This window comes from Xenopus laevis, chromosome 4L, assembly GCF_017654675.1.
Source record: "Xenopus laevis strain J_2021 chromosome 4L, Xenopus_laevis_v10.1, whole genome shotgun sequence".
NCBI classification, from domain to species: domain Eukaryota; kingdom Metazoa; phylum Chordata; class Amphibia; order Anura; family Pipidae; genus Xenopus; species Xenopus laevis.
Genome location: NC_054377.1, coordinates 30,070,080 through 30,127,172, shown reverse-complemented (window position 1 = coordinate 30,127,172; position 57,093 = coordinate 30,070,080). Strand labels below are relative to the sequence as shown.

General features: G+C 39.3%; 1 protein-coding gene across 1 annotated transcript; it reads left to right on the top strand.

The window, feature by feature from the left end:
- The first annotated feature begins 21,846 nt into the window (after nucleotides 1-21,846).
- Nucleotides 21,847-56,556, top strand: LOC108713626 (probable serine/threonine-protein kinase DDB_G0277449). The gene is made up of 13 exons (XM_041591028.1): nucleotides 21,847-22,022; nucleotides 24,017-24,101; nucleotides 28,932-29,097; nucleotides 31,710-31,904; nucleotides 32,696-32,851; nucleotides 33,835-33,941; nucleotides 46,860-47,018; nucleotides 48,489-48,580; nucleotides 51,765-51,827; nucleotides 54,195-54,333; nucleotides 54,570-54,761; nucleotides 55,335-55,463; nucleotides 56,158-56,556. Exons 4-13 carry the CDS (start codon nucleotides 31,724-31,726, stop codon nucleotides 56,554-56,556), a joined length of 1,617 nt encoding a protein of 538 aa, XP_041446962.1. The 5' UTR covers nucleotides 21,847-22,022; nucleotides 24,017-24,101; nucleotides 28,932-29,097; nucleotides 31,710-31,723.
- The last annotated feature ends 537 nt before the right edge of the window (nucleotides 56,557-57,093 follow it).

The following is a 57,093-nucleotide window of genomic DNA, read 5'->3' as shown; positions in this document are numbered from 1 at the left end:
ACTATGGGCTATCTGCATCATTTCTAGGCCAATTACTTTCCTTTTTTTTCTGCTTTTGACCTGGTTGAAAATGTGGGGGGTATTTTTATAAACATGGTGCAGTTTTGTTACTTTGTCTTTGAGATTTTTGTAAAAAATCTGAGAATCAGTTTTTTCTTCCTTTAATGCCTAACCGCGGATTTCTTTGAGGAATTGGGTCCAGAATTCAGCGTCTGGAAAAGCAAGGATAGTGCTTCTAAAAACCAAAAGGTATTGTTTTATTTGAGAAAACCTTTGATCTTGCACCTGAGTTTGTTTTAGAAAAAAAGTTAAAAATTGCAGAAAGAAAAATGATAAATATTCTCTGTGTTTTACCCCCAGGCTGCACTGAATCAACTCCATGTGAAAACCTAGAGCAAATAGGCAGAACTTGGATCCAATACTTTGGCCTCACGTTCCAGTCCCACAGAAGCCTGACTCTTCTAATAACAAGGACAGAAATGGCAATTACTTTCTCCCTCTGCTGTTATTGCTGTAAAAACTTTGAAAAATGAATAAAAAAAAGAATAAATGAAAAAATATGTGAGTAGCCGTTATTACTCAGCTAGTAACCCACAATTGGTTCCTAGAAATACTAAACTAGTGGGGGATAACATTAACATGTTAATTATATTGAGCTAACCCACAGGCTGAGAATCTCAAAGCACAACACTCTACCCTCCAGGAGGAATTGTCTCAGGGGTGTGGTAACTTATACTTTGTCTACTTTACCTCTGGGAGGGATCTGTCACCATTGCATTTGAATTTACCCCAAAGAAGTGACTGCATTTATGTTGTTGTTCACTGTTAATAAACACTTATTGCTGCAAAGAAATCACTGTGACTGGAATCCATTCTGCTCAGAGGAGCACACAAGGAACCAGGAGTTGTTGGGAGTTGCCCGGGTACAAGTGGGTGAGTAAGGCACACTTCAAGCATCATAGCCTGTTCACACACTGTAAGCACACATCTCAGGCCCACCTATGGGTGTGCTACATTTGCTATTGTTGGACTTGGGAGTATCAGGGCTTTTCCAAAAACGTAATATTTCTATTAAAACAAGCTTAAAATACATAGAAAGTGCTCATCATTTTATTTATATTTCACTGAAAAAGCCTCCAGAAAAATGACAATATTCAGTTTAAATTCAGTATATAAAATAACATATAATGTCCCTGGTGAAGGGCAGTGTATCCAGTTTAAGACAATATTAGAACAAGTATGGGACCTGTTATCCAGAATGCTCGGGACCTGGGGTTTTCTTGAGAACAGATCTTTCTGTAATTTGGATCTTCATACCTAGTCTACTATAAAATCATGTTAAATAGATCGAATTTGCCTCCAATAAGGATTAATTATATCTTAGTTTGGATCAAGTACAGTGTACTGTTTTATTATTACAGAGAAAAAGGAAATCATACTTAAAAATTTGGATTATTTGTATAAAATGGAGTCTATGGGAGATGTCCTTTCTGTAATTCAAAGCTTTCTGGATGACGAGTTTCCGGATAATGGATCCCATACCTGCATTACTAATGGTATATGTAGAAAGATTATAAGAATGTAACAGAACTGTAACAACTGCCAGTTGTAGAACCACTACTATCATATGAGATTAAAGGCCTATTGGGGCCCTATACCTGTATAGTAAAATACAATTTTCAGTACAAAAAAAACGCACCCACTGCTGTCGGAATTTTGCCAATTACTTCTGGCAGCAGAGCTGAAGGGGTGTGGGGTTCCTGAATGTCGGACACTTGCTTCTGTACATACACTGCTTGGGCTGGGAATGGACCTGCTGAGGATCAGTGCCTAGGGTGACACCGGCCGGGCCAGAATTCTGTTTTAGTTTTTTTCCCAAAATAAATTGATAGATGACTTTTTACCCTCTGTGGTAAGAATTATGTACTTCTGTTTGTGATACATTTGGGTAAACAACAAAGGAACACCACATTCAGGTTATTGTCTGATCCAGTGTTGTTAAAAACTTGAGCCATTAGACATTCTCCTGGAAATCAACATTTACAAGAATCTCCTTGAGCTGCAGTTTTGCCTCCCAAGTCATGCAAAGCATGGTCAACATGATATTTGTGCTCACAGAATCAAGTTTCTTGATTCTTTTCCTCCCATCTGTGCGTCATCCCAGGCCTGAAAAAAAGATAATAATGCTACATGGTCAATAAAATGGTTTCTGGCAAAGTTCCTATAAACGTATCCCACCTTTCATCCCTCACTAATAAAAGGCTTAGGGAAACAGGTGGCAGCAAAAATGGTGCAGAGTGCATCACCAACATAGAAGATACAACCCAAAATCATCATCTTCCCCAGCCATGGTTCTATGGCCAGTTTAGCCAATATTATTCCTAGTGGAGATAACTCATAATTGGAGTTCAGTGCATCCAACTCTTGTAGAGAATGCTTAGCTTTTATGACTCCATGCAAGAGAGAGACTCTACAGCTTTAGACAAGAAATGCCCAATGTCAACCAAACAAAGAGTAGTGGCTTCCCCTATTTTTAGCCTGGGGTAAATAAAGAGGGAAGCCCCCTGGCGTGTATATTCATAGGGGTATAGCAACAAGTGCAGGACATTTATCCCCAACAATGTGCATGCTAAATGGAGCCCCCAAACTGTACCTTTTAATCAGTGTCTGGAAGAGTTTGAAGGTGGAGACCCTTGCCAGTCCATGGCAACCTTTGATGGTGATCGGGTGGGGTTAGTCAGGGAAGTACTATTCCATCCTTCTAAAGCTGTTGCAGCAGCCTCTGGTGTGTGGAAGAAGTGCAGTTTGTTGTTTCTCAATACCCAGTTTATTACATCCAGTTTAGTGGGGAAGCCCCAGTGGTAGGTGATACCCTTTTTACGCATCATGGTGAAAGCCTGGAACTCCTTACAGCGTTGCACTGTGTAGGCCGAGAGGCAGGGTCACCATCAGGGTGAAGTCTGGGGTCCGGTGTATTTCAAGTGCTAAGTTGGCCTGGTAAGCCATAGGTATCCACAGCAGCATAGGGAATTGAAGTAGGCATAGGGAGACAAAGCTGAAGTCACCAAAGGGAGCTGAAGGGAAACAAAGCCAAAGGGGATTGAAGCTAAAGCTGCAGAAGAGAATGAAAAAGGCGCAGTCACTGAGGAGAATGAAGGCTGCCCGGTAAGATTTAAAAATATGTGCCACTGAACACCAATGTTTTTTCTTTACTTTAAAATAAACCCTGGCTACCAACGACAAATTGAAAATTTTTTTGCCCATTTATCATCTTTCTCAATTTACACCACAAAATAATGTAACAAAAAAATTGCTTAATGCCAAAAAAGTATTTAGTAGGTATGCACCAAATCCAATATTTTAGGATTTGACCTATCCCAAATCCTTTGTGAAAGATTTGGCCAAATACCAAACCAAATCCGAACCATAATTTGTATATGTAAATTAGGGGGAAAGAGACCTGTAAGGTTAAGAATTTTTTTAATTTCGTGCTTGTGAGACGAATCACATTGATTTTGGATTTTTTTGGATTCGGTTCGGCCAGGCACTTGAATTTGGCCAAATCTGAATACTCTTGAAAAAGGCTGAATCTTGGCCAAATCCTGCATTCAGCGCATCCCTAGTACTTAGGAACTACAAATTCACTCAAGTGGAATGCTGAAATGACAATTTAACTCCAAAGCGTACAAAATCTTCATATTCTTGAACTGGATAAATTGATGGTCTTTATTTCAAGTTAAAAAGGGGAACCCATCATAGGAAATTTGGCCACACCCCAATTGGGAGAAACTATCATTTAAGCCAAAAATTACGCTTATAAAGTACTTTACAACCCACATCAGTAAAGAGCTCACAATGAAGCTGGCTGTGTTTGGTCACATGCATGTGCTTATCCTTAGTGTTGGGCGAAAAAATTTTTCTCGAAAAAACGGACGCCGGCGTCAAAAACGGGCGCCAGCGTCAAAAACGTTTCGCGAATTTTTCGCCATTTCACGAATTTCGCACGAAATTCGCAAATTTTCCGGCGAAGCGAAGCGGCGCAAATTCGCCGATCGCTACTTATCCTGAATTCTCTTCATTGTTTGCATCTCATCATGGCCACGCATGCCAGAAGGGTTGGACTGGGCTGATGGGATATGAAGAAAAAACCATTGGGCCCCTCCAGCCCAGATCCACTATTGCCTCTGCCCCAACCTCCCTTCCTGGCCACGGCCACGAGCAGCAAAAATGTACTCTCGGGGAGCTGGAGGGGGTTGTGTCTGGGGCATGAGGTATCTTTTTGGCTGGGGCATGAGGTATCTTTGTGGCTGGGGTGGGGGCCCTGAACCAGCAGCCACAGGGGTCCCCAGACCAACCCTTTGCCCCTGAGGAACTTTTTTAGCCAATATAGTATTGTTTCCCCTAAGCAGAGTGTGGGCTCTTTGCCTCAGGCAGGAGAAACATTTTTTATATGACAGGTGCCCTTTAACTGTAATAATACTTCTTCAATTTTAGTTTATTCCACTATTGAAATCCCCCCTGTGCTGTAGTTAATAATGTCAAATTCAGAAAGTATCAAAACTTACTACAACTTTCTGGCAGAAAGCTACATATTCCTCCAATTTAACTCCAAATCGTCTTTACACCACAGGTGTGCTGGGCGAGTCAGGTAAAAGTCCTGCACGCACTGATTGCAACGTTGTGTGAGTGAAAATGTTTGAGAAATGTGATAAAGTAAATAACTCCAACAATGTGAATTGTGAAGTCAGAAGGAGCGTCCGAGGAGGTGAGTGATGCAAGTTCAACTCCCTTCTGATTTTTTTGTGTTGTGAGAATGTGAAAACCGCAAGAGCTGTAACGAAATTGTGTAAAATCAGAAACAGAAAGTTATCGATTACCTACCATGTCTAGTGCTCTATGCTAAGGAAATTGGTTGTGCCCATAAATAGAATTATTGTTAACTGGGTTGGTTTAATCACTGGACCACTTTCCCATAGCCAATTGGTTCAGGACATTCAGTGAATTTGACGGGTAACTCTTCTCCTCCTAAGCTCTGCCACTGGATTTAGTGTAATGCAGTGAGTTGGCTGAAAGTTTCCCTTATAAAAGCACCCAAAGGTCACCCCTAATAGTTCATATATAGTAAAGAAAAAACATAATGAAAACATAAAGTCTTGTTAAGCAGAGCCTAGTGTGTCTGGTCCTGAGAATACACATGGAATCAATGTTTGGATAGAAAAAATGTAATTTTGTGTTAAGGTCTAAAGTGAACTACCCATCAATGAAAGGGTTAATTTTACCCATAGCCAGACAATTAAAAGGGTTGATCACCCTTGAGTTAACTTTTAATATGGCAGTGATCCCCAACTGGTAGCTTGTGAGCAAAATGTTGCTCTCCAACCCTTGGAAGTTGCTCCCAGTGGCTTCAATGCGGGGCTTATTTTTGAATTCGGCCTTGGAGGCAAGTTTTGGTTGTATAAAAACCAGATGTACTGCCAGAGTCTCCTGTAGGCTGTCAGTCCACATAGGGGCTACCAATAGCCAATCACAGCCCTTATTTGGCACCACCAGGAACATTTTTCCTGCTTGTAATGCTCCCGACTCTTTTTACATCTGAATATTGCTCACAGGTTCTAAAGGTTGGGGACCCCTGGCATAGAGAGTGATATATTTGTTTTATTATTTGTGAGTTATTTAGCTTTTTATTCGGCAGCTCTCCAGGCCTGGATAGAAAGATGAGTAATACAAAGTGGCAATAAAAATACATTTGTAGCCTTGCAGAGCAGTGCATTTGAAAGAGTCAGATGAAGAAAGCTGTTCAAAAACTATAAAAAAAAAAGAGAAAATGAAGATCAAGTGAAAAGTTACTTAGAAATGGACTCTAGAGAGAGAGGTGAAGGAATACTGTGTAACTCAGACAAGTAGGTATTTCTTTTCATGTAATGTTGAAATGTGATACGTTTCTGGTTGGGAAATGTGATTCTTCTGGTGAAGAAAATAAAAATACAGAAGCAGACTTGAAGGGTCATGTATGCACACTCCTGCAACTGAGGGTTTTCCAAAATAAACATGGAGAGTCCATATTTACACAATTCTATAAGGAACTTGCTTCCAAACACGATCTTGCTCTTCCATATTGGTGCAACTTGTGTCCATCCTGACTCTGATTAATAGTGAGCAAATGTGTCTTTCTTGTTGATGCTGAGAAAACATTGAGGTTGCCACCACCCTGGACCTGGCCGTAGCTCCAGATTTCCCACAGCAGGTTGCATTATTCGGCTTACTGAACTTGTGCCCAGTAAACTGGATGCAAACAGGCCGGGAACTAGGGGTTGGCCGAGTAGCATACCTCCCAACATTTTGGAAATAGAAAGGGGGCAAAAAGATTCTGTGCAGCAAAATATTTTGACCACACCCCTTTTTGTGGCCACACCCCTAATTACTATGTTGATTTATAAAATTTGGCAGGTTATGAAAGTTTGAACACATTTTTGTGTTTTTTATGTGTTATTACAGTTTTGCTAATGAAGGTGAATTGCCCTTTAAACGGCAAATCAGTTTCCCCAAGAGACCTGTTTATCTTAAAATTGTTACAAAAGTATCTAAGTGCACCTGCTGCGTATTCTGGGCTCTCTGCCAAAAGCCAAGTAAGTGCAGGAGATCAAAGAGAAAGTAAACTTTGAAAAGGCCACTGGCTGAAACAATGTTCACATGACTACTATTACTAATTTCCCCACAAAACGTGGTTGGACTAGGACTGTCTGCCACACTATTCATCAGATTGATTATTATTTGCTTACAGCTAATGTGTGGTTATGTAAATACCTTTCTGTTTATAAAAAATATCTCAACATATTTTACATCAGAAATCGTATTTTACCATTTGCTTCTACCTATGAATCATGATGCAAATTAAATTTAAGTACAAATCATTTAATGTCAGTGCCTATAACCTTGGTTCAGAACTGCCAGACCATCTCAAGCATTTTTGGGGGGAGTCAGTCTTAACCACCGTCTTAACACTGACCCAAAGGTTTATGGGAATAGTCAGAGTACTGTATAAATTCAAAGAAAAGAGGAGGAAATGCCTAAGGGGGAGGTCAAAACTGGAACTTCCATTATACTTTACTTATACACGTACTTTCAATTTGTAATTTTTTGGAGTGTGTCCACATCCTCAACCTTGTAATTTTGTATATTAGCTGTACTGTTCTACAGGAAGGCAAGCCAAACTTATATTTGGCCCAAACTAGTCCTGTTAATGGCTTATACCTTAGGACCACCATAGGTGGTTTATCTTGATCTGATATGGCGGCTCAGCAACTTGATGCTCATAAAGATATGTAACTAAAAAAAGACTATTCTTTTTTTATTCTATTTTATTTTATTATTTTGTATTCTAAAAAAGACTGTATGTACCATATGTTTTCCTATAATACATGTGGTCTTTTTTTGTGTGACACTTGTGAAAGGGGCATTTCATCTTTAAGTAAAATTTTAGTATGTTATAGAATGGCTAATTATAAATGACTTTTCTTTATTTGCCTTCTTCTTCTAATACGGCTTTCAAATGGGGGTCACCCCTTTCTAAAAACAAATGCTCTGTAAGACTTTAAGGGGCAGATTTAAAATTTGAAGTCATTTTTTGGATACTTCGACCATCGAATAGGATACTACGACTTCGAATTTGAGTAAAAATCGTTTGAATATTCGACCATTCGATATTCGAACTACTCTCTCTTTAAAAAAACTTCGACTTCTATACTTCGTCAAATTAAACCTGACAAAGTGCTATGTTAGCCTATGGGGACCTTCTACAACCATTTTCTAAGTCTTTGCACATTGAAATAACATAGTTCGATCGTACGCTTAAATCATTAGAATCGTTCGATTCAAACTATTTAACCGAACGATTTTACTTCGATCGCAGGATGGCCAATTTCAATTCGATGGTCGAATTTCGAAGTATTTTCTACTTCGAAATTCGACCCTTGATAAATCTGCCCCTAAATGTATTATTATTGCTACTTTTTATTCATTATCTTTCTATTTAGGCTTTCACCTATTCAAATTTGAGTTTCTTATTCAAATCAGTGCATGGTTGCTAGAGTAATTTGGAACCTAGCAACCAGATTGCTGAGATTGCAAACTGGAGAGTAGTTGAATTAAAAAGCTAACTAAAAAAATGAAAATCAATTGCAAATTGTCTCAATATCACTCTCTACATCACACTAAAAGGTAATTTAAAGGAGAACAACCCTTTTAAGTGCTGCCTTTACCAAGCATTGAAATATAGATCTGGTTTCTCATACTGGACGTCTGCTTTGTCTAGAATTCCATGACTTGTCACAAGCTGTCAGAAGGGTGTAACCTCAGACAAAAAAATTAAAATGAGTATCAGCATGAAGATGTTTGTACTTTGCAGGGCAAGAGAAATACGAATCTAACAGACAATCATATACTGTCCTTACCTGTTTATATTTATTGCCCTGAAACAATGAAGATAAAGCTTCCCATATATGTTCTACCTGTAAATTGCAGCACAAGGATACTGTACTTTTTTTTGTTCAAGATAAATCTAAACCATTCTAGAAAAGAAATGATCCACCATCATGGAGGCTCTGACTCCTCCAGGAATGCAGTATGGTGAAAGGAATATTGGAAAATGCAGAAATTAGGGGTTAATAGTGTCCATGATGGGTTGAGGGTACAAATGCCGTTTATTCTGCTGCTTAGTGATCTGCATTGCTTATGTTTAGAGAATGAGGGGCCATGAATTGTACTGCCTGTTGATGGCTTGAAGAAAGGAATAAAAACTGCGTGCGACACAATTTATTCTGCTCCTTAATGGCCTGTTTAGAAACGCTTGTTTGTGAGAAGACAAGTGGGCTGTGAGTGAATAGTGTTGCCTGATGCTGGCTGGGAAAAAGGAATAAGGGCTGTGTGCATGTCAATAATTTGTTCCATAGATGTGAGGTACGAAGAGTTACCAAGGCAGTGTATTATATTAGTGTAGGAGAGAGCATGATTCATTCAGAGGTGGGGGCTGGAATGACGATAGCCTCAACAAAATAGGTGTGAAATAGCCAAATGGTGTTATAACTGTTATACGCTGTACATCTGAAATGTCAGTCCTGCCATATTTTTACATTTATGATCAGGATATAGAATAACATAGTACAAGCAAGACTGCATGTTATCTGAAACATGCAAGTAAATCAAAACACACAAATAATGTTTTAAATGTATTGTACTTAAAGAGATACTGTCACCTGCAAAGCATTTTGCACAGCTATATAGCTCTTTACAATCTATACATTTATTGTATAGATTTATTACATCTATTGACTAACAGACAATGGTGTATGTTGACTCCCCTAACAAAAATTGTTGTGTGTGTTCAACAATACTTCAGCATGGGGGAAGGAAGTGATCACTGGATAGAACAGGTGCAGGGTGAGAAAGGGTGCAGAAAGTTGGGAGAATTTATAGCCGGGGCATAACTATAGAAAAGGCAGACCCTACAGTTGTAGGGGGGGGCACGAGTGTAGAGAGCCCAGTAAGGCCTTAATTAATGAGCAAATCCACTAAAGCTCTGGACAAAAGTTAAAATACTGATGCTTGTTTGTTTCGACTTTCCACAGGTGCCTCCTACCTGGATGACTGCGCTCTGGAAGGACACATTCCAATCTATGTGCTGGTGCAAGGAATTCACTTTTTGCTACTTGCAACTATCATTGCAATCCTCTTTACAAGTGACCACTTTGCCTTGCTGTTCTTATTTCTCTGCATTCTGGGCACATTCTGGTTCTGTTGGCTTATTATGGGTAAGAAGATCTCATAACAGCTCTGAAGAACATTCTTAATGTTATGGTTGTGTACAAAAATATAAACACAACAAATTTAAACTGTACATGACATTGTCAATTCTGTAAATTCCACATCTGAATGACTTTGCCGAACAGTGAAGAGCTAATTTTGTGTCTAAGGGTAAATGGCATTTTGTAGCAGATACTTTTTGTGGCTAAATATCCATCAGGGCCGGAACTAGGGGTAGGCAGATTAGGCACATGCCTAGTGCACAAAGCTTGGTGGGGGGCACCAGACATGGACATTCCCTGCCTCCCACCGGTGCCCTCTCTCCGCATCTATTCACGCATGTGCGTGCGCATCTATTCACTCATGTGCACACATGCTTATTAAGTGCTGCGACCGGCCAAGTTGCCTAGGCACCTGGCTAGCCACTGCTTGCATAGATAATACTTAGAATTGCCTCTGCTAAAACACATGTTATGTAATAAAAGGAACTAAGTTTGCCCAAGTAATCATTGGCAACCAATCTGCAGGTAGCAGATACTGGTCTCTTATTTAAAATCAAACATCTTATTGGCTGCTATGGGTTACTACTCCTGGGCAAACATATTGCCTTTTATTACATATGGGGGTTAGTGTCTTAGCAAAGCTAATTATCGCTATTGTCTATTTTCGTAGCTGTGACAAGTAGCTGCTACGAGTAGCTCTGTGTGTCTTCACCCTTAAGGTGACCATACCTAGGTCCGCAGCTTATAGGCCTGTGTATAGGATCTGAGCGGATCTAGCTGTGTATGATCACATTTATAGAGAGAACAATGATCTTGACTCTGCTAGAAGATGCTCACTATAAGCATCTAAATGGCAAAGTTACTTTGCAGTACAGGTATGGGACCTGTTATACAGAACACTTGAGACCTGGGGTTTTCCAGGTAACGTATCTTGCTGTGATTATGGATCTTCATACCTTAAAGGGCATGTAAAGGCAAAAAAATAAAATCCCATTTTTACTTTCTTTAATGAAAAATAAACCTATCTCCAATATACTTTAATTAAAAAATGTGTACTGTTTTTATAAGAAACCTGACTGAAATTCTCCCTTCATTTACTGCTGTGGATAGGAATTGTCAGATGGTCCCTAATGGGTGAGCAGGGAAACAATCATACTTATGAACAGCAGGGGGAGCCTTCGCCTTACTTCCCAGCCATGCAGAACTCAAGCAGCTTTGTTTATGACGATCCCTAAGCAGCCCAGACCACACTGAGCATGTGCACAGTCAGTCTTGCAAAGATGTTTAACAAAGTTACAAGATGGTGACCCCCTGTAGCCAACTTTGAAAGCATAAATTATTTGTTTGATTAGGCTTATGATGCAGTGAGTTCATGTTTATATTTAGTTTACAAAATACAGCATTTCTAGTCTTATTCTATTTTAGACTTTACATGCCCTTTAAGGGGGTTATTAACAAAACTCTGAATTTATCCCATATTTTATAAAAAAAAAAAAAAAAAACCAGGACCAAACGCCCATGCCCGATTTGACCTTATTTATTGAAAAAACAACTCGACTGAATAGGATTGGGAAAAAACCTTATAAAATTGAGATAAATCTAATTTTTTCGTGTTTTTTTGCCTGAAAACCCCGAATTTTTCTGATTTTGGGGATGGGGGAAATGTAATAAAATTCACAAAGTGCAATTTAGTATTCTTTGTTAGGGTTTTATTGCATTGCGAATCTTATTTGCGCATTGCGAACCTTCGACACCGGCTCTGGAGTTTCTTTAAATATTTTGTTGCAAAACACGGTTTGTGATTGTGAAATTTTATTACGTACACTGTACAATTGCTATCCTTCTGTCACATGAGGGGCAATGTGTTCGCAAAGGCAAACTTTTTCACTTTGCGAACATTTATTCGTATTAAAAATGAATTGCGAATGATTTTTACATTAGCGGCATATTACATTCACCCACATGTCAAGAAGGAAGCAGCTGTAAATGCTGCCTAGTACCACAAGATGTCTCCACTACAAACCCCACTACGAGATAACTCTTACAGAAGAACATAACTTGCTTATCATTTCAACTTATGTATTATTATATAAATGCAAAATAAATGTATAAAAAAGTAACATGAAGATCTCTGTATGTATTAGGAATTTCAGATGGATTTTCACATACTATGTACCTGAATAACAGGAAAACACTGCCCACACTGAGATGGTGCCACATTTACACTCTGATAAAGAGGGAAGAATCTCTGATTCTACAATTACTGCTTTTATCTCTTCCACACTCATAGCTTAATAATACTAAGAGCTCCCCAGGTTAGGGGGTACAATTTAAAGACCCGGATCCAAGCATCCAAGCATTAGCTATAACTCACATTCAGATCCATAACCTGAATTTGTACCAGCACTAGCTAATCCGATTCACAACTGTCAAACCCAACTTGCTTGTTTGTGGGTAATATGTAGGTGATGATGTAGGGAAATTAATACCATCTTGTGACAAAAACATACGCCCCAACTGTCCCTTTTTTGGAGGGACAGTCCCTCTTTTGAAAGCTCAACCTGCAGTCCCTCAATTGTACTGGAAAGTCCCTACTTTCTCTGCACTGAACAGCCAGAAAAAGAAAAAAAACGTTTCTAACTTAATTGGCTTTTAGCAGAGAGCACAGAACAGGTGCAGATAAGGTGCAAATAAGATACTTTGTAACAATTTTGAGACACAAAAAACAGTTTAGATAAGGAGAATTATTTTCAAACTTTCATAACCTGCCAAATTTTGTAAAATGGTGATTAGGGGGTGTGGCAAAAGAAAGGGGCATGGTCAAAAAAAAAAATCGATGCACCACGTGCGAAAAATTTTTTGTCCATCTTTTTACTTCCAAATGTTGGGAGGTATGCAAAAAAAGGTTATATATATATATATATATATATATATATATATATATATATATATATATATATATATATATATATATATATATACAAAGTAAACATTTATGGCACCGCGCCGGTGTTCGTTCCATCCATCCATTGGGGGGCCCACTGGGTTACAAACTTCTGGGGCCCCCCACATGCATGCACAAATGGTGCGGCGGGAATGCGCGAACAGTGAGGCACGCACATGCATGGGGGGCCCTGGAAGTTTGTAACCTGGTGGGCCCCCCAATGGATGGATAATCTTTCCCTGGATAAAGTCAGGTTGAACTAACACTAATGAATGTAAAAAGGATCAGAAAAAGTAAATTTAAAGTTCTGAAAGTTCCTGGAGAGGGAAAGGCGCTACAAGGTCCCAGATACATCTGTGTGTGAAAAGTCAGGAGAGAACCCCAGTGGCAGGAAAAAAGCACACTCTTGTAGGGGCCTCTATGGGTTAATCTGCCCTGCAGCTTTAAGGCCCCCACCTTTTTCTTAGAGTGATCTGCCAGGAGAGGTGTGACAGCTTCCTGCTACACTGCACTATAGTGTGTGTAAGGAGTGGCATCTTCCTCTTTCGCCTCTGGATGCTGATCCAGCTGGTTGTGCTCAGAAGAAGGCATGTGTCCAAGTCGGGGACCAGGAAACCCCATGAATGAGGAATAGATATACTAGGGCAGACTTGTCATAGTCTCTCTTGGAGAGAAAAGCAGAGAGGTTAGAGAGAAAGAGCAGTTCTGAGCTCTGAGTTTCTGAGTGATAGATTGTATCTCTCCCAGGCCATATTGCCTGTAGTATAGGGATCAGGAGAGAGTGATTGCCCTGAGGTTGATCCAGAGACCACTACTGGAATATGTCGCAGAGGTGAAGTGGGATATCTGCCAAGTCTGTCCCCAGGGAGTGTCAGCCTGTGTCTGCTCTAGGTGAGCCTGCCTGCAGATCTGTGTGAAGTCTCTATATGCTGTTGCCTCAACTCCTACGTGAGTAGAAACCTGATGTCACTTTCCTTGTGCATAGTAATAAACCTTGTTCCTGTTTTATTAAGAACCTCCTGGCGGCCAAGCTTTTTGTTATTGCACAGTAGCCTGTGGGAGTTGTAGTTACACTACACCACACCTTTACTCTTCCATATAGCAAAGGCCCTAACCTGAAGTGTTAGTCACGTGTAACCCATGCTCTATTGCACTAGCTGGTGAATTAACCCCGTATGGCCCAAATAGGTGTTACACTCTATTTAGGGTGTTGTTAGGGCTCTGAATAGCAAAGTGTGCTCTTCTCAGGGCAGGGAAAGCCAAAGGGAGTCCTTCTCAGGACTCTGAAGAAACTGCCACATAATTAGGGATAAAAACCATCTGATATATAAAGTTGCTACTGACTGGCATTCTGTATGTATCACGGTTATTTAAAGGTACAGTGCAAATAAACCCATGAACCTTTCCACCATGTGTGTGATTGCGAATCTAGGAAGTTTCCAGGGTGGTGTATTACAACCCAGTCTGCCCTGACCCTGGGCAGAGGCACGCCAGAACATAGTGTACCTTCTCTCCTTTGTAGCCGAGACACAGGACTCCTGTAGCACCACGAAGAAGAAAATCAGTACTAGATTTCCTGCAGTAGCAGAATAGGGCTAAAATGTATTTCCAAACTACTAAAACACAAAGCTGTGCAAAATTTGCAATTTGTTTTTATACGTAAGGCCCTACCTGTCAGTGCAGGACGTATGGGGTTAAGTTCTCCTCTCTGGAGGCAGGACAAACAATAATTGAATCTTTAGACTCCTCCTCTTCCTGTGTCTCCTGTATCGCCAGTTTTTTGTGTGTCCTGCTCAGAGGTGGACACTTCCAACTTTCCTCTTCAACAGACATTATGATTTTTACCTAGCGAGCTTTGTCTAAGGTGAGCCCCCTCTCTAGGTTGAGCGCTCCCTTTGTATTGTATGCATGAGCCCTGTTTTTTTCTTTATTACTGAGCCCCTTCCATCGTATGGTTTTGGTGCTGCTCCGCTGTTTTACTGCGTTATTCCCCGTTTACTGTGAGCCCCCCCTCCCTCCCAGGGTGGGCTGTGTGTGCTCCTTTAGCTATTTTATTATTTATATATTCAGGGGAACATTTCAGGATGACCGGAGGTTTTACCCCCCTTTCACTCCGCAAAGGCACTTAGCTTTCTCCCTTCTGGGGGACCTGACATATGTCACCTCTGTGCCAGCGTTTCTGCTTGCGCAGAGAACTCCGACTCCTCACACGCTCCAGACAGAGCCTGTACAGGTGCAGGAGATGGCAGACTGTTCCGGTGAGCGCCAAATCAACTGGCGCAACGGATGACGTCACCGCTAGAGGCGGTCTGGAACTACAGCCTCCACGCGCTTCTCTCTGCAGCGCATTGATGACGTCAGCACAAGTAATCGCACACTTTTCTCTGCAGCTCCAAGAGTGACACAAGTTAAGTACAAGTACTTTACCCTGTTTTTCAAAGTCGGGTTTCAATTATGGCACACTCCATGGAACTAGCAGATCTCATTGAAGATCTTTCAGAGCCAGTAGCCTTTCCTAAGAAGTCGTCTAGAACAACTAGGAAAAGACTTAAAAAGACAGCACATGTTCCATCACCATCTCCACCCAAACTATCTAAAATGGTTCCATTACACCAACACTCTGACTCAGACATTGCGATGCAACAATCCAAGTACATCCTTAGTACATGCTGTTCAGGACACATCAGATAAGGAGTTTAATCCACAATTTTCTCCTGGTCCTGTTAGCCCTGCAGCTATTTCACCACAGCAACAACCAGATTTTAATTTACCTGGAGTTTCAGCCCCTGCTAATCCTGTCATCAGCAGTTTTCTCATTTTATGGGGTGGTTACAGACACATATTAATGCTTCTGTACAGCAAGCTGTATCCGCTCATCCTCAAACTACCACTAAGCCAAAAACAAAGGCTAAGCTTTCACAGAAATTTCCATCCAGTTCTTCTGATACTTCATCAGATAAGGATTCCCGGAACAGCTATTCTTCTGATTATGATGATTCAGACTCAGACGCTGTTTCCACTCATAAACAAGCAGAGGACATTAAGCTTCTTCATAAATACATTTGTGACTTTTTAGAAATCACGGAAGCACAACCACAACTTTCCAAGGTCGACAAAGTCCTTGGCAATACTCCCAAAAAGACCAGATCCTTTCCTAAAAGCAAATCTGTCACTCAGACTATTTCCAACGAATGGTCTGACCCAGACAAGCGGAATAATATTTCTCAAAAATTTTATGTCAAATTTCCCATTGCAGAGGAACACAAGCAATGCTGAGACAAATCTCCTAAAGTTGATTTGGCTATTGTATGTTTATCCAAAAATACTACTCTTCCCGTGGAAGATGCGGGATCATTTAGCGATCCTATGGATAAAAAAATGGAATCTGCCCTCAAATGGGATTTTCTCCATTCTGCAGCTATTATACAGCCTTGGCTTCCTTTAGTGTAGCTTGCACCGCTAAGTATTGGTGCCAAGAAGTAAAACACCCTTCTGCACACACTGCTACTGCAGCCATAATAGACAAACTCAGCCTAGCCTTGTCCTTCCTCAGCGATGCTTCTTTAGAAATCACTAAGATGCCAGCCAAATCCTCGGCAGCTGCTATTGCTGCAAGAAGAGCACTTTGGCTTCGACAGTGGTCAGGGGACGCAGCATGAAAGAATAGGTTCGTCTCTTTAAAATTTGAAGGTCAACAACTTTTTGGCCCTGAACTAAAAAAGATCATCTCAGAAGTCACGGGAGGCAAAGGAGCCTTCCTCCCTCAAGGCAAGAGACCACAGAGAGATTCCCATAAACACAACTATCATCACCGTTCTTGGGGCTCTTTCAATAGACAATCTAGTAGAGGCAGACCCTCTACACAGCAGGTTCCTAATAGGAGGTTCAAATCCTGGCAGAAGCAGTCTAAGGTCCCTAGGAAAGGTGGGCCATCAAAAAGTCAGGATTCCTGACTCTCTCTGCCTTCCCAACACATACAAACAATAGGAGGCAGACTAAAAGATTTTTCACACATTTGGCAGGAATCAATTCCAGATTCTTGGATACTAAGGACTGTCTCTCTAGGTCACAAGATATTTTTCAACAAATTCCCACCACATCACAGATTCGTTCCTTCAAAGCCTCCTTCAGACCTCGTCAAAGAGTTAGCGATGTCCAATATCGTACAAGATCTGCTACAAAAAAAGGGTCATTGCTCCAGTCCCTGTCAAGGAACAGTTTAACGGTTTTTATTTAAATCTGTTTCATGTACCAAAAAAAGATGGCGGGTTTCGTCCCATCCTCAACCTACACTCTCTCAACAAGTTTATCAAGTACCAACACTTCAAGATGGAGACAATTCGATCTATAACAACTTCTATTCCACCGGCGGCCTTTATGACCAAAGTAGATCTGAAGGACACTTAACTGCACATTCCCATTTACCAGGATCATTACAAACACCTGCGTTTCTATGTACATCAGCAACATTACCAATTTCAGGCCATGCCGTTTGGCCTCACCTCTGCCCCACAGATATTCACCAAGGTCCTCGGGGCTCTGATCGCTACAATCCGCCACCAGGGTGTTCATATCTTTCTATACTTGGACGATATTTTAATTTACGCGGACACTGCAGAACAAGCAACAAAAGCGACTCAGCTATGTATTCGACATCTCACAAGACACGGATCATTAACTATCAAAAGAGTATCATTTGCCCCAGTCAAAATCTTCCTTTCATGGGCATGATAGTAGACTCCAGGCTACTCTTCTCTGTCAGTCGAAACAACAACTGCCTTTGATGCCCTCAGAATGTTATGTCTAATGGCATCCACGATAGATGCAGTACCATTTGCCAAGTTCCACATGAGGCCTCTTCAAAGAGAATTTCTTCGTCAATGGAAAGGAGATCATCAGGATCTTTCCGAACCAATTCTTCTCTCTCTCTCCAACTGTGCATACCAGTTTAAGTTGGTGGTCACTACACCACAACTCAGCTAAGGGCAGGCCTTGGCAATTACCTCCACCCCTGGTCATTACCACGGATGTGAGTCTAAGAGGGTGGGGAGCAACCTACCAACATCACAGCTGCCAGGGTCTATGGAGCCAACAAGAACAGAAACTCCATATCAACATTCTAGAGATTCGGGCCATTTTCAACGCTCTACTCCACTGGGCTCCATTCTGTCAGTCAGCTCATGTCCGGATCCAGTCGGACAACTGCACAGCTGTTGCCTACCTCAACAAACGGGGGCACGAGAAGTGCAGCAGCAATGGCGGAAATTGCAAAGATTATTCTTTGGACCGAGTCCTACTCCGTACATCTCGCTGCAATTTACATTCCTGGACTGCTGAATTGGCAGGCCGACTATCTCAGCCGCAACACTCTAGACCCGGGAGAGTGGAAACTCAAAGCTTACATATTTCAAATGTTAACAGACAGATGGGGAACGCCATGTGTGGACGTCACGGCGTCCAGACACAACAATCAACTCACAAGGTTCTTCTCCAAGATCAGGGATCCAATTGCAGAGGCTGTAGACGCGCTTGCTACACCCTGGTCATTCAAAATGGCCTACGCCTTTCCGCCCATTCCTATGTTACAGAGGATCCTCACCAAAATCCGTCAAGAGAGAATTCTGACAATTCTGGTGGCACCAGCATGGCCTGCACAGACATGGTTCGCAGACATAATTTTCATGTTAGGGGATCAACCTCTCCAATTACATGCACTGCCGGATATTCTGACTCAAGGTCCTTCATGGTACCCTGACGTACACAAACTGCATTTGACGGAATTTCTTTTGAATCCAGTATCTGGGAAAACAAAGGTTTTTCAGCCCCAATTGTATCCACTCTGCTAGCTGCAAGACGTTCATCCACAGCTAAGGCCTACCACAGAGTTTGGCGTGTTTTCCTTTCTTGGTGCGAAGCACACAGCATTCTATGGGACAGTTGTCACTCTCCTCAAATTCTACGATTTCTGCAGAATGGTTTTGACATGAAACTTAGCATAAATTCTCTTAAGGTTCAGACATCTGCTCTATCAGCTCTTTTTCACATTCAGTGGGCACTTCTGCCAGAAGTGAAGTTATTCTTTCAAGGCCTATATAGACTTAGACCACCATCCAAGCGGCCAGTCCCTCAGTGGGATTTCAACCTAGTCTTAAACTCACTTCAAGGACCTCCATTTGAGCCTTTAGAGTCCATAGAGTTAAAATTTCTCACTCTCAAGGTGGTGTTTCTTCTAGCCATAGCTTCAGCTCGGAGGGTTCCAGTGTTGGCTTCACTCTCTTGCAGACCTCCATGGTTAAAGTTTCACCCAGACAAAGCAGTGCTTCGTACAAATCCAGCATTTCTTCCAAAGATGGTTTCGGATTTTCATGTCAACCAAGACATTGTAATTCCTGTCCTTCATTCGCTAAATTCAGAGCATTCCAAAGATGAGGTTTCCATCCTAGATCTGGTTAGAGCATTAAGGACATTAATCAGACCAAGTCTATTAGACAGTCAGATGCCCTTTTTGTCCTTCATGGGGGAAACAGAGTGGGGTTTCCAGCTTCTAAACGTTCTATTGCTAGATGGCTTGTCACTACCATTTCAGAGGCTTATACCAGAGCTGGTCTACGTCCTCCGATACAAATTACTGCCCATTCCACTAGGAAAGTCAGTACTTCATGGGCTTTTCATCAAGATGCTTCTTTGGAAGAGATTTGTAAAGCAGCCACCTGGTCATCCTGACATACTTTTTCAAAATTCTACAAGTTTGATGTTTTTAATTCCAGTCATTTAGAGTGTGGCAGGAAGGTGCTACAAGCAGCAGTAGCACATAGTTAGCTTCATTCAAGTTATTTTTTTCTCTACGGTTTCCAGTTCTTTAGTTTTGCCCTACCCTTTTTTTTTTGGATGACTTTGGGACATCCCCATACATCCTGCACTGACAGGTAGGGCCGTACGCATCAAAGCAGATTTTCTTACCTGATAAATCTCTTTTGCGTAGGCCGGTACTGTCAGTGCAGCATCCCGCCCTTTTTGTTTTTGGTGGGGTGCCGGTTGCTGCCATGCCTGAGTTAGTTAGGGAGTTAGTCTCTCTCTATGTTGTGTGTCTCCATTCACAGACTTTAAAAGAAACTGGGGATACAGGAGACACAGGAAGAGGAGGAGTCTAAAGATTCAATTATTGTTTGTCCTGCCTCCAGAGAGGAGAACTTAACCCCATAAATCCTGCACTGGCAGTACGGGCCTACGCAAAAGAGATTTATCAGGTAAGAAAATCTGCTTATTTCTAAAAATATCCTCAGAGTTTTTATTTTATAGCACTTTCTTTCATACATTAACTGAACTGAAATATGAATTGCCAGCTAGATACCCAGTAAGTTTGGGTTATGTTCAACCCGAAAGGAAAACAGTGCAGTCCAAACGTGTTCAAGAACAATGAAATCAAATCACTAAAATCAAAAGTAATAATAATGTATTATGGCATAGTAAGATTAATGGTCAAAATCTCAGCTCCACTGTACAAGAAAGTTTTCTTCACCTAATTCTGCCCCTGTTAAAAAAGCAGTTACACCAATATATGATAATAATGTGCTGTTACCTTGCACTGGTAAACAAATTGTGTTTGACAGAGAAGCACTATTTTAGTTTATATACATAAGCTGCTGTGTAGCCATGGGAGCAACCATCCATCCATCTGCTCCTGCTTGCTGAAAACTGCAATGGCCTGGGGTACCTGTGTATAAACACCACAGAGTAAACTTGATCTGCTTCCCCCTTCTTTGCGTAGTAAAGTGAAATGCCACACTTAAAGCAAAGGCTGTCTTCTTCACTTCTTCTTCACACGTGCGTCTGCTAGCCAGGGCCGCTGAAGAATGAAAATGTGGAAGAAAATGATCACTCCATGTTGCTCCTACAGAAGTAGCCCAGGTTGATGAACCAGCTCAGGGTATCAGGTAAGCAATTGTAATCAATAGGGATTGCCTAACATTTTGCATGCCCCAGGGATTATAACTTTACTTTTCCTGTATATTATGTGAGCTATTGTATCTTGCTGAAAGATGTGTATGAATGCAAATTTCTCTCACTCAAATTTTATCCTTTCACACACATCTTTTTCCTTATTACTCAACATTTTTTGTTAACATAATGCAATCTTGCTACAGTTGTTACAAAATAAGATTGACAGTTATTGACTTAAATGAGAACTAAACCCGAAAAATGAATATGGCTAAAAATGCCATATTTTATATACTGAACTTATTGCACCAGCCTAAAGTTTCAGCTTGTCAATAGCAGCAATGATCCAGGACTTCAAACTTGTCACAGGGGGTCACCATCTTGGAAAGTGTCCGCGACACTGAAATGCTCAGTGGGTTCGGAGCAGCTGTTGAGAAGCTAAGCTTAAAATGCATTAGCTTTAGGGCAGCATTATGGATTTCTGATAAATATGTAGTGTGCAGGTTGTACAAACTTTTCTTCCCCTCAATATATATAAAAGTAATGTAAATAATTGATTGTGATTGTAGATATTTTACTTTTCTTATGGATACTTCCAACCTCTGTATGGAAGCTTAGGGTGTCCTTAGGAACAAAAACCACAGCACAGAGCTAAAGCACAAAGGTTTGTTTTTTTAAATATTTCTTTTTATTTTAGGTACAGTAAGGGAGTGTTCAAAGTCCATGCAACATTGTTGAAGTATATTAAACAGTAGCAAGTCACTGCATCACATCTTTTTTGTTAAATACATAGAAGTATAAAGATTTCTTTATGCAGTAACATCATGTACATAAGTTTTAATAAGTTGCGAAAAATCCAGTAGATTTGGAAGAAATCCTGGTGAGCACCAAGAGGCAAATATTTATCTATGCAGAAACTACATTTGAGCTATTTTTGATGCAGAATAATATGGCATATATATGTTAAAATGGGTCTTAAGATAGTCCACAATAGTACTGTTATTGAAATAAAATCAGACATCTTCCTTAAATAATGCATACCCAATATATATTCACTGTATACTGATTTCAATGGTTAACTTGTGAAGTGCAGTATGCACTTCACAAGTCAACCAAAGAAACACAGATATATAATATTTTCCTCCATATCCCCAAAACAAAGATCTTCTATGCCTGAATTTGATCTATTTACAGGTGCCAGGGGTTCAATAACCAAGAACCTACTGACAACAGAAAACCCTTCCTAGCCTGAGAACTGCAGCTTAGCCTCCAACATCTGAAAAGAGGTCCCAGCGACAAATGATACTGGTGCATCACCTTCAGGCCTGGATTGGTAATATGTAGGTCATGACAATGGGCTGTTGTAAAATGACATAGAAAGTCTTTATTTAATGGACCTGTAGGGGTTTTTTTGGGCTCAAGTGTACTTGAAATGCCAGGTCTATATTGAATCACCTTGCTCTAAAAAGAAATGGGACAAGCCGTGACAACAGTGTTAGATGTTTTTGTGCTATACGAACAATTTACAGAGTGAGAGTGGGCACAAGGAATTTCTTTTCATTTGCACATTGTGGTCATTTTATGCAGTTTTAAAACCTGGGATATTTACAGGGGCAAGAAATTCGGGGAAACATTATGGAACTCTCCCTGGAAAGGAAAGCTGGCAACTATTACTTTAACAATGGCAAAATAGGTTAATTAATCTAAAATTCCAGATATAGTAAATCTACTTGTATGTGCAATTAAGACACAACTTCAGCAACATCAGATTAAGCTAGTGGCCCTTAAACTGGCCATAGACGCAAAGATCTGATCGTACGAATCGAGGATTCGTACGATTTTCGGAACGTGTGTGGAGAGTCCCGACATTTTTTCGTCCGGCGGAGATCGGTCGTTTGGTCGATCGGACAGGTTAGAAAATTTCTGTCGTGTATTGCCGATCATACGATTTTCAGTGGGAGACTGTCACTAGCTTTGGTTGGACATAGATATCGTACGATTGCTGTCAGGGGCAGAACATCTGTTCTTTTACTAATCTGACTGGTAAGACTTTGATCTGAATGGTTAGTGGCGGGTCGGGAGACGGGAAAGTCTGATCGTACGATGATTCGTACGATCGGATCTTTGCATCTATGGCCAGCTTTAGTTCAGGTTCAGTAGATTAATGTCTTAATCCTTTTATGTCTGTGTAACCCAACACTCGAACAGTTTCTTTCTGGACATTTTTTTCTCTTCGTTGATACAATAATTTATCTGCATAAATTCAGAAGGAAAACATGAATGTGTTCAAGTTGTTCTGGCACAAAAATCGTAGTAGAAACCCCTCTCACTTCACGGATGCTGCTCAGTATAAAAGAACAGATGGTGAGCCTGACAAAGAAGTGACTGTTAGAGACAAAGCGTTAGGAACAACTTACACATTGCTGATGTTTTCTTGAAATTTTTTCCCTATGTAGGCTGAAATAATAAAAAAGCCAAGTGTTTTGTCATCCCCATAACCACAGAATGGCAGAATGAGACAGATTGCAGTAATCTGCCCATGTATGATCACCTATAATGTGCCAACTTCTTATTAGGGTTTAGTTCATTTTATTAGAAAGCATTCTGGGGTAATTAAAAAAAATCAGATTCAAATGCAGAAGCTGTTAATATCAGTTATATAGCAGTTGTTTTCTCTTTTTGCATTGATTTTTGATGCTTAGCTAGTTTAGGGCAGGTAAAAATTTGAGACCACAGTCCCGGTTACCCTGCCTTCTCCAAGCTTTGTGGTATCCCAGGGATAGAAACAATCTAGGCAGTAGACAACGGAACAACTTCACCTTTTCTTATTTATTTTTCTCTCTATTATATCATGAGCAGATTGGTTAATCCATATATCCTAATTTTCTACTTGTCACAAATGATTTTTCTATATATTAATTTTAAATAATTGGGAACTTAATTGATTTACTATTTATTGCACTGCACTTTAGATTTATTGAAGTCAATTAATTCATCCTATTAATTTACAAGTAACTCTTGCCTGCACTTAACATATATATTAATTAATTGCTTTTTAATAATCACCGGAGGTAATTGACTATTAATTTGAACTATAATTGATTTGAGTCAATAAATTTCTAATTACTGAACTGCACTTTACTAACAGATTTAAGCAATACTTCGAATAGACTATCAACCAATTAGGTGAGATTATCGGTATTTGTTGTATAGTTAATTATCTATTTTCAAATTGCAGTGTTGATTAAATAGAAATATAGTAGTTTAAAATTGACCAGTTTGAAGCTATAACTTGATACAAGGGAGGTACTTTTCTCTCAATTTCTTTTTGCAGAGGCTAAGTCACCTCATTATTCTCTGCCTATGCCAGAAGGTACAAAGCTGCTAAAAGATGAGACTGTGGCAGTCCCTGAAGTCAGGTGAAAGCTTATGTATTCTAAAAATGATTTCTATTATTTCAGTTATTCACCTTTTAATAATCCGGGTTTTTTTACCTATAATTGTGGCCTTGTGTAATTGCGGTCACTGCTATGAATCAAACAAATCCAGTTGCACTCAAAGTGATACTGACACTAAAAAAAATACTTTTTAAAATATGAATGTACATTAAGGGGCAGATTTACTAAGCTTGAGTGAATTTTCGAAGTTACAAAAGTTCGAATTTCAAAGTAATTTTTTGGGTACTTCGACCATCGAATAAGCTACTACGACCTTCGACTTCAATTCGAACGATTCGAAGTAAAAATCATTCAACTATTCGACCATTCGATAATCGAAGTACTGTCTCTTTAAAAAAACGTTGACTTCAATACTTCGCCAACTGAAACCTGCTGAAGTGCTATGTTAGCCTATAGGGACCTGCCAGCAATTTTCTACGTTTATGGGTATCGAAGGAAAATTGTACGATCGTAAGATAAAATCGTTCGAATTGTACAATTCGAAGTATGATCGGAATACGGTCGTATGATCGTACTACGATCAGAATACGATTGTATGATGAATAAAATACTTCGAATTTGAATGACAGAGGATTCTATTCGATGGTCGAATTTTCCACTTCGAAATTCGACCCTTGATAAAACTGCCCCTAAAAGTTACCTATAGGTCATGTTGATAGTTTTTTGCTGAGAGGTTTGTTTTTGTCAATAATTGTTAGTTGAAGTTTCTAAATCCAACTGTTTTGCCAACCTGATTGTCCCATCTCAACTTGTTAAAGTTTCTTATGCTAACGGACTCCTGCTGCACAAATATGGAAGCCCCCTCATACAGAAACATGGGGCATCAAATGTAATGTAATATAAAAGCATTGTGCAAATACTTTATGGCAAAGTTATAAGTTGCTTTCAAAGGCAATATTATGATAGATGTTAAAAAGTTTAATTTCTGGTGTCAGTATCTCTTTAAGGTGCAAGTTAAGTCTATAAGTTTCAGAGTGGGAGTTGTATCACTTCCAGAGCTCATATTAAAAACAGTGTTTGCATCTGATTTACTAGGTGCAAGTCACTTGCAGGGGTATATTCATAAATAATCCCTAATAATCCTGTACCAAGTCATCGGCACACAATACCAGTCTAGAATACTTAAGACTTTGGGCCTTCAAGATAATTCGAAGCACTGTGCCTAAAACATGTTAAAAATTAATTTTTCTCAGTTTATCCAACCCACTCATTATTCATAGCAGTTCACACACCCCCATGTCTCTCAGCCCACTTCACAAAACACCTATACATAAATTTATGACAAGTTCTTATACCAAATGTACCCTTCCTTTGTGTTTTAAGGAGTACATGTATTAAATAGAGATTTGTAAAATGTAGCATTTACTCACAGATTATTTATATATTATTCAAAAAGATTTTCCCACTTTTTGAGCTGTGGGAAAAAAACATGCTGATTGTTAGCGACTGGGGTACAATGTAAAGCATTAAAGCATGACAATTTTAAAATCATATGGAATCATAGGAAAATCATGGCAAAACAGGAACAGATACTGCTGCTGCTTTGTCACATGTTCCACATGAAAAACAACAATGAATTATTATGATGATGGAATCTGAATTATTTGCTGTGTGCTTCATGTCTTCTGTTGGCACAAGAAAAGTAGAAGTAGCAGTATGATCAGCCTCAGTCATCCATCCTGTTATGATGTGCCATGTTCAGCTTGCACCATCTATAAAGTGTTAGGAGCTGTATAAAAAGGACAGGAGACTCAAACCTATTAATGCCCAGTACTGTACATTTGCCACATGTGTGAATATACATTCAGTGTTGCATTTAATTTTGTTTTCTAATGTGAAATGCAACATTAAGAGGCATATTTATCAAAATTTGAGATTAGAGCTCACCCACTTCATTCATTCATTCATTCATTCTTCACTTCATTCCTATGAGATTTTTAGAAATGTATTTATCAATGGGTGTTAGAGCTTGCCATTTGATATATTCCTAAAATTCCCATCGAAATGAATAGAAAGTAGATACATTTTCCTTTGGTGAACTCTAATCTCACATTTTGATAAATCTGTCCCTTAGTGTCTAACCCTGGTTGATGACCCCTTGGACTCATGACACACATAAGTACAATAATGTCCATCAGAAAATTTACACTATTAGTTAATGCCTGTATGGGGCCACTTAACTGAAGTACAAGAACACACAGGGGCATAAAATTATGCCACGTATTGCTTATTCTGGGGTGTGTTGCACTCTGCACCTTGTACCATATAAAAGCCCTATCCTAGCTACCTACCAGAAGTACAATGCTCCATTGCAGTCAATCCCTGCCACCACTCCATGATTTACACAAGTTAGGGGATAGGCGGGGGGTACCTACATGCCTCTACATGCCCGCACCTCCTGAATATAATGCTACTGAAGCATCCAGAGCCATATTCATGGAGGAGGATGCAGCAATTCTTCTAACATAGTAACAAGAATAACTCTGTATTCCCTTACTTGCTAAAAAGCCATCCAACCACCTTCTTAAAGCTATCTAATGTATCAGCCAGTACAACTGATTCAGGGAGAGAATTCCACATCTTCACAGATCTCACTGTAAAAAAACACTTCTGAATATTTGGGTGGAACCTCTTTTTTTCCAATCGGAATGGATGACCTTGTGTCAGCTGGAAAAACCTACTGGTAAATAAAGCATTAGAGAGATTATTATGTGATCCCCTTATATATTTATACATAGTTATCATATCACCCCTTAAGCGCCTCTTCTCTGGCGTGAACATCCCCAATTTGGCCAGTCTTTCCTCATAGCTAAGATTTTCCATACCTTTCACCAGCTTAGTTGCCCTTCCCTGTACCCTCTCTAATACAATAATGTCCTGTTTGAGTGATGGAGACCAAAACTGAACGGCATATTCTAGATGGGGCCTTACAAGTGCTCTATACAGTGGAAGAATGTTTTTTGTTTTTTTTCAGTTAAACTGCTAAACTAACTGTGGTGGTGCCATTCTAACACCTATATTAGGAAATCATTTCATCAGACCCAATATATTTTTAGCTCATGTATACTAAAGCAAATCATGAATGCAGTCATGAAACATATTGGCCTATTTCTCCTGAATGTGAGACTGCAAAAAGTGTTGACTTGCCTCTACCTGCCACTACAAGTACAAGGTATTTAAGGATGTAGGAATGCTTGCAAATCCTTTCTTAAAAAAAGTAGAAAGCTTGTACATGCAAAAGATCATTCTTATTTTCCTTTGCCACGCCTATGCTAGTGGATCACAGGTCTGTTCCCTGTCACTTTGACAGTGTAAAGGTAACCAAAGTCCTGCCCTGAGCAGCAGGGCCTCCATCAGGGGGGCTCAGGAGGGGACAGTTGTTCCGGCCAAGTAGTTTTAATGTTTAAAGGGGGCCCAGCTGTGCTGCACTTTCTGGATTAGCCGGGCCCCTCTTGAGCAGGATCCCTGACCATCAATCTTTTTTTTTAATGATCTATGGGCCCCCTGGCTACCAATGTTTATTTAATTCTTCTATGGGGCCCCTGTTTTGTTTTAACTTGTAGGGGGAACCCTGGCCACCAAAGATTTTTTTTTAAACTTGTAAGGGAGGCTCTGGCCACTAATGACTTGTTTTTAATATTTAAAGGGGGCCCTGGCCACCAATGAGTTGTTTGCCTTTATTTTGTGGTGGGCCAGCTCTATGGTGGGGTCTATGGTGGGATGGGTTGGGCCCAGGAAATTTTGTTGTACTGGGCCCTGTGATTTCTGATGGTGGCCCTGCCTCTGTGGTGGATGCTATCTTGTCTGTAGCATAGTCTGGGGTTTTCCCATAAAAATTTGAGAGCTTTAGTAACTGCCGCTTGCCTCATTTCACCATGTTATCTGGAGGCAAGTCTCCGGTGTGGAGTAGTAATTGAGTTGATTAGGTGTCCCAGTGAACAGGAGATGAAAGGAGGAGCTGCTACTACATCAAGGACCAAGTCCCACAACACCCAGACTTATTCTATATGTATATGTATGTCCAGTCTTGGCATGTAAGGACCAATACACAAACCACTGTGCCATCATATTTGTATCTGTATGTTATCCATCCACTTAGATTGTAAATTTATTATTATTATACTTATTATTTATTTTGCTTGTCCTCCTTGTGTGCTGTTCTTTATTTAAAAAATGTACAATGCTGTATATCCTTGTAGGTCCATATAAATGCAGTTATATATGTACAAACAATGCATAGAAAACACATCCAGTTTATTGGGCAAATAAGCCATTCCATACAGCAGTCAGCAGAGGACAGGGAATCAACGTCTAAAACAATTAGAACAAATGGTGAATATTATATATTAGAATGAAAGCATTTATCAATACCACAGAGTTGCAGAACTGCCACTGTCAAATTAGAGTGAATGCCTGTTAGGGGCCAAATAATGTATAATATGTGGAATTCCAGCAATATATCTCTAGTTGTAATGGAAAGGGCATCCTGTCCTGTTCACGTCACATCTTAAAAAAATCAAATAATTGGATTTCTTCAAACTGCATCCTACTCCATATCAAACAGCTCCCCTATATGTTTCTCTCCTTAGTATGAGCCTCGCTGATTACTCCAGTATCTTACCAGCCCTTATACAGTGCCTATGCAAAGAAAACAAATTAATTTTTCTTTAATTTTGAGGTGTCCTTTATAGAATATAGAATAGGAGAGAGCTATACTGATTGTTGGCAGAGCAGCCACTAAGTGACATATAGCTGTTTTGCAAAGTTGTAACAATTTTTTTTCTTTCATAGGTGCCCACGGAGAAGAACAATAGCAAAAATGGAGACCAGGTCCAAACAAACAAAAAAGGCCTTTGTATTTCAAGAGCCCACCTTAGACCCAATGAATAGTGACTTTCTACGGCATCTTACAGGAATTTGTGGGCCTGATGAAGACTGACTGCAGACAAGGCACAAGGTTCATTAGATAACAGTGTTGCAGCTGGTTAGATGATGCAGCCTCCAAATTGAGTTCCAGTTAGTGATGTCGCAGTTGGTCTTGTTGAGTCAGAAGTAAGGTAGCGTAGAAAGCAACCAGCTGTAAATAAATCAAGTTAAGTAAATGCTTCTTATTTGCACATTCCAGGAAAAAGCAATTGTCCCAGTGAAATGACCAACAACAGATTAGTTGCAAAGAGAGGGAGATAAAAACTGATAGAAGTATTTCACAAGGATGAGAGGGAACTGGACAGTAAATACACTGACAATGATCAAAACTAAAAGATCAGTCTGCATTAAGGGGTAGTTGGTAGAATCAGTAAAATGAAACAGAGCTGAACAAGTGAATATGGTTTCCAGGCACTGGTCTGTCACTTTGGCTGGTCTCTCTAGACCCACAGTATGATCCACACTTTGTCTCCTGGGTCAAGTCGCGTCATCCAGATTTGGCCCAGCACATTGATAGCCAAAATATTCCAGAGATCTGCACATTTATCAACTTCACCAAAAAAGTAGATCATACAGTGGACAGCTTAACAGTTTGCTTGCTCCCAAGACAAGAGGATACTGTTTCATACATTCAGAGGATTGCTTATCTCAGTATACATACAGTTCATATGTACATATATATCCACATTCAGAACCAATATTCATTCACATCTATCAGACTTCTAAGATTTGAATTTCTTTTTAAATTTCCACCCCTTTGTTCAGTCCAGCCACGATTACTCCTTCTGATTGGAGGTGTTCTATAGAGAAGATAACTTAGCAGGCCCTGCCCCACATGTGCAGAAATTTAGTTTTTATGGTTTTCAGTGGTTTCGTAACAGCCTTAAGTTGTGGTGAGATCCAAATTATGCAAAACCCCAGGTCCTAACTATTTATTATAAAATATCCCACACCTGTATTATAGAAAATTGTTGAAAGACCACAAAATGTTCAAATGTCATCTGAGAGCTAACAAAGTTCAACTCTTGGGATAAACAACTTTATAAAACCTCTGGTTTTATTTTATTATAGACTAATATTTTGATTTTTTCCTTTGCTTAATGTACATTCAGGTTCAGATTTGTGGGAAATTCACAAAGGCCCAGGCTTTGGGTAGCACAATATTTGGGGCAGCATGCCATCCAGCCTCCCATCCAACCTCCCCAAATCCTGCACACACTGAGGACTGGGCACACAGGAGATTTTAAAGTTTGTTGAAAACTCGTGGTCCCTATGGCCGATGGAATTAAGAAAAGTGCAGGTGCATGAGCACTCGAGGATGGGGGGTTGGGGCAGTGGGAGAGGGGAACTTGGGCCAGCCTTGGGATGTTGGAAATATAAATCCAGCACTGTGTACAGACTGTACATTTATTGAACAGATGCTTTCTGGAGTTGGAAATTAGGCATGCTAAAACCAAAAGGTCTTCTTGAAAACTGAAACTTGACTTGTTGTCAGTTGTTATTGTTATGTTTGTGTCTGCAAATTAATATCAAATCCTACATACAATAGGGATAGTGTCCTGTTTGGTTTTTAGGTTGTTGAATAGCATGTTCATGGTTGTGGTGCCTGAATTTATCTATCTTGTTATCAGTCATCCCTTCCTCCTCTACTTTATGTAAAAATGTGCGCAGGCGTACACAGGGCATACATTTATTAGACTGGGCAGAGATCAGGTGCATTGTAGAGACAGGCAAAATTTGGTGCCTGCAAACTGCATTAAATGCATATGGATGTTGCTTGATGTGCCCATAACTAATCAATGCAGGAGCATAGAACATCAATATAATTGGCTACCTTTCCTCATAATAGGTACAGGTGTGTGTTTAAGGAGTCCCCAAATATACACAAATCTTTATGTATGCCCATTATAGGTGGTGCAGGCAGCTTAGCTCTTAGTTCATCCAAAGCATGCAGGGTTCCTTGCCTCAACATGGCACCATACCATGACACAGAATAATAATTATACCTCTATAATAATTTTTTCTTTCAATTAACAGTCAAGCAGGCATGTGAGGGTAATTAACCCAACTTGATGTGCATTTATAATACTGTATGTTAATAGTCAGTGGTATAATGAATGAAAACTACATTTGGCCATTAATATCTGTGTATGTTAAGCACAGGTATGTTTCTTTGTCCATTGTAGGCTTGCAGCTTAAGTGGCTAATAGGATATGTCCTAAAAAAGCCTAGAGCTGTTATAAACTAAAATAATGTATTATGAATTAGAAACTTCCAAATGATGTACTAATACACAGATTGACTCTGAATGACCATGGCCCCTTCCTCTGCTTGTACAGGGAGACCTACATTGTACCCATCCCTACACACAAGTTGTATAGAAAGGTAGAAATGCCCCCTTGTTTCTGTAAGTGAATCCAAAAGAATATTTAACTGCTTAAAATGATTAGAGGATATAAAAAATGGAAAGCTGTGTAATGTTTTCCGGTAAACAATCATACACAGCAGCATGCACACGGCCAAACGTCAGTTGCTAAATGACCGTTGGTCATAGAGCTGTTACTCTACTCAGAGCTGTCTAAGCGTGTAGTAGTGTTTCACAGCGTCTCCCCAGCGATTTTTATATTTTAGTAATTTTTTCAGTCTATTCATCAACTATGGATAGATCCCCAAATTCTCCTGAATCCCGTGGGCTCACGAGGAAGAGAAACATCAAGACAAAGACAAAAGGGGCACATAAAAAGATCAAGCTTATGGGAAACAGCATGGAGGAGAAAAGCTTGTGCCACGTAGAGCAAGAGGAGCAGAAGAGAGAGAGAGAGAGGAAACCAGCAGAAGGTAAGACGGACCAGACTAAACTTGATTTTAAAATATAATCCATAACTCATCCTTCCTAGAAAGTTCCTTGTCCCCTGCTTGTTTGTCAGTTGAGCTCAGCCTACAGTTGGAAAATCCCATCTGCTCTCCTAGTTACATTTGGAAATCCATCTAAAGGGATATCATGATGTAATTTGAAGGATATTTTCTACTCTACTCTTTTTAGGTTGTTTACTAACACAGGTTATAAAAATCACCAAAATCCCATAGCAGCTAATCAGCAAGTAGGTTTCAACGGTCACCTATAAGTTAGAATATGAGTGCAAAGATCTGATTGTTTTTGTGGGCAACAGCACTGGTGATATTTCTATCTTTGCTAAAAGAGCAGCCTTAATGATATATCCATGGTAGTCTACTCAGTCAGGTAACCTATTTGTGTGTATAATTTACCCACAGTAAACAAGTGTTTACCCAAAATCTCATCCAATTGACTCTTGGTTTGAAGTTCATAAGTAGGGGAGACTATTAAAAAAAATGCTACATTTGTAAAAAATCTTGTCACCTAAGACATCCAATGAGCAGATAGCATTTATTTCTTATCTGTTTAAAGACAAACAACTAATTGCATGCTATAGGTTACTATAACTGACTGAACTTTATGTATTTTATTATATATGGGGTAAGAGAGCCAATGGACATTCTCCACAGATCTTATTTGCCCTTCAAGCTTAACCCAACACCCACTGCTCCATTTCCACATAGGGGTCTATCCTACAGTGTGTGAGCCAATGTCACCTTTCATATATCTGTAGCTCGTCAACTCAAGAAGAAAAGAAACTTCAACGATGAGAGAGAACAGGAGTCAAAAAGGATCAGAAAAATGAATAACATCGAGGAAAAGAACTTGCATAGCTCCAAAGCACATAGTGAGAAGAAGGAGAAAACCAGGACGGAAGATCCAGAAGAAGGTAATGAAATCTGGTCTAAAATTAATTGTAGAATATACTCCCTAAAAGGTTTTATTGCCCCTGGTAATGTCCATTGCAAACTCCACATGGTGCATATAAGACAGTGTTAACTAAACTATGGCTTAGGCCTCCTAATGGTACCAGAGCACTGGACTTAACCTAAAGACCAGATAGCAACCAATTAACTTTATTTTCCAATATCCTATTATGGCTGCAGCCATCTAATATGCCTATGTGCTATTGCCCTTAATACGGTATTTGAGCAAGACTAGTCTAAGGTCAAGTTTGAGTGAGATTTGGGGTATAGTTGCCATAGTTCTTTTGAAGATAAGGTCAATAGATTATATGGAAAAAATCAGGGACTCTTCTAATAAATACACTGATTTTATGTACAGTACTTGGGGGGAAATGTCAGGGCTGCCTCCATGTATAATATGCATAAATAGGAATTAGCTGTCACTGTGCTCATTGGAAGGATTTTGGAGGGACAATGTGGATTTAATTGGCTTTAGAACTCACAGCACCCCTCTTCCAGAACTCAAACACCCCCTCCCTACTACAATAAGTAGAATGCTGGAGGCAATTTATCTATGCAAAATTAGGAGTGGGAATATGGAAAATCATCAGTAGGAGCCTCACAAAGCAGGTAGTAACAGCTGCAGTCTCAGTGAAATTCAGTGAATTCTGGTAGGTGTTAGTGGTGACATGGGGGCATCACTGAAAATGCAGAATGGAGCCATAGCCCTAAGACACCTTGTGAGTGTTATAAATAGGGAACGCCGTATAAGAAACAGCTTGCACATATTCATCTTATATACCATGTTCCAGTCAGATATGGTATTTCTGCAACTTCCTTATACATTAATAGCTGGATGATTAATACAAAATCCTTTCCTTTCATCCTCTCAACACCTCAGAAATGTGTCTTCCAGTATATGTTAGCAAATCAATGATTAATATCCTTTCCTCTTCCCCCCCCCAAGGAGAAAGTGGAGCAAAGAGGCCTTGTGTTCCAGCTCAAAGGCCCAATCCGAAAAACATCACCAGCTATCAGTTCCACAAGAATCTTGGGAAAGGAAAGTTTGGCAAGGTGAGGATTTGAATTTTATTTATTAGCTTTTAATAGGATACACCAAAGAGAAACTAAACATCACATCACAATCTTTGTTAAAGTTTGTGCCTACATTTTTCATAACTGACTAGAACTAGACTACAGCTCTGGGTCCTGTCACTTCTTACAGACTGAGGGACCATACTCCAAAGCCATGTGTTGAATGTGTATACTCTTTGGAAATGTTAAATACATTTTAAAGGAGTTGTTCACTTTTAGTATGACGTAGAGAGGGATATTCTGGGACAATTTGCCATTGGTTTTGATTTTTTATTATTTGTGGTGTTTGAGTTATTTATCTTTTTATTCAGCAGCACTTTAGTTTGCCGTTTCACCAGGTTGCTAGGGCCCAAATTATTATAAAAATGTAACAAGGGTAACGGGATAGGTAAAGAGGAAAAGAGTTCCAGTGTGACAAAAAATGTAGGCAGTAAGGTAAACTCACCAATAACATCAGGGGGACTAGGTGCTCAAGCCTCAGACCTCCAGCTCGGGGAGGTAATGCTAGACATGTAGATTTCAGTGGTAGACTGGCACAAACTGGACTTCACTCCAAAAATAGATGCAAATTAAAAAAGTTTTATATATACAAAAAGGAACATCTCAGAGGGAGGCCTTATGAGTTTCGTGCCTTCTGGGCACTTAGTCATAGGCTAGGGATATTCAGTACAACCAGTGAAATTTAAATGAAAAAACAACAATCAGAGAAGTTATCTGGTTAACCAATCAGAATGCATATATATGCCAGTCACTAATGTTAACCAGATCACTTCTCTGATTGGTGTTTTTTCATTTAAATTTCACTGGTTGTACTGAATATCCCTAGCCTATGACTAAGTGCCCAGAAGGCACGAAATCTACATGCCCAATTTATTATAGCAACTATGCACTGATTTAAATGAGAGACCAAAATATGAATAGGAGACGACCTGAATAGAAAGAAAAGTAGTATGAAGTAGAAATAGCTTTACAGATTATTTATTTTTAGATGGGGTCAGTGACCCCTATTTGAAAACTGGAAAGAGTCAGAAGAAGAGGAAAAACAATCAAAAAAGGCCAATTGAAAAGATGCTTAGAATTAACCATTCTATAAAATACTAAAAGTTAGCTTAAAGGTGAACCACCCTTTTAAAGAATTACGTTTTAAATGTGTTTTCCATAAGTAAAGTATTTCTTTTGGCGATATTTCCCCTTAAAAACAAAATAGAAAATCAGAACTTCAGTCAATGTGGATATATCTTTGTTAGAAACATTATTTTTTCATGTCCACTCAAATACAAATAAGGATTTTCTTATACATATAAATATATATGTACACACATATATATATATATATATATATATATATATATATATATATATATATATATACATACACACACACATATATATATATATATATATATATATATATATATATATATATATATATATAGGTGATGCAAGGATCAGCACACTCATTTGTAGAAAAGCAAAGTGTATTTTATTTCAACACAGCATTGTGTCCAACGTTTCGGTTCCTCCTGGGAACCTTTATCAAGGTTCCCAGGAGGAACCGAAACGTTGGACACAATGCTGTGTTGAAATAAAATACACTTTGCTTTTCTACAAATGAGTGTGCTGATCCTTGCATCACCTGTATCATTAATTTGATCCTGCACCTCAAACTCATACAAGTATCGAGTGCTGATACCCACAGGACGCATATATATATATATATATATATATATATATATATATATATATATATATATATATATATATATATATATATATATATATATATATAAAACCAAGTGATACCGGTACTCTCGAAAAATAGTTCATGTGCCTGGGTGCAGAAACCAAATATTCATCTATTCCAATTCAAAAGAGCTCCACACTCACAGGTTTTTTTTAAAAAGTAAAAAAAAAATTTTTATTCCAAAGTTACAGACTGACATTTTGACCTCTACACAGGCCTTTCTCAAAGTAACTGGTTAACACTTAACATGCATTATATACATGATATGGCGGGAAAACAGCAGTAATTGATGACATAGGGTAATCGTCACAAATAGGCGACTACATCAAAACATACTATCCTACCTAACTTAAATAACTAGAGCTCATTGATGGATTCCATTAAAAATAATTCATCTATTTCTTGTGCCGTTAATAAATTAAAAGCATTAATTTAAATAACTAGAGCTCCTTAGTATATTATATTTTAAATATTTCCTCCATTTCATGTACGACTAAAAAAAACTAAAAATGTAGGTTAAAAACAAAACACTAAGTAACCATCTTAAAGTTTTTGACACATTATACCTTAAATTTCACACACAATGTTGCATATGTTACTACAGTGTAAATCTTTGAGGATGTAATAAGTAATGGTGTCTCGTCCTGTCCCTGTGGTTTATTCTCATCCCCATCTAATAAAGTCGTGTTTGCCTTCCATTGAACTTATGACCCTCCCTTCACACCTTATACTACCGATGTAGTGACCCGTAGGGTCCCTGATCTCCAACTCTTCCTGTCTTCCCAGCCTACACCTATCTCCCCACTAGGATGTCAAACGCTAAGCGGGTCCATTTAACCCATCGTACCCAATAAAGTTTACCCAATCGTGTCAATACAGCTCAATAAAGAAACAATATGTCTGAGTACCTATTTGTAGCAAATAAAATACAAATAGTTACTCAGACACATTGTCTATTTATTGAGCTGTATTGACACAATCTTTTCTCAGTATTTTCCTTCATCCTCGATTTTTTTGTTTTGTATTTCTTTTTACAAGTTTTCATACATCCCCCACGTCAATGATGCTTAATGATGTCACCCACGTACCCTTCCCGCCACTGGGGCTTTAAAGTGGTTGCGGTCATTTTGTTTAAGTACTTTGAGAAAGGCTAGGGATCCAGCCGAAACGTTGGTTGTTTTTGTCAAATAAACACTTTTTCTTAATTTATAAGTTGTGTGAGTGCGAGCCTCTGTTGTGCCTGCATATTATTGTCCAAGCTTTTTGCACCCAGGCACCCCATACCTTTACACAAGCTGTGCCAGCATCCCACTACGTGTGTGTGTGTTGCTACGCAAATAGACATTATCAATAGTTTTCCAAGGGAGAATGAGTGCACACTGGGAACCTTTAAATTGGTTATTTTAAAACCATAATTTTATTTGAGTTAATTAAAAACAGGCCGACGTTTCGGTCCACTTCTAGGACCTTTTTCAAGACCATAAATGTTTAAAATCGACACTTTAAATAGACAAAAGAAAAGGGAGGAAAAGGCACTCACCCAATCATGTGCACCAGATCGGAGTCATGTGAAATTAGAGAAGAAACCAATCACCAGCATATATTGTTACCCATGTAATTAGAATAAAGCACGGAAAAAAAACCTGTGGAAAATACCAAAAAATAAATAAAGATAAAAACATCACAGAGTCAATTACAGAGAGACAGAAACCTGCATAAGCTCCTCTGTTATAATTTGTAGATACATAACAATAGAACTTATATACATTGTATCAACATAATCAGCAATGCTAAACAAAATAACTAAATTACCAGGTAAAGGGCACAGAATGTAACAAAATGTAGCAGATCATTATCTCACCTCTGCTGTAAAAAGCATGTTAAGGGGCAATTTTCATTCAGGCCTAAAGGGGCCAGAGTATTTAACTTTTTATCCAAAAAACCTTGCGTTGGAGTAGAATATTAGAACGATCTCCTCCCCTTCTAAGTGGTGGAATATGATCGATCGCAATATTTTTAGAAGTAGGAAGTCTATGGCCATGTTCCAGGAAATGTTTCGAGATCGATGAGCGTCTATCCTAAGCCTGAGAGTCAGGTCTGTTTTCCCGACATAGGACAACGCACAAGGGCATGTGATAAGATATAGCACATGCGTGGTATTGCATGTAATATGATGTCTAATCTCCAAACATTTACCAGTATGTGGGTGTAAAAAAGATTGGCTAGGGGACATGTAGCGACAGGAGGTGCAGGTAGGGCATCTGAAGCAACCTTGTTCTGTTACCTAGCTAGGTCCGTGGTTTCGTGGTATAGCAAAGTACAGGGTCATTTTTAAATAATAAGTCCCTCAAATTGGTACCCCTTTTATAACATACTCTTAAAGGATTTGGAATAATCCTGGCTAACTCATTATCCGCCAGGATAATGTGCCATTGTTTTTTAACAAACCTACCCATGTTCATCGTACCATGGTTGTACCTACTGCTAAACACCCCTTGCTATACTCAAAGCTTCATTTAACAACTTGTCAGTGTAACCCCTGTCTCTAAAACGATTCCACATTTCAGTCAACTGTAGTTCACGATTATTTATGGTCGAATTATTCCGCAAAACCCAACAGAATTGAGAAATTGGCAAAGACTTTTTCATTGAATTAGGATGACTGCTTGAAAAATGTAAAAAAACATTTTTATCAGTAGGTTTGCGGTATATTGTGAAATCGACTTTAGTACCATTTAAGGTGAGAGCCACATCCAAAAAGTTAATTGTGTGGGGATGTATATCATAAGTAAAGCGCACTGGGCTCGCAAACGTATTTAATTCTGAAACCATCTCAATAAACTGTGCTGTATATATATATATATATATATATATATATATATATATATATATATATATATATATATACACATATATATATATATATATATATATATATATATATATATATATATATATATATATATATATATATATATATATATATATATATATAGTTCAATGAAGAGCCAGCACTCACAAATAAATCATTGATATGCCTGGGTGCAGAGTCAAAATTGCGTACATGTCCATAGAAAATGATCCGCATTCACAGGTCTTAAGAATTCAACATAATTTATTGTTTAAAAGGTAAGGACTAAAGCTTCGGCCTATCTTAAGGCCGTTCTCAAAGTGAGAAAAAAAGGCCTTAGGATAGACCGAAACATCAGTCCTTACCTTTTAAAAAATAAATAATGTGGAATTATTAAGACCTGTGAGTGCAGATAATTTTCTATGGAGATATATATATATATATATATATATACAAATTGTAAGACTGTTGCACACACTTCAAAAGAGGATAATGCCCTGGTGCCAACAGAATGTATATACAAAATCTGTAGAAGAAAAGCTGTTGCACGCAAGGGACTCTTATCTGAAGAAAAAATATAAGCTTTATTTAGATCGACGTTTCGACCCTCAATGGGGCCTTTATCAAGATACATACAACTGGTTTATCCCACACATTTATAGCCACATATGTGCACTCCCCCCACACAAGCCACCCCTACCAGAAAGTGTCCAATTTCAAGCCAACAAGTCCCATGATCCTCATTGGGACGGTGATCAGTGCTGCCACCTAGGGGTAAAAACATAAAAATATCCAAAATGTATAAAATTCACTATTTAAATTTAACAGATAAAAACAAATTCAGCGTTCGTCTAAAAAGGATACATAGGAACAGTATTCATTTAGACCCTTAGGGGAAACGGTATTAAGTTTCTTATCCAAAATGTTTCCTTTTGTAATAATAGGCGACCACGGTCGCCTCCTCTTCTTGGAATGGGGATAGTGTCTATACCCATAAATCGGAAAGTTGGAGGACCATGACCTTTTTCTAGATAGTGTTTGTATAGGGGATATCGGTGTGTCCTTTCTCAAAAGCTGCCCTTAGGGATGATCTATGATTTCCCATGCGTTCCCGGATAGTGTTTTGGGTTTTACCTACATAGGTCAGTCCGCATGGGCATATTATAATATAAACTACATGCGTAGTAGTGCACGTTATGCGATGTCTGATTTCTATCTGCCTGCCAGTGTGTGGATGATAAAAATATTTACCTGTAATCATGTTCCTACAGGTTGTACAACCTGCACATCTGTAGCATCCATTTTTAAGTGGCGCCAAACGTAAGGGGGTCACATTATAGCATTCTAAGGGGTCTGTGGGCATCAAAATATCTTTGAGGTTCTTCCCTCTTTTGAAACCCCACAAAGGTTTTTGTTTTACAGTATCTGGCAAGCTATTATCACTGGCTAAAATCGACCAGTTTTTATTAACAATGTTTTTAATAACAGATGTAGCTGAATTATACTGAGTAGTGATTACCATTCTTTTCGGACTATTTTGTACTTTAGATGTTTCTCTAGGCGTGTAATTCAAAGCTTTATTCAATGCTCGATCTAGGGTTGTACTACTGTACCCCCTTTCCAAGAATCGATCATATGCTTCTTTTAACTGTTTTTCACGCCAGTCACTGTTTGAATTATTACGAATAACTCTCAAAAATTGAGAGAAAGGAACGCTGTCCTTGGTTGAAGGTGGATGGAAGCTGTTGTAATGTAAGATAGTATTTCTATCAGTTTTTTTGCGATGAAGTTTATAGCCCAATCCACCTTCTTCCATTAGGACAGAGACATCCAAAAATTCTATGTCCTTATCACCAATTGTAAGAGTAAATCGTACCGGTGTGTCTAGACTATTTAAGTCTGCCACCATATTTTCCAAAGAATGCCGGTCGCCCTGCCACAAGATGAAAATATCATCGATATAGCGATAATAGCTGGTGATATTTGATTGGTATTTGGGCATTATATATCTGTTTTCGTATAAGGACATATAGCAGTTGGCATAGGCAGGTGCCATGGCAGCACCCATGGCTGTGCCCTCTTTTTGTAAATAAAAACAGTTTTCAAAACGAAAATAGTTATATTTCAAAGTCAATTCAAGTAAATCACATAAAAATTCCACAGGTGGACCCTCGTATTCTTCAGATGTCTGTAGCACTGTTCTTACTGCCTCCACTCCATCATGGTGGGGAATGATGGTATACAGGCTACTAACATCTAGTGTGGCCAAAATGAGGTTTGGATGGGAAAATTTGATTTTATTAATAAAGGATAGGAATTGAGGGGTATCCTTTAGATAGAATGGTAACCTTTGTACAGGCTTCTGGAGATAGAAATCAATAAAAATACCACAGAAATAAAACAAGCTATTTCTAGAGGACACAATTGGACGGCCTGGTGGATTTATAGTACTTTTGTGAACCTTGGGGAGACAGTAAAAAATTGGACAAATTGGAAATGCAGGAAGTAAGAAATTATACGTGTCTCTGGAGATCCATTGGCGGTCCATGGCTTGGTTCAGAGTATCAATCAAAATTCTTTTATATTCATTTACTGGATCACCCCGTAATTTCTGATAGATTTTGGAATCATTTAATTGTCCCATAGCCTCATTATGATAATCTTTATAGTCCAAAACGACCAACCCCCCACCCTTGTCCGCAGGTCTGATGATAATTGAATGGTCTTGTTTAAGGGTTGTAATGGCCATACGTTCTTCTTTAGTTAGGTTCACATGTGCCTTGTTGGCTCTATTCAATTTAATGTTAGTTTCAAAATCAACCGTTTGTAGGAAGGATTTAATGCTATTATTATTTGTAGTTGGGTCGTAATTACTTTTAAGTTTCCATTTGTTAAAGGTTATGTCTGTATTGGAGTCACCAAATTCTTCTAACAATCTCAGTTTACGTCCCAGCTTATATTGTTCAATGGACCAATCAAATTCGTTAAACTGTACAGTGGGGATAAAGCTAGCCCCTTTGGAGAGCAAAGAAAACTCACCATTTGAGAGCGTGTGATGTGAGAGGTTGAAGATGGGAATTATCGTTGGCTGCGTGGTGGACGACCTCTTGTTTTTTTGCCCTCTACGTGTCCTCCTCTTTGGCCTATGGGGCTGAAGATAGGTGCTGTTGTCACGCGTTCCTGGGAGGGCGGCTGGTCGGAAAAAAGACCCTTTTGTCGTGTGATCATTTGGGTCTGTGGTTTCGGAGCCTCGGCGCCGCCTGTTGCGGTGAATTCCACTTCCGATCCGGAGTCGCCGGAAGTGACGTCACTGTTGAGCGTCAGTTGGCGTCTACGTGTGCTATCGTGTGACCGATTGAAGCGGCGTTGCCTCGGTTCCCCTCCACCACTAAGCCAGCGGTAAACTCTATGGTGGCTATAGTCTTCGTCCACAATGCGTAACTTTTCTCTTTTAAACCGTAATAAATCTGTTCTGTAGTTATCCACTGTTTTCTTTAAGGTGTTTAGCATTTCCGTATTACTTGTATCATTAAGGGCAGTGTTATTGGAAGTTTCCACGCTTGCCATTTCCTTACGTACTTTGGTTAATTCATTGCCAGCCTCTTCGATGACTAGGACCATTAAATCTAGGGAGCATCTGTTTAATACCCCGATCCACTTGCGACAAAAGTCTGGATTCGTGCGGCCAATCGTGGGAGTATTCCGTATCCGAAATCCACGTGGTATTTTCTTTGCACGGAAATAGTCGGACAAAAAAAGGCCATGCAGGTCCAAATCAACTTCCCGTTTTTTTAGGTTTAGCAAACTTTTATAAATATCTTTCATGGAGGTGTCACCTCCATGAAAGATATTTATAAAAGTTTGCTAAACCTAAAAAAACGGGAAGTTGATTTGGACCTGCATGGCCTTTTTTTGTCCGACTATTTCCGTGCAAAGAAAATACCACGTGGATTTCGGATACGGAATACTCCCACGATTGGCCGCACGAATCCAGACTTTTGTCGCAAGTGGATCGGGGTATTAAACAGATGCTCCCTAGATTTAATGGTCCTAGTCATCGAAGAGGCTGGCAATGAATTAACCAAAGTACGTAAGGAAATGGCAAGCGTGGAAACTTCCAATAACACTGCCCTTAATGATACAAGTAATACGGAAATGCTAAACACCTTAAAGAAAACAGTGGATAACTACAGAACAGATTTATTACGGTTTAAAAGAGAAAAGTTACGCATTGTGGACGAAGACTATAGCCACCATAGAGTTTACCGCTGGCTTAGTGGTGGAGGGGAACCGAGGCAACGCCGCTTCAATCGGTCACACGATAGCACACGTAGACGCCAACTGACGCTCAACAGTGACGTCACTTCCGGCGACTCCGGATCGGAAGTGGAATTCACCGCAACAGGCGGCGCCGAGGCTCCGAAACCACAGACCCAAATGATCACACGACAAAAGGGTCTTTTTTCCGACCAGCCGCCCTCCCAGGAACGCGTGACAACAGCACCTATCTTCAGCCCCATAGGCCAAAGAGGAGGACACGTAGAGGGCAAAAAAACAAGAGGTCGTCCACCACGCAGCCAACGATAATTCCCATCTTCAACCTCTCACATCACACGCTCTCAAATGGTGAGTTTTCTTTGCTCTCCAAAGGGGCTAGCTTTATCCCCACTGTACAGTTTAACGAATTTGATTGGTCCATTGAACAATATAAGCTGGGACGTAAACTGAGATTGTTAGAAGAATTTGGTGACTCCAATACAGACATAACCTTTAACAAATGGAAACTTAAAAGTAATTACGACCCAACTACAAATAATAATAGCATTAAATCCTTCCTACAAACGGTTGATTTTGAAACTAACATTAAATTGAATAGAGCCAACAAGGCACATGTGAACCTAACTAAAGAAGAACGTATGGCCATTACAACCCTTAAACAAGACCATTCAATTATCATCAGACCTGCGGACAAGGGTGGGGGGTTGGTCGTTTTGGACTATAAAGATTATCATAATGAGGCTATGGGACAATTAAATGATTCCAAAATCTATCAGAAATTACGGGGTGATCCAGTAAATGAATATAAAAGAATTTTGATTGATACTCTGAACCAAGCCATGGACCGCCAATGGATCTCCAGAGACACGTATAATTTCTTACTTCCTGCATTTCCAATTTGTCCAATTTTTTACTGTCTCCCCAAGGTTCACAAAAGTACTATAAATCCACCAGGCCGTCCAATTGTGTCCTCTAGAAATAGCTTGTTTTATTTCTGTGGTATTTTTATTGATTTCTATCTCCAGAAGCCTGTACAAAGGTTACCATTCTATCTAAAGGATACCCCTCAATTCCTATCCTTTATTAATAAAATCAAATTTTCCCATCCAAACCTCATTTTGGCCACACTAGATGTTAGTAGCCTGTATACCATCATTCCCCACCATGATGGAGTGGAGGCAGTAAGAACAGTGCTACAGACATCTGAAGAATACGAGGGTCCACCTGTGGAATTTTTATGTGATTTACTTGAATTGACTTTGAAATATAACTATTTTCGTTTTGAAAACTGTTTTTATTTACAAAAAGAGGGCACAGCCATGGGTGCTGCCATGGCACCTGCCTATGCCAACTGCTATATGTCCTTATACGAAAACAGATATATAATGCCCAAATACCAATCAAATATCACCAGCTATTATCGCTATATCGATGATATTTTCATCTTGTGGCAGGGCGACCGGCATTCTTTGGAAAATATGGTGGCAGACTTAAATAGTCTAGACACACCGGTACGATTTACTCTTACAATTGGTGATAAGGACATAGAATTTTTGGATGTCTCTGTCCTAATGGAAGAAGGTGGATTGGGCTATAAACTTCATCGCAAAAAAACTGATAGAAATACTATCTTACATTACAACAGCTTCCATCCACCTTCAACCAAGGACAGCGTTCCTTTCTCTCAATTTTTGAGAGTTATTCGTAATAATTCAAACAGTGACTGGCGTGAAAAACAGTTAAAAGAAGCATATGATCGATTCTTGGAAAGGGGGTACAGTAGTACAACCCTAGATCGAGCATTGAATAAAGCTTTGAATTACACGCCTAGAGAAACATCTAAAGTACAAAATAGTCCGAAAAGAATGGTAATCACTACTCAGTATAATTCAGCTACATCTGTTATTAAAAAACATTGTTAATAAAAACTGGTCGATTTTAGCCAGTGATAATAGCTTGCCAGATACTGTAAAACAAAAACCTTTGTGGGGTTTCAAAAGAGGGAAGAACCTCAAAGATATTTTGATGCCCACAGACCCCTTAGAATGCTATAATGTGACCCCCTTACGTTTGGCGCCACTTAAAAATGGATGCTACAGATGTGCAGGTTGTACAACCTGTAGGAACATGATTACAGGTAAATATTTTTATCATCCACACACTGGCAGGCAGATAGAAATCAGACATCGCATAACGTGCACTACTACGCATGTAGTTTATATTATAATATGCCCATGCGGACTGACCTATGTAGGTAAAACCCAAAACACTATCCGGGAACGCATGGGAAATCATAGATCATCCCTAAGGGCAGCTTTTGAGAAAGGACACACCGATATCCCCCTATACAAACACTATCTAGAAAAAGGTCATGGTCCTCCAACTTTCCGATTTATGGGTATAGACACTATCCCCATTCCAAGAAGAGGAGGCGACCGTGGTCGCCTATTATTACAAAAGGAAACATTTTGGATTAAGAAACTTAATACCGTTTCCCCTAAGGGTCTAAATGAATACTGTTCCTATGTATCCTTTTTAGACGAACGCTGAATTTGTTTTTATCTGTTAAATTTAAATAGTGAATTTTATACATTTTGGATATTTTTATGTTTTTACCCCTAGGTGGCAGCACTGATCACCGTCCCAATGAGGATCATGGGACTTGTTGGCTTGAAATTGGACACTTTCTGGTAGGGGTGGCTTGTGTGGGGGAGTGCACATATGTGGCTATAAATGTGTGGGATAAACCAGTTGTATGTATCTTGATAAAGGCCCCATTGAGGGTCGAAACGTCGATCTAAATAAAGCTTATATTTTTTCTTCAGATAAGAGTCCCTTGCGTGCAACAGCTTTTCTTCTACAGATTTTATATATATATATATATATATATATATATATATATATATATATATATATATATATATATATATATATATATATATATATATATATATATATATATATATATATATATATATATATATATATATATATATATATATATATATATATATATATATATATATATATATATATATATATATATATATATATATACACATATACAAATCAGAGTCTTGGCTGAACGTGACCAAAGTATAGATATGGGACCTGGGATCCAAATTACAGAAAGATCCATTATCCAGAATGCTTAGGACCTGGGTTTTTCTGGATAATGGATCTTTCTGTAATTTGGATCTTCAAGTCTACTAGAAAATCATGTTGACATTAAATAAACCCAAATAGGCTGTTTTTTACCTCCAATAAGGATTAATAATATCTTAGTTTGTATCAAGTGCAAGGTACTTTTTATTATTACAGAGAAAAAGAAAATAATTTTTACAAATTTGGATAAAATGGAGTCTATGAGAGACAGTCTTTCCACAATTCAGAGCTTTCTGGACAACGGGTTTCTGGATACCAGTACCAGTACAATGGTTTAATGGTATGAGCCGACTGGGAAGGGAAGTCAAAGAATTGCAAGAGGCAGACATTGCTTTTTAATGGGTTGGTTCACCTTTCTGTTAACGTTTTGTTTGTTATGGCCTATTCTAAGCAACATTTCAATTGGTCTTCATTCTTGATTCTTTCTTGGTCTTGATTCTTTATTTTTTTATAGTTTTTTTTTTAATTATTTGCCTTTTTCTTCTGACTTGCTCCTGCTTTCAAATGGAGCTCAATGACCCCATCTGAAAAAACAAATGCTATAAAAGTCCAAATTGTATCATTATTGCTACTTTTTATTAATCATATTTCTATTCAGGCCTAGGGGAATTTGCCTGAACTTGCAAACTGGAGTGCTGCTGAATAAAATGCTAAATAACACCGCAAATAATAAAAAAATTAAAACCAATTGCAAATTTTCTCAGAATACCCCTTTCTACATCATATTACAAGTTAATACAAAGGGTAACAACAAATGTAGTAATTAGAAATAGCTTTAAATTCATTGAAATATGTAATGTGTAGTTGTATGAGAATAATTTGGTTAGTGTATATTTAACAAAAACTTTGCCATTCTCAGGTTATGCTGGCGTCACTGAACAACTGCAGAGATCAAGTAGCAATCAAAGTGATTCAGAAGGCGAGGCATATAGAGAACATCGTGGCAGAGGCACGCACTCTCAGGATCACTGAAGATTGTCCCTTTCTCTGCCATGGATATGGAGCTTTCCAAAACCAGGTACATAATAGAGCCAATAATGCCATGCAGTTTATTTTACTGTTGGCTTTACTTTAGCAGCTGCTGCTGACTTTGCTTAAGAAACCATATTATACTTTTTTCTTAAAAATATATTCCAAGCTGAAATCACCTGTATATGGCTAGGAGCTCACAGTGGAATTTAGATTTTGCATTTATGAATTTTAGTGATTCTAAGGAGGGAATCTTTCCCCACTGCTGTGCTCTACATTAAGGGAGAAGAATAGCTTAAATCACTGATATGCCTAGTTGGGCACCCCAGTGATTCTAGTCTCTTACCCCTTAGCCAGGGCTGGTTTGCCTCTTCTTTAAAAACTCACCATGGGTAAGTCTCTTATCTTCTTTAAAAACACAGCCTAGGATAGTGTCTGCTGAGCTCTATGTCACCATTTTGGAGCCCCACAGGTATCATCTCTGCCAGCTGTAGAAGGAAGCAGATGCAGTTAGGAAATTGCCTCTTCTGCAATTTTTAGCATATACCCAATTAAAAGCTTTGGCTTTGCTGCACTTCGCCAGGGCTGCGCAAATTCACAAAGATCCGAAGTTGTGTGCAAGTTACCGATCGTTTGCAAAGTTGCGCCAGTGATGTTATGATCAGCCGTTCAAAGTTACGCTAGCGATGCCTAATTTGCATATGGCGCCAAGTTAAAGTACAATGAACGTATATGTAGCAGCAAATACATTACACTATACAAGCCTGGAAAACCTTCATAAAATAAAATAGAATTGTTATTTTGCCCTATACATGTGCCCACTGTATAGCTTAGGTGCCATTTGTTAGGAAATGTAGGGGGGAAGGAGGGTACCCCCAAAAAAATTTACAATCTTTTTCAGCCTATCACCCTTAAAAAAGTAAAAGATGCCAGCGTTTTTTGGGACTTAGAAAAAATTTCAACTTTTTTTTAAAGCAAGTCGTATCCACTCTATTGCACTTCACCTGGTCTGAGGTGGCGAAGTAAAGTCTGGCGCAAGAGGTAACGTTCACGAAAATCCGCAACTTAGTCAATTAGCGTAGTTACGTCCCTTCGCCACTTCGCCCTTTAGTAAATTTGCCCCTTAAAGTGCCACATGATAGCGTCCTGTCTGGCCCTATATACCATTTCCTTAGTGAAGGTTGTAATAAACTCCCCACATACACATATCTATCTGTAGAAGCATTAACCTCTCCTTGTTTCACACCAATACTCAGGGGTGTAGGAGATCCTTGGGGAATACATCATGGGAGTTGCTTAGGATGAATCATTCCTTGTGTGCATATGTAGAGGGTAGGAGCAGAAGGCACAACGTCAAGACTACATAAAAAATATCTACTAATGTTCCGGAATTGTATTGTTCCATCCTCATTGTGATCCTTGTATTTGGCTCTGCTTTGAGAACTAATACTCTTGTGTTTTAGTAGTTCTCTAGTAGTTCTGTTTTAACAGCTCTCTTCTCATTTCTCTTTATAACCAGCTGAATATGTTTCTTATAATGGAGTTCATAAGAGGAGGATCCTTGGAACAGCTTATAAATGAGAAAGGTTGCTTGGACATGGATAGCATAAAGTAAGTAACATCCATAGAGCTGTATGAAATTGCATGTTATTCCCACCCTTCCCTTCCTGTAAGAGTAATATCTTACTAGCAGTCTCTGGTATTTTGGCATCCCAGTGTTTTCTTGCTCCATGGAAAAGGAACGAATGCAGTTTCTGGGATTTTCCCCTTCTATAGAGCAGAGCAAGAAAACGGTGGCCTGACAAAAAGCTTAAAATCACCCAGTGTGTAATTATGAATAGTATGTTTCTTAATGGTATGCATCCTCCTAATTGTTCCACCCCCTAATCTTAATATATATTAAAAAAACATTAATATATTTTAAACATTAATATATTTTAAAAATACATTTTATTCACCGCATTTTATTATATCAAAGCATTAATGTTTCGACTCTTTGTCAAAATGCATCACCATAATTAAAACTGACACAGTTACACAATTTTAAAACTAAATAAGCTCCACCTAATTCATGACATCACCAACAAGTGTGTTTCCTAATTAGTTAGTCAGTTAATAAAATACTCAGTAAAGCTAATTATATAGCCACAGCAAATGAAAACATTTGTAGCAAGTGGGGAAGGTAATATTAGATCTAAATGTATATAGTTATGTACACAGAGCAACACCCAAATTTATATCGCTTATCCAAAAAACAACTAAAAGAACAGTATTCACTCATTCTCTTTGGAGACAATGTATCCAGTGTTTTGTCCCCCAACACAGAATGCTGCAGTAAAATTGTTTAAAAAAGCTATGGATAATGAAATAGATTCCATTTGTGCTAGTTCAACAAGCAATTTTAATTATCTTTCTAGAGCCGAAATAGAAGCTCTTTCTACGTTACGTAATGATCCCACTTTGGTGATACGCCCCGCAGATAAAGGGGGTGGAATTGTCTTGTTGAACTATAGCGACTATCACATGGAAATTCTATCTCAGTTGGCGGATGCTAATGTATACATGAAATTGGATGCAGATCCTGTCTGGCGTTTTAAATCTAAGATTAATAAAATTAAAATCAGCGCAATGCAATAGTTGGATCACTGATTCTTTATTTAATTTTTTAAGACAGGATCATCCTATTTGTCCAATTTTGTACACCCTCCCTAAGAGACATAAAAATTTGACCTCCCCACCAACGAGGCTGATTGTATCTACTAGGGAGGGTTTACTGAATCTGCTGGGTGTTTATATCGATCAGATTCTTCAACCTTTGGTTTGCTCCACATCTTCATATTTAAGTGACACTCCACATTTTTTGCAGTGTATAAGAGATTTAACGTTGATAGGTGATGACCCTAAAATCCTGGCCACCATTGATGTGGTAAGCTTGTATACAAACATCCCACACCAAAAAGGCCTCAAGGCATTTCAAAAATCTATTGTGGAAAACATTGGTTATGATGGACCACCAGTTGGTTTTGTTATTGACCTATTACAAATGTGTCTCACCTTCAATTATTTCAGATTTGAGGACAGTTATTATCAACAAATTGCGAGTACTGCGATGGGGGCCCCAATGGCGCCCTCATACGCCAACCTCTTCTTGTATAAATTTGAAATGGATAACTTTCTAAATATGGACAAAATATCATTATATATAAACATTTTATCGATGATATTATCCTGATTTGGCGAGGCGAGGAATCTGGTTTTTGCAGTATGGTAGAGGAGTTGAACCTATCTTCTGAAACTATTAAATTCACAGCATTGTGTGGTCAAACATTAGAATTTTAGATTTACATCTGACATTGGATAATAATAAGGTTCAATACTCCCTATACCGCAAAAACACGGATCGTAAAACACTTTACTGCATGCATCTAGTTGCCATGCCCCTGCTTTGAAGCGTTCACTCCCTTTGTCTCAGTTTTGCAGAGTATAGCTCAATAATTCAGATGAAATGAAGTGTGAAATACAATTAACTAAATTTCTGCAACTGGGCTATAAAAGCAGGGCCCTAGATCAAGCATTCGTTAAGGCTAGAAGCCGAGTTTCAACACAACAAACAGAGAGAAGTAACAAGAGTCCTTTGATCAACAGTGTTTAACAGTGTCTCCATCAACAATGCCCTTAGAGCCAATTGGAAAATTATACAAGCGGATGAAGTATTGGGTCAAGTGTGCCCAGATCCACCTATGGTGGGTTATAGGAGGGGTCAGAACCTTTGTGACCTATAGGTGTTGGGAGACCCTATACACTGTTAAAAAGAACAAAGTTTAATCACTTCACATGGATACCCACAAATAAACCTGGATGCTATAAGTGTCCAACATGTTTGTCCTGTAGATATATGACACCAGGCAATAGCTTTGTACATCCCCACTCAGGCCATCGATATAAAATACGTCACCATATTACGTGCATGGCCACTAACGTTATATATTTAATCAACTGCCCTTGCGGATTATCTTATGTGGGTAAAACTGATTTGATGTTGAGATTGTGAATTGATGCTCATAGGTCAGCCATTAATGTAGCTTATAGAGATAAGAAAACCACTAAACCGGTTGCTAAACATTTTTTGGAGGTGGGGCACCATTTAGCTATTTTTAAATATATGGCAATTGATCATGTTCCAATGCCTAGGAGAGGAGGTGACAGATTCCGCATCATTTTTTTAATTGAAAAATGTGGGTATTTAGGAAACATTGAACCCCTATACTGGTATCAGTAAGACACCCTGTAGTAAACAGCATAGGGCACTGCACAAATGTTATTTTACATCTGTTGGTACATTTTGCAATTGACTTATATTGTTGGTAACTTTCCTTACATGGTGTTTTACCAAGGAAAAGTTAGAGAAAACAATGTACATTTTCTACTACAAATGTTTGTTGCAGTTGCCTAAGCTGTTGCACAAGCAGAGATCAGCACTTCATAGTGTAATCTCCACCTCAGCAATGTTTGCGTGTCTTTCCTATTAATGTTTTATGTGTAAATACTGTATATAGATATGTATAGATATTGGAGACATGATTGTTAACTATTTGTTCATATATTTCTCTAGAATCCATGATAGTCTGTTAACATATGCCCAATAAAGACTTTAGAAACCTAAGGGTGGTCTTTTATTATAGGATTTTCTGTTAGTGGTTTCATCATACATTTGCCTTGGTTTTCAAATCTAAAGAAAATGTAACTGGAGCTTCCTAGCTAAGGAAATGATTATTATTTATTCTTTTTCCCAAAGATTCTATTCTGCAGAGATGATCGTCGGTCTACAGTATCTGCATTCATGTGGTATTGTGCACCGGTAAGTAAAAGTGTTTCATTTCAGCCCTAATCCCTCAATATGTTTTAATTTATTAATAGTGACCATAATGTTATATCATTTAATGTCTGGTGCAAAAAACAAATATACACTGGGGCAACAAAAACCATGAATTTCAGAAAAGCTCATTTTAGTGCCTTGAGGGCTGCCCTTTAGAGCAATGATTGGTGCGTTAAGTTTTCAGCTAAAAACACAGAACAGAAATGGTTGTCATTTAAAATGATATTAAATCATTACTGTTCTCAATTTATTCCCTTAAGGAGTAAATGTATAAGCTTTAATAATCACCCTATGTGGCTTAATATAGAAGAAAAGAAGTTAATAGGAATGAAGAGAAAGGCATTTCAAAACTACTAAGTCTTTTGGGTCAGAAGCTGCATTTAATGAATATAAACACTATAATAAATGTTGTAAATCATCAATCCGGAAGGCAAAGTAAGGAAATTAAGAGTGCATTGTAAAAAGATGCAGGTTGAGAGTGTTGCTCCATTAAATAATGGTACCAGTATGGCTGTAATAGATACAGAAAAGGCAAATGTGCTAAATCAGTTCATTTCTTCAGTGTATATAATAGAGGAGTCTGAGTTCCCAGGCTCACTTCATAGCTGCACTGATAGCTCAGCTCAATCTAGTCAGTGACTGACTAAGGATATGATCCATAAATCTTTAATAAAAATTAATGTAAACAAGGCTCCAGGGCCTGATGTCATACACCCCCAGGTTCAAAGAGCGCTTAGTTCAGTTTTAGACCAGCCCCTATTTCTGATTTCTCAGATTCGCTTTCATCTGGTATGGTACATATGGATTGGAGAAAAGCTGATGTCATTCCAATATTTAAAAAGGGATTACGATCTCAGCCTGGCAATTATAGGCCAGTAAATTTGACATATGTGGTGGGCAAATTATTTGAAGGCTTGTTAAGGGATCACATTCAAATTTGTGAGCAGCATATGGCTTTATGAAGGATAGGTCATGTCAGACAAATTTGATTGCTTTTTATGATGAGGTAAGTAAGATGCTGGACAGTGGGGGGCAGTAGATGTGATATATTTAGATTTTGCCAAAATGTTTGATACCATGGTCCACAAATGACTGCTTTCTAAACTAAGGTCTGTTGGGCTTGAAATTGTTAGCACATGGATAGGAAACTTGCTATAGGATCAGGTACAGAGGGTGTTTGTTAATTGTACATTCTCTACTTGGAGTAAGGTTCTAAGTGGGGTCCCTCAGGGCTCAGTATTGGGTCCACTTTTATTTAACTTGTTCATTAATAACTTAGGGGAGGGTATTGTAAGTAATGTATCAGTGTTTGCAGATGACAGAAAAATATCCAGCCCAATTAATTCCATCCAGAATGTGGCATCCTTGCAACATGATCTTGACAAACTGCCAATCTGGGCAGCTAAGTGGCAAATGAGATTCTATGTTGATAAATGTAATGTCATGCACCTGGGATGTAAAAATATCCAAGCCACTGCACTAGGCAAATCCATTATAGAAAAGGACCTTGGAGACCTTGTAGATGATAAACTTGGCTGTAGCAAGCAATGCCAGTCAGCAGAATCAAGGGCAAATAAGGTCTTGAGCTGTATTAAAAGGGGCATGGATCACGGGAGGAGGGGGTCATTCTTCCACTGTATAGAGCACTTGTAAGGCCCCATCTAGAATATGCCGTACAGTTTTGGTCTCCATCACTCAAACAGGACATTATTGTATTAGAGAGGGTACAGAGAAGGGCAACTAAGCTGGTAAAAGGTATTGAAAATCTTATCTATGAGGAAATAGTGGCCAAATTGGGGATGTTCACACTGGGGAAGAGGCGCTTAAGGGGTGAAATGATAACTATGTATAAATATATAAGGGGATCATATAATAATAAAGAAATAATAAAAGAGGTTCCGCCTAAATATTCGGAAGGGGTTTTTTACAGTGAGAGCTGTGAAGATGTGGAATTATCTCCCTGGCTGATACATTAGATAGCTTTAAGAAGGGGTTGGATGGCTTTTTAGCAAGTGAGGGAATACAGGGTTATGGAAGATAGCCCATAGTACAAGTTGACCCAGGGAATAGTCCAATTGTAATTTTGGAGTCCGGAAGGAATATTTTCCTCTGGGGCAATTTAAAGAGGATTCAGATGGGGTTTTTGCCTTCCTCTGGATCAACTGGCAGTTAGGCAAGTTAAAAAAGGTTTACCTTGATGGACGTGTGTCTTTTCAACCTAACTTTCTATATTACTTTGTAATTATTGCTTTTATTATTATAATTATTATTACCAATGGCCAAATACAGTTGGCAGCCTTATAGCTTTGACTCCTGTCCTAATTTTATTTCCCCTTCCTTTTACTCCAGCGATCTAAAACCATCAAATATCTTACTGAGTGCCGAGGGGCATATCAAAATTGCAGATTTCGGCCTAGTTGCAGAAGGTATGTTCGGCAACAAAAAGATCTATGCCTTAACAGGGACCTTCCTCTACATGGCTCCAGAGGTGAGAAACGCTCTTCTATTATATACTAAAGGGAATACATTTACATTTATAAATAAGGATTTTTTTTATTGTTTTTTTTAATGTAAGTCTGACCCTGGTTAGTCTAGTCTAACACAAGTTCTTATGTTGCAAGCCTCTGTTATAAAGGGTTATGTAAGAATGATGTACAAACTTATTCCAGGAATGCTTCCCTAAAAAATGTAATGATCTAGCAAAATATGTTTTTGATTTTCTAGATTCTTCTGATGAGTGGGTATGACGCAGGAGTGGATTGGTGGTCTTTTGCCATTATTCTATGCCAAATGGCCAGTGGAAGAGCTCCATTCAACAAAGACTTGCCAATGGCATACTTCATCCAATCAGGGATCTGGCAGCATCCTTTCATTCCTGAGGATATCAGTACCGATCTGAAAAATCTGCTGCAGGAGGTGGGTATGAGCATGTGCAGGAAATATAAAAATGAATGTGCCTTGTTTGCTAACAGACAATGAGATGGTTATATTTGCATTCCTACAGACTGTTTTGCTCAACTTTAATACATTAAATACTGTGGGATGGAATGCTTATGTACAGAAGACACCGATATATTATTGAATATAATATATTTAATATATTATTGAAATCTAAACATGAAGGTGATACATTTGGCATATTGTGGAGTGAAATTGTGTATAATGGAGTTTTATTTGGTTTCTACCCATCCAAATTCCCAGGTGGACCCTGGGGTTCAGGCCCATAATCTGAGCTACACATTCATTTTGGGAACAGCCTGCATGTAGCTAGTTATTTTACAACAGACAAATTGCAGACATTCTCATTATATACTCAAGCTAACTCCTCCTTCCCATATTCAGATATACTCACATGCAAAGCAACATTGTTCTCACAGACTATTCCTACTATTTGCTGTGGAAAAAGTCACCCAGAATAAAATTAACCCTCCTGGTAATTGTGTAGCCACTTATACATTTGAACATCTGTTAATGAGGCTTCTCCTTTAGCTCCTCCAGAAGAATCCTGACAAGCGTCTGGGCACGACGGGGGAAATAAGAAAACACCCGTTTTATAGATCGGTTGATTGGACAGCGTTGGAGAGCAGAAAGATTCCACCCCCTTTCCAGCCAAGATCTGTAAGTACATTACTGCATTAGCCCTCTCAGGACAAATTTTCAGCACCCCAAGTATCAGACTCACTCTGGCAGGTTGTAACCTGGGTATGGTAGGCATGCTACTTTGACAGACCAGGATCCAGGGTAACATTAGTCTGTCACTGAAAAAAAAAAACAATCTCTCACCTGCTTTCCCCCTTTACTCCATTAGATCTAATTACGGATCTCACAAATCCTTAGATGGTCACTGGCTGGACTACAGTGAAACAATTGGTGGTTTCTGGGGGCCCTGGCCACAAATCTGTGTTTTGATTTTTAACTACTAGACTAGTGAGGGGGTCCCTGATGATTATTCTACGCGGGCTCTGTGATTTCTCATGGCAGCCTTATCTGTAATACAAGTCCTTTCTTCTTCAGTTTTGTGGCTTGTTCTGTTTTAGCAGGAAGGGACATGGAGGTATTTCCTTGATACTCCTACTCCAAAGCCCCTTAGCCAGACTATGACAAATATGCTAGGTGCTTGGCTGGTAATTTACTGGGCAAGGCAGGTTGGGAGTTATAATAGTAAGCCTCTCTTCTCAGGCATTGTAGAGTACATACTGTACCTGAAAACACCCAGCTCAGTGCAGCCAAATTGGTCTTTATTTAGTCCAAGCCCTACAAACAGTAACTAGATTGAGGTAAAGCAAAACAATGTGTATATTATTTCTTACAGATACCAACTGTGGATGTCAATGCAGTCTGTGAAGAGCCACTGTCATTCTTAGAAGAGCCGGACTGCATCAACACATCAGGTGGTGTAATAATGGTTCAGGGTCTTTCATTCCTGAGTCCCGGCTGGGAAAGATCTGCAGGCCCCTTTTGCCTCCAACGTCTGCCCTCCCCACCATGGGCTCCCACTGTCAGCCCTCCTCTCCTCAGACCTCTGCCATCAGACTTCCATACCTTGGAACCCTACCATCAGCCTCTTTTTCCTCAGGCTTCCTCCATTGGCACTCCTTACCTTGGGGCCTCATCAACAGCCCTCCCCTCTCTTGACCCCTACTATTATCCCTCTCCTCCTTGGCCCCTGCCATATGCCCTTCTCTCCTTAGACCTCCACCCAGCCCCTTAGACCCCCTGCCCTCTGCCCTACCTTCCTCTGGCTCCTACCATTGGTCCCTCAGCTCTCTCCTCCTTGGCCCCTGATATTGGTCCTATTTACCACAGGCCCCCACCATCAGCCCTCCTCATGTGCCCCAGCCATCAGCTCTCTCCCCCTTGGCCCCTGCCATATGCCATTCCCTCCTTAGACCTCCACCCAGCCCCTTAGACCCCCTGCCCTCAGCCCTACCTTCCTCTGGCTCCCACCATTGATCCGTCAGCTCTCTCCTCCTTGGCTCCTGATATCTGTCCTCCTCACCACAGGCCCCAACCATCGGCCCTCCTAACCATGTGCCCCAGCCATCAGCTCTCTCCTCCTTGGCCCATGCCATCGGCCCTCACCACAGGCCTCCACCATAGGCCCCGTCATCGGCCCTCCCCAATTTGGGCTACCTCCATCGGCCCTCCCCACTTCAGACCTATGCCATCGGCCCTCCGCAGCTCAGGCCCCTGCCATCGGCCCTCTCCACAACAGGCCCCCGCCATCGGCCCTCTCCACAACAGGCCC

What these genes read in the sequence shown, in the direction of transcription:
- LOC108713626 (XM_041591028.1), top strand. Translation starts at nt 31,724, where the DNA reads ATGGATAGATCCCCAAATTCTCCTGAATCCCGTGGGCTCACGAGGAAG. An exon ending in ATGGAGCTTTCCAAAACCAG is followed by an intron (nt 47,019 to 48,488) that starts GTACATAATAGA and finishes CTTTATAACCAG; the next exon opens with CTGAATATGTTTCTTATAAT. An exon ending in TGAAAAATCTGCTGCAGGAG is followed by an intron (nt 54,762 to 55,334) that starts GTGGGTATGAGC and finishes CTTCTCCTTTAG; the next exon opens with CTCCTCCAGAAGAATCCTGA.